The sequence below is a fragment of the Salmo salar genome, chromosome ssa10, assembly GCF_905237065.1.
Source record: "Salmo salar chromosome ssa10, Ssal_v3.1, whole genome shotgun sequence".
Taxonomy (NCBI): Eukaryota; Metazoa; Chordata; class Actinopteri; order Salmoniformes; family Salmonidae; genus Salmo; species Salmo salar.
The window spans coordinates 2,419,718-2,491,806 of record NC_059451.1 but is presented as its reverse complement, the minus strand read 5'-3'; the positions used below and the strand labels follow the sequence as shown (position 1 = coordinate 2,491,806).

At 42.9% G+C, this 72,089-nt stretch overlaps 1 protein-coding gene, 1 long non-coding RNA gene and 1 pseudogene across 3 annotated transcripts; all 3 read right to left on the bottom strand.

The window, feature by feature from the left end:
- Window positions 1-15,099: 15,099 nt before the first annotated feature.
- Window positions 15,100-16,113, bottom strand: LOC123724372 (uncharacterized). The gene is made up of 2 exons (XR_006756879.1): window positions 15,929-16,113; window positions 15,100-15,550 (listed from the first exon to the last, which is right to left on the bottom strand). It is a non-coding gene; the product is annotated as an uncharacterized lncRNA (long non-coding RNA).
- An 83-nt stretch (window positions 16,114-16,196) lies between these two features.
- On the bottom strand, window positions 16,197-56,528 carry LOC106592108 (protein XRP2). 2 transcript variants are annotated; one of them, XM_045687228.1, is made up of 5 exons: window positions 43,620-43,709; window positions 40,512-41,180; window positions 19,883-19,997; window positions 16,697-16,782; window positions 16,197-16,552 (listed from the first exon to the last, which is right to left on the bottom strand). In XM_045687228.1, exons 2-5 carry the CDS (start codon window positions 41,160-41,162, stop codon window positions 16,469-16,471), a joined length of 936 nt encoding a protein of 311 aa, XP_045543184.1. In that variant the 5' UTR covers window positions 41,163-41,180; window positions 43,620-43,709; the 3' UTR covers window positions 16,197-16,468. The 2 variants fall into 2 exon arrangements, with proteins under 2 accessions (XP_045543184.1, XP_045543183.1); XM_045687227.1 differs by lacking the exon at window positions 43,620-43,709 and adding an exon at window positions 56,202-56,528 and having other exon boundaries at window positions 16,201-16,552.
- On the bottom strand, window positions 50,899-54,181 carry LOC123724371 (nucleolar protein 58-like; annotated as a pseudogene).
- Window positions 56,529-72,089: the final 15,561 nt, after the last annotated feature.

The window sequence follows — 72,089 nt, the reverse complement described above, 5'->3', positions numbered from 1 at the left end:
ATGATTGCTGAGAGACAAGGCTAATGGCTGAGGGTTATAGCATGTTGGTTGTTTCCAAGAATTTTGGTATGTACTGTGTCCGTTGTTGCTGAGGGAGCTGATTGGTTGTGTGTGTCAATAGGATGCAGTGTTTTGGTTATTGACTTACATTTGTGTAATTCTGTTTCATTTGTTCCCAGGGGGGAAGGGGAAGGCACCTAGGGAGTGTTTAGGCAAGAGGCCCGCGGGCATACATATACCCGTAGTAGTTTGCTGTCTATGCACACTAGGAAAGACCTGGGCGGACCATCCCCTGTATTTTGGTTAGTGCACCAGGTGGTGCTAGATAGGTAAGTAGTGGGTAGTCAGGTAAGGTAGGAGAGGGGGCTTTGATATTTACTTTCTTTGCTTTGGTTCCGTCCAGCCCCTTTTTCCCAAACCTTATCACGTGAAGGAATAAATTTCCTGTTAACGGTATTCTCTGCCTATTCGTCATACTTGTTCACACCTACACTTCCCTACCTTATTCACAACAAGGAGAGTTGAGTTGTAGCAGGGTGTTGCGTTCCCTCTTTCTAGAGGCGTGCGTAACACCACTACTGATCCTTATCAACTGTCCAGAGTAGACCCACTACTGATCCTTATCAACTGTCCAGACTAGACCCACTACTGATCCTTATCAACTGTCCAGAGTAGACCCACTACTGATCCTTATCAACTGTCCAGAGTAGACCCACTACTGATCCTTATCAACTGTCCAGAGTAGACCCCCTACTGATCCTTATCAACTGTCCAGAGTAGACCCACTACTGCTCCTAATCAACTGTCCAGAGTAGACCCACTACTGATCCTAATCAACTGTCCAGAGTAGACCCACTACTGATCCTTATCAACTGAAGAGAGTAGACCCACTACTGATGCTTATAAACTGTCCAGACTAGACCCACTACTGATCCTTATCAACTGTCCAGAGTAGACCCACTACTGATCCTTATCAACTGTGGAGAGTAGACCCACTACTGATCCTTATCAGCTGTCCAGAATAGACCCACTACTGATCCTTATCAACTGTCCAGAGTAGACCCACTACTGATCCTTATCAACTGTCCAGACAAGACCCACTACTGATCCTTATAAACTGTCCAGAGTAGACCCACTACTGATCCTTATCAACTGTCCAGACTAGACCCACTACTGATCCTTATCAACTGTCCAGAGTAGACCCACTACTGATCCTAATCAACTGTGGAGAGTAGACCCCCTACTGATCCTTATCAACTGTCCAGAGTAGACCCACAACTGATCCTTATAAACTGTCCAGAGTAGATCCACTACTGATCCTTATAAACTGTCCAGAGTAGACCCTCTACTGATCCTTATCAACTGTCCAGAGTAGACCACTACTGATCCTTATCAACTGGAGAGAGTAGACCCACTACTGATCCTTATCAACTGTCCAGAGTAGACCCACAACTGATCCTTATCAACTGTCCAGAGTAGACCCACTACTGATCCTTATCAACTGTCCAGAGTAGACCCACTACTGATCCTTATAAACTGTCCAGAGTAGACCCACTACTGATCCTTATCAATGTCCAGAGTAGACCCACTACTGATCCTTATCAACTGTAGAGAGTAGACCCACTACTGATCCTTATCGACTGTCCAGAGTAGACCCACTACTGATCCTTATCAACTGTCCAGAGTAGACCCCCTACTGATCCTTATCAACTGTCCAGAGTAGACCCACTACTGGTCCTTATCAACTGTCCAGAGTAGACCCACTACTGATCCTTATCAACTGTCCAGAGTAGACCAACTACTGATCCTTATCAACTGTCCAGACTAGACCCACTACTGATCCTTATCAACTGTCCAGAGTAGACCCACTTGTTACGTTCCCCAGGTTCTGTTGTGGTTTGTGTATTATCATGTATGTATTTCAGGAGATGGATTCCTGAAGTTCTCAACGAGCAGCTGATTGGTCAATCAACATTGATTGTTTGGAGAGCTGACCCCGCCCCCCTCATCAGGACGCAGCTGTCTCCAATTACTAACTTCTTCTGAAGCTATATAAGCCCCAGTTCTGTTGCTCAGAAGGGAGATGATTGCTGAGAGACAAGGCTAATGGCTGAGGGTTATAGCATGTTGGTTGTTTCCAAGAATTTTGGTATGTACTGTGTCCGTTGTTGCTGAGGGAGCTGATTGGTTGTGTGTGTCAATAGGATGCAGTGTTTTGGTTATTGACTTACATTTGTGTAATTCTGTTTCATTTGTTCCCAGGGGGGAAGGGGAAGGCACCTAGGGAGTGTTTAGGCAAGAGGCCCGCGGGCATACATATACCCGTAGTAGTTTGCTGTCTATGCACACTAGGAAAGACCTGGGCGGACCATCCCCTGTATTTTGGTTAGTGCACCAGGTGGTGCTAGATAGGTAAGTAGTGGGTAGTCGGGTAAGGTAGGAGAGGGGGCTTTGATATTTACTTTCTTTGCTTTGGTTCCGTCCAGCCCCTTTTTCCCAAACCTTATCACGTGAAGGAATAAATTCCCTGTTAACGGTATTCTCTGCCTATTCGTCATACTTGTTCACACCTACACTTCCCTACCTTATTCACAACAAGGAGAGTTGAGTTGTAGCAGGGTGTTGCGTTCCCTCTTTCTAGAGGCGTGCGTAACACCACTACTGATCCTTATCAACTGTCCAGAGTAGACCCACTACTGATCCTTATCAACTGTCCAGACTAGACCCACTACTGATCCTTATCAACTGTCCAGAGTAGACCCACTACTGATCCTTATCAACTGTCCAGAGTAGACCCACTACTGATCCTAATCAACTGTCCAGAGTAGACCCACTACTGATCCTTATCAACTGAAGAGAGTAGACCCACTACTGATGCTTATAAACTGTCCAGAGTAGACCCACTACTGATCCATATCAATGTCCAGAGTAGACCGACTACTGATCCTTATCAACTGTCCAGAGTAGAACCACTACTGATCCTTATCGACTGTCCAGAGTAGACCCACTACTGATCCTTATCAACTGTCCAGAGTAGACCCCCTACTGATCCTTATCAACTGTCCAGAGTAGACCCACTACTGGTCCTTATCAACTGTCCAGAGTAGACCCACTACTGGTCCTTATCAACTGTCCAGAGTAGACCCTCTACTGATCCTTATCAACTGTCCAGAGTAGACCACTACTGATCCTTATCAACTGGAGAGAGTAGACCCACCACTGATCCTTATCACCTGTCCAGAGTAGACCCTCTACTGATCCTTATCAACTGTCCAGAGTAAACCCACTACTGATCCTTATCAACTGTCCAGAGTAGACCCACTACTGATCCTTATCAACTGTCCAGAGTAGACCCACTACTGATCCTTATCAACTGTCCAGAGTAGACCCACTACTGATCCTTATCAACTGTCCAGAGTAGACCCACTACTGATTCTTATCAACTGTCCAGAGTAGACCCACTACTGATCCTTATCAACTGTCCAGAGTAGACCCACTACTGATCCTTATCAACTGTAGAGAGTAGACCCACTACTGATCCTTATCAACTGTCCAGACTAGACCCACTACTGATCCTTATAAACTGTCCAGAGTAGACCCACTACTGATCCTTATCAACTGTCCAGAGTATACCCACTACTGATCCTTATCAACTGTCCAGACTAGACCCACTACTGATCCTTATCAACTGTGGAGAGTAGACCCACTACTGATCCTTATCAACTGTCCAGAGTAGACCCACTACTGATCAACTGTCCAGAGTAGACCCACTACTGATCCTTATCAACTGTCCAGAGTAGACCCACTACTGATCCTTATCAACTGTCCAGAGTAGACCCACTACTGATCCTTATCATCTGACCTCTCCACCGCCTATCAGCCGACCTCTCCACTGTCTATCAGCCGACCTCTCCACCGCCTATCAGCCGACCTCTCCACTGTCTATCAGCCGACCTCTCCACTGCCTATCAGCCGACCTCGCCACTGCCTATCAGCCGACCTCTCCACTGCCTATCAGCCGACCTCTCCACTGCCTATCAGCCGGCCTCTCCACTGCCTATCAGCCGGCCTCTCCACTGCCTATCAGCCGGCCTCTCCACTGCCTATCAGCCGGCCTCTCCCTGACCTCTCCACTTCCTATCAGCCGGCCTCTCCCCTGACCTCTCCACTGCCTATCACCTGACCTCTCTACTGCCTTTCAGCCATTCTCTCCACTGCCTATCACCTGACCTCTCCACTGCCTATCACCTGACCTCTCCACTGCCTATCACCTGACCTCTCCACTGCCTATCACCTGACCTCTCCACTGCCCATCACCTGACCTCTCCCCTGCCCAGCACCTGTCCTCTCCACTGCCTATCACCTGATCTCTCCACTGCCTATCAGCTGACCTCTCCACTGCCTATCAGCTGGCCTCTCCACTGCCTATCAGCTGGCATCTCCACTGCCTATCACCTGGCATCTCCACTGCCTATCACCTGGCATCTCCACTGCCTATCACCTGGCATCTCCACTGCCTATCACCTGGCATCTCCACTGCCTATCAGCCGGCATCTCCACTGCCTATCAGCCGGCATCTCCACTGCCTATCAGCCGGCATCTCCACTGCCTATCAGCCGGCATCTCCACTGCCTATCAGCCGGCATCTCCACTGCCTATCAGCCGGCATCTCCACTGCCTATCAGCCGGCATCTCCACTGCCTATCAGCCGGCATCTCCACTGCCTATCAGCCGGCATCTCCACTGCCTATCAGCCGGCATCTCCACTGCCTATCAGCCGGCATCTCCACTGCCTATCAGCCGGCATCTCCACTGCCTATCAGCCGGCATCTCCACTGCCTATCAGCCGGCATCTCCACTGCCTATCAGCCGGCATCTCCACTGCCTATCAGCCGGCATCTCCACTGCCTATCAGCCGGCATCTCCACTGCCTATCAGCCGGCATCTCCACTGCCTATCAGCCGGCATCTCCACTGCCTATCAGCCGGCATCTCCACTGCCTATCAGCCGGCATCTCCACTGCCTATCAGCCGGCATCTCCACTGCCTATCAGCCGGCATCTCCACTGCCTATCAGCCGGCCTCTCCACTGCCTATCAGCCGGCCTCTCCACTGCCTATCAGCCGGCCTCTCCACTGCCTATCAGCCGGCCTCTCCACTGCCTATCAGCCGGCATCTCCACTGCCTATCAGCCGACCTCTCCACTGCCTATCAGCCGGCCTCTCCACTGCCTATCAGCCGACCTCTCCACTGCCTATCAGCCGACCTCTCCACTGCCTATCAGCCGACCTCTCCACTGCCTATCAGCCGACCTCTCCACTGCCTATCAGCCGACCTCTCCACTGCCTATCAGCCGACGCCTCTCCACTGCCTATCAGCCGACCTCTCCACTGCCTATCAGCCGACCTCTCCACTGCCTATCAGCCGACCTCTCCACTGCCTATCAGCCGACCTCTCCACTGCCTATCAGCCGACCTCTCCACTGCCTATCAGCCGACCTCTCCACTGCCTATCAGCCGACCTCTCCACTGCCTATCAGCCGACCTCTCCACTGCCTATCAGCCGACCTCTCCACTGCCTATCAGCCGACCTCTCCACTGCCTATCAGCCGACCTCTCCACTGCCTATCAGCCGACCTCTCCACTGCCTATCAGCCGACCTCTCCACTGCCTATCAGCCGACCTCTCCACTGCCTATCAGCCGACCTCTCCACTGCCTATCAGCCGACCTCTCCACTGCCTATCAGCCGACCTCTCCACTGCCTATCAGCCGACCTCTCCACTGCCTATCAGCCGACCTCTCCACTGCCTATCAGCCGACCTCTCCACTGCCTATCAGCCGACCTCTCCACTGCCTATCAGCCGACCTCTCCACTGCCTATCAGCCGACCTCTCCACTGCCTATCAGCCGACCTCTCCACTGCCTATCAGCCGACCTCTCCACTGCCTATCAGCCGACCTCTCCACTGCCTATCAGCCGACCTCTCCACTGCCTATCAGCCGACCTCTCCACTGCCTATCAGCCGACCTCTCCACTGCCTATCAGCCGACCTCTCCACTGCCTATCAGCCGACCTCTCCACTGCCTATCAGCCGACCTCTCCACTGCCTATCAGCCGACCTCTCCACTGCCTATCAGCCGACCTCTCCACTGCCTATCAGCCGACCTCTCCACTGCCTATCAGCCGACCTCTCCACTGCCTATCACCCGACCTCTCCACTGCCTATCACCTGACCTCTCCACTGCCTATCACCTGACCTCTCCACTGCCTATCACCTGACCTCTCCACTGCCTATCACCTGACCTCTCCACTGCCTATCAGCCGACCTCTCCACTGCCTATCACCCGACCTCTCCACTGCCTATCAGCTGACCTCTCCACTGCCTATCAGCCGACCTCTCCACTGCCTATCACCTGACCTCTCCACTGCCTATCAGCTGATCTCTCCACTGCCTATCACCTGACCTTTATTTCACCTTTATTTAACTAGGCAAGTCAGTTAAGAACAAATTCTTATTTTACAATGACGGCCTACACCGGCCAAACCCGGACGACGGTGGGCCAATTGCGCGCCGCCCTATGGGACTCCCAATCACGGCCGGTTGTGATACAGCCTGGATTCTAACCAGGGTGTCTGTTGTGACGCCTCAAGCACTGAGATGCAGTGCCTTAGACTGGCAGGATAGACAGACTGGTAGTCTATATTGTCACTATGAATGGTGGATAGAGGACAGACTGGTAGTCTATATTGTCACTATGAATGGTGGATAGAGGACAGACTGGTAGTCTATATTGTCACTATGATTGGTGGATAGACAGACTGGTAGTCTATATTGTCACTATGAATGGTGGACAGAGGACAGACTGGTAGTCTATATTGTCACTATGATTGGTGGATAGAGGACAGACTGGTAGTCTATATTGTCACTATGAATGGTGGATAGAGGACAGACTGGTGGTCTATATTGTCACTATGAATGGTGGATAGAGGACAGACTGGTAGACTATATTGTCACTATGATTGGTGGACAGAGGACAGACTGGTAGACTATATTGTCACTATGAATGGTGGATAGAGGACAGACTGGTAGACTATATTGTCACTATGAATGGTGGATAGAGGACAGACTGGTAGTCTATATTGTCACTATGAATGGTGGACAGACAGACTGGTAGTCTATATTGTCACTATGAATGGTGGATAGAGGACAGACTGGTAGTCTATATTGTCACTATGAATGGTGGACAGACAGACTGGTAGTCTATATTGTCACTATGAATGGTAGATAGAGGACAGACTGGTAGACTATATTGTCACCATGATTGGTGGACAGACAGACTGGTAGTCTATATTGTCACTATGAATGGTGGACAGAGGACAGACTGGTAGTCTATATTGTCACTGAATGGTGGATAGAGGACAGACTGGTAGACTATATTGTCACTATGATTGGTGGACAGAGGACAGACTGGTAGTCTATATTGTCACTGATTGGTGGATAGACAGACTGGTAGTCTATATTGTCACTATGATTGGTGGACAGAGGACAGACTGGTAGTCTATATTGTCACTATGAATGGTGGATAGAGGACAGACTGGTAGTCTATATTGTCACTATGATTGGTGGATAGACAGACTGGTAGTCTATATTGTCACTATGAATGGTGGATAGAGGACAGACTGGTAGTCTATATTGTCACTATGAATGGTGGATAGAGGACAGACTTGTAGTCTATATTGTCACTATGAATGGTGGACAGACAGACTGGTAGTCTATATTGTCACTATGAATGGTGGATAGAGGACAGACTGGTAGTCTATATTGTCACTATGAATGGTGGACAGACAGACTGGTAGTCTATATTGTCACTATGAATGGTGGATAGAGGACAGACTGGTAGACTATATTGTCACTATGAATGGTGGACAGACTGGTAGTCTATATTGTCACTATGAATGGTGGATAGACAGACTGGTAGTCTATATTGTCACTATGATTGGTGGATAGAGGACAGACTGGTAGACTATATTGACAATATGATTGGTGGATAGAGGACAGACTGGTAGACTATCTTGTCACTATGAATGGTGGATAGACAGACTGGTAGTCTATATTGTCACTATGATTGTCACTATATTATCACTACCTGTCCTCTCTCCTACCTGCCATCATTATGTTGATTAACCTGTCCTCTCTGCCACCTGCCATCACTATGTTGATTAACCTGTCCACTCTCCTACCTACATCACTATGAATGATTAACCTGTCCTCTCTGCTACCTACCATCATTATGTTGATTAACCTGTCCTCTCTCCTACCTACCATCATTATGTTGAGTAACCTGTCCTCTCTCCTACCATCATTATGTTGATTAACCTGTCCTCTCTCCAACCTGCTATCACTATGAATGATTAACATGTCCTCTCTTCTACCTGCCATCATTATGTTGATTAACCTGTCCTCTCTGCTACCTGCCATCATTATGTTGATTAACGTGTCCTCTCTCCTACCTACCATCACTATGTTGATTAACCTGTCCTCTCTCCTATCTACCATCATTATGTTGATTAACCTGTCCTCTCTCCTACCTACCATCATTATGTTGATTAACCTGTCCTCTCTTCTACCTGCCATCACTATGTTGATTAACCTGTCCTCTCTCCTACCATCATTGTTGATTAACCTGTCCTCTTTGCTACCTACCATCACTATGTTGATTAACCTGTCCTCTCTCCTACCTACCATCATTATGTTGATTAACCTGTCCTCTTTGCTACCTACCATCACTATGTCGATTAACCTGTCCTCTCTGCTACCTGCCATCATTATGTTGAATAACCTGTCCTCTCTGCTACCTGCCATAATTCTGTTGATTAACCTGTCCTCTCTCCTACCTACCATCACTATGTTGATTAACCTGTCCTCTTTGCTACCTACCATCACTATGTTGATGACCTGTCCTCTCTCCTACCTGCCATCATTATGTTGAACAACCTGTCCTCTTTGCTACCTCCCATCACTATGTCGATTAACCAGTCCTATCTGCTACCTGCCATCATGATGTTGATTAACCGGTCCTCTCTCCTACCTACCATCATTATGTTGATTAACCTGTCCTCTCTCCTACCATCATTATGTTGATTAACCTGTCCTCTCTCCCACCTACCATCATTATGTTGATTAACCTGTCCTCTCTCCTACCATCATCATGTTGATTAACCTGTCCTCTCTGCTACCTGCCATCATTATGTTGATTAACCTGTCCGCACTCCTACCTGCCATCATTATGTTGATTAACCTGTCCTCTCTGCTACCTACCATCATTATGTTGATTAACCTGTCCTCTCTGCTACCTACCATCATTATGTTGATTAACCTGTCCTCTCTTCTACCTGCGATCATTATGTTGATTAACCTGTCCTCTCTGCCACCTGCCATCATTATGTTGATTAACCTGTCCTCTCTCCTACCTACCATCACTATGAATGATTAACCTGTCCTCTCTGCTACCTACAATCATTATGTTGATTAACCTGCCCTCTCTCCTAAATACCATCATTATGTTGATTAACCTGTCCTCTCTCCTACCATCATTATGTTGATTAACCTGTCCTCTCTCCAACCTGCTATCACTATGAATGATTAACATGTCCTCTCTTCTACCTGCCATCATTATGTTGATTAACCTGTCCTCTCTGCTACCTGCCATCATTATGTTGATTAACATGTCCTCTCTTCTACCTGCCATCATTATGTTGATTAACCTGTCCTCTCTGCTACCTGCCATCATTATGTTGAATTAGCTGTCCTCTCTCCTACCTACCATCACTATGTTGATTAACCTGTCCTCTCTCCTATCTACCATCATTATGTTGATTAACCTGTCCTCTCTCCTCCTACCATCATTATGTTGATTAACCTGTCCTCTCTGCAACCTACTATCACTATGAATCGATTAACCTGTCCTCTCTGCTACCTGCCATCATTATGTTGATTAACCTGTCCTCTCTGCTACCTGCCATCATTATGTTGAATTAGCTGTCCTCTCTCCTACCTACCATCACTATGTTGATTAACCTGTCCTCTCTCCTATCTACCATCATTATGTTGATTAACCTGGCCTCTCTCCTACCTACCATCATTATGTTGATTAACCTGTCCTCTTTGCTACCTACCATCACTATGTCGATTAACCTGTCCTCTCTGCTACCTGCCATCATTATGTTGATTAACCTGTCCTCTCTGCTACCTGCCATAATTCTGTTGATTAACCTGTCCTCTCTCCTACCTACCATCACTATGTTGATTAACCTGTCCTCTTTGCTACCTACCATCACTATGTTGATTAACCTGTCCTCTCTCCTACATGCCATCATTATGTTGATTAACCTGTCCTCTTTGCTACATGCCATCATTATGTTGATTAACCTGTCCTCTTTGCTACCTCCCATCACTATGTCGATTAACCTGTCCTATCTTCTACCTGCCATCATTATGTTGATTAACCTGTCCTCTCTGCTACCTGCCATAATTCTGTTGATTAACCTGTCCTCTCTCCTACCTACCATCATTATGTTGATTAACCTGTCCTCTCTCCTACCTACCATCATTATGTTGATTAACCTGTCCTCTCTGCTACCTACCATCATTATGTTGATTAACCTGTCCTCTCTCCTACCTACCATCACTATGTTGATTAACCTGTCCTCTCTCCTATCTACCATCATGATGTTGATTAACCGGTCCTCTCTCCTACCTACCATCATTATGTTGATTAACCTGTCCTCTTTACTACCTACCATCACTATGTCGATTAACCTGTCCTCTCTGCTACCTGCCATCATGATGTTGATTAACCGGTCCTCTCTCCTACCTACCATCATTATGTTGATTAACCTGTCCTCTCTACTACCTGCCATCACTATGTTGATTAACCTGTCCTCTCTCCTATCTACCATCATGATGTTGATTAACCGGTCCTCTCTCCTACCTACCATCATTATGTTGATTAACCTGTCCTCTCTACTACCTGCCATCATTATGTTGATTAACCTGTCCTCTCTCCAATCTACCATCATTATGTTGATTAACCTGTCCTCTCTCCTACCTACCATCATTATGTTGATTAACCTGTCCTCTCTCCTACCTACCATCATTATGTTGATTAACCTGTCCTCTCTCCTACCATCATCATGTTGATTAACCTGTCCTCTCTTCTACCTACCATCATGCTGATTAACCTGTCCTCTCTGCTACCTGCCATCATTATGTTGAATAACCTGTCCTCTCTGCTACCTGCCATCACTATGAATAAATAACCTGTCCCCACTCCTACCTGCCATCATTATGTTGATTAACCTGTCCTCTCTGCCACCTGCCATCACTATGTTGATGAACCTGTCCACTCTCCTACCTACATCACTATGAATGATTAACCTGTCCTCTCTGCTACCTACCATCATTATGTTGATTAACGTGTCCTCTCTGCTACCTGCCATCATTATGTTGATTAACCTGTCCTCTCTGCTACCTGCCATCACTATGTTGATTAACCTGTCCTCTCTCCAATCTACCATCATTATGTTGATTAACCTGTCCTCTCTCCTACCTACCATCATTATGTTGATTAACCTGTCCTCTCTCCTACCATCATTATGTTGATTAACCTGTCCTCTCTCCTACCTACCATCACTATGTTGATTAAACAGTCCTCTTTGCTACCTACCATCACTATGTTCGATTAACCTGTCCTCTCTGCTACCTGCCATCATTATGTTGATTAACCTGTCCTCTCTCCTACCTACCATCACTATGCTGATAACCTGTCCTCTCTCCTACCTGCCATCACTATGAATGATTAACCTGTCCTCTCTGCTACCTGCCATCATTCTGTTGATTAACCTGTCCTCTCTGCTACCTGCCATCATTATGTTGATTAACCTGTCCTCTCTGCTACCTGCCATCATTATGTTGAATAACCTGTCCTCTCTACTACCATCATTATATTGATTAACCTGTCCTCTTTTCTACCTACCATCATTATGTTGATTAACCTGTCCTCTCTCCTACCTACCATCACTATGCTGATAACCTGTTCTCTCTCCTACCTACCATCACTATGTCGATTAACCTGTCCTCTCTGCTACCTGCCATCATTATGTTGATTAACCTGTCCTCTCTGCTACCTGCCATCATTCTGTTGATTAACCTGTCCTCTCTCCTACCTGCCATCATTATGTTGATTAACCTGTCCTCTTTTCTACCTACCATCACTATGTCGATTAACCTGTCCTCTCTGCTACCTGCCATCACTATGTTGATTGACCTGTCCTCTCTCCTACCTGCCATCATTATGTTGATTAACCTGTCCTCTCTCCTACCATCATCATGTTGATTAACCTGTCCTCTCTGCTACCTACCATCATGCTGATTAACCTGTCCTCTCTGCTACCTGCCATAATTATGTTGATTAACCTGTCCTGTCTCCTACCTACCATCATTCTGTTGATTAACCTGTCCTCTCTCCTACCTGCCATCATTATGTTGATTAACCTGTCCTCTTTTCTACCTACCATCACTATGTCGATTAACCTGTCCTCTCTGCTACCTGCCATCACTATGTTGATCGACCTGTCCTCTCTCCTACCTACCATCATTATGTTGATTAACCTGTCCTCTCTCCTACCTGCCATCATTATGTTGATTAACCTGTCCTCTTTTCTACCTACCATCACTATGTCGATTAACCTGTCCTCTCTGCTACCTGCCATCACTATGTTGATCGACCTGTCCTCTCTCCTACCTGCCATCATTATGTTGATTAACCTGTCCTCTCTCCTACCATCATCATGTTGATTAACCTGTCCTCTCTGCTACCTACCATCATGCTGATTAACCTGTCCTCTCTGCTACCTGCCATAATTATGTTGATTAACCTGTCCTGTCTCCTACCTACCATCATTATGTTGATTAACCTGTCCTCTCTCCTACCTACCATCATTATGTTGATTAACCTGTCCTGTCTCCTACCTACCATCATTATGTTGATTAACCTGTCCTCTCTCCTACCTACCTACCATCATGCTGATTAACCTGTCCTCTCTGCTACCTGCCATAATTATGTTGATTAACCTGTCCTGTCTCCTACCTACCATCATTATGTTGATTAACCTGTCCTCTCTCCTACCTAACATCATTCTGTTGATTAACCTGTCCTGTCTCCTACCTACCATCATTATGTTGATTAACCTGTCCTCTCTCCTACCTACCATCATCATGCTGATTAACCTGTCCTCTCTTCTACCATCATTATGTTGATTAACCTGTCCTCTTTTCTACCTACCATCACTATGTTGATTAACCTGTCCTCTCGACCTACCTACCATCCTTATGTCGATTAACCTGTCCTCTCTGCTACCTGCCGTCATTATGTTGATTAACCTGTCCTCTCTCCTACCTACCATCACTATGTCGAATAACCTGTCCTCTCTTCTACCTGCCATCATTATGTTGATTAACCTGTCCTCTCTGCTACCTGCCATCATTCTGTTGATTAACCTGTCCTCTCTCCTACCTACCATCACTATGTTGATTAACCTGTCCTCTCTGCTACCTGCCATCATTCTGTTGATTAACCTGTCCTCTCTCCTACCATCATCATGTTGATTAACCTGTCCTCTCTGCTACCTACCATCATGCTGATTGACCTGTCCTCTCTGCTACCTGCCATCATTATGTTGATTAACCTGTCCTGTCTCCTACCTACCATCATTATGTTGATTAACCTGTCCTCTCTCCTACCTAACATCATTCTGTTGATTAACCTGTCCTCTCTGCTACCTGCCATCATTATGTTGATTAACCTGTCCTCTCTGCTACCTGCCATCATGCTGATTAACCTGTCCTCTCTGCTACCTGCCATCATTATGTTGATTAACCTGTCCTCTCTCCTACCTACCATCATTATGTTGATTAACCTGTCCTCTTTTCTACCTGCCATCACTATGTCGATTAACCTGTCCTCTCTCCAATCTACCATCATCATGCTGAATAACCTGTCCTCTCTGCTACCTGCCATCATTATGTTGATTAACCTGTCCTCTCTGCCACCTGCCATCACTATGTTGATTAACCTGTCCTCTCTCCTACCTACCATCATTATGTTGATTAACCTGTCCTCTCTGCTACCTACCATCATTATGTTGATTAACCTGTCCTCTCTCCTACCATCATTATGTTGATTAACCTGTCCTCTTTTCTACCTACCATCACTATGTTGATTAACCTGTCCTCTTTTCTACCTACCATCACTATGCTGATAACCTGTCCTCTCTCCTACCTACCATCATTATGTTGATTAACCTGTCCTCTCTGCTACCTGCCGTCATTATGTTGTTTAACCTGTCCTCTCTCCAATCTACCATCATCATGCTGATTAACCTGTCCTCTCTTCTACCATCACTATGTTGATTAACCTGTCCTCTCTCCTACCTGCCATCACTATGTTGAATAACCTGTCCTCTTTTCTACCTACCATCACTATGTTGATTAACCTGTCCTCTCTCCTACCTGCCATCATTATGTTGATTAACCTGTCCTCTGCTACCTGCCATCACTATGTTGATTAACCTGTCCTCTCTCCTACCATCATCATGTTGATTAACCTGTCCTCTCTGCCACCTGCCATCACTATGTTGATTAACCTGTCCTCTCTCCTACCACATCATGTTGATTAACCTGTCCTCTCTGCTACCTGCCATCATTATGTTTATTAACCTGTCCTGTCTCCTACCTACCATCATTATGTTGATTAACCTGTCCTCTCTGCTACCTACCATCATTATGTTGATTAACCTGTCCTCTTTTCTACCTATCATCACTATGTTGATTAACCTGTCCTCTCTCCTACCTACCATCCTTATGTTGATGAACCTGTCCTCTCTCCTACCTACCATCCTTATGTTGATGAACCTGTCCTCTCTCCTACCTACCATCACTATGTCGATTAACCTGTCCTCTTTGCTACCTACCATCACTATGTTGAATAACCTGTCCTCTCTGCTACCTGCCATCATTATGTTGATTAACCTGTCCTCTCTCCTACCTGCCATCACTATGTTGATTAACCTGTCCTCTCTCCTACCATCATGATGTTGATTAACCTGTCCTCTTTTCTACCTACCATCACTATGTCGATTAACCTGTCCTCTCTGCTACCTGCCATCATTATGTTGATTAACCTGTCCTCTCTGCTACCTGCCATCATTCTGTTGATTAACCTGTCCTCTCTCCTACCTACCATCACTATGTTGATTAAACAGTCCTCTTTGCTACCTACCATCACTATGTCGATTAACCTGTCCTCTCTGCTACCTGCCATCATTATGTTGATTAACCTGTCCTCTCTCCTATCTACCATCACTATGCTGATAACCTGTCCTCTCTCCTACCTGCCATCACTATGTTGATTAACCTGTCCTCTCTGCTACCTGCCATCATTCTGTTGATTAACCTGTCCTCTCTGCTACCTGCCATCATTCTGTTGATTAACCTGCCCTCTCTTCTACCATCATTATGTTGATTAACCTGTCCTCTCTTCTACCATCATTATGTTAATTAACCTGTCCTCTCTCCTACCTGCCATCATTATGTTGATTAACCTGTCCTCTCTGCTACCTACCATCACTATGTTGATTAACCTGTCCTCTCTCCTACCTACCATCATTATGTTGATTAACCTGTCCTCTCTCCTACCTACCATCACTATGTTGATCAACCTGTCCTCTCTGCTACCTGCCATCATTATGTTGATTAACCTGTCCTCTCTCCTACCTACCATCATTATGTTGATTAACCTGTCCTCTCTCCTACCATCATTATGTTGATTAACCTGTCCTCTCTCCTACCTACCATCATTATGTTGATTAACCTGTCCTCTCTCCTACCTACCATCACTATGTTGATTAACCTGTCCTCTCTCCTATCTACCATCACGATGTTGATTAACCGGTCCTCTCTCCTACCTACCATCACAATGTCGATTAACCTGTCCTCTCTGCTACCTGCCATCATTATGTTGAATAACCTGTCCTCTCTGCTACCTGCCATCATTCTGTTGATTAACCTGTCCTCTCTCCTACCTACCATCACTATGTTGATTAACCTGTCCTCTTTGCTACCTACCATCATTATGTTGATTAACCTGTCCTCTCTTCTACCATCATTATTTTGATTAACCTGTCCTCTCTTCTACCTGCCATCATTATGTTGATTAACCTGTCCTCTCTCCTACCTGCCATCATTATGTTGATTAACCTGTCCTCTCTGCTACCTGCCATCACTATGAATGATTTACCTGTCCTCCCTCCTACCTGCCATCATTTTTTGAATAACCTGTCCTCTCTCCTACCTACCGGTATATCCAGTGTTAATACTACCAATAAAAAATGTCAACATACAAAAGTGTATATCACAGGCCCATCTGCATGTCAGCAAAGTTGAAGAAGTTGTCCACATCTCGAGAGGAAGTACTTCTGTTGTCTGAAACAAACACCTGCAGAGAACAGGACAGAAAACAAGAGTTACTTCACATACAGGAACTACTTAATTAGCTAAGTACAGTTCTGACAAAAACTTGCAATACATTTGATTCAATCTTGAGATATTTTTGTCTAGAGATGTCAGGGAATGCTGTTACCTTGGTCCCACTGAACACGTCGCTGGCCATGCTCTTGCAGGCCTCCACTACCCCATCCCCATTCAACTCCAGGGCTGTCACTGGGCCTGTGGCAAGAAGAAATGCATTTCAGAAATGCATTGGCCTAATCGTCATAGGCACTAAATCAACTCATTAACACAGTTCTTTCCTACAGCTATGAGGATCGTATTCCCCCCCTTCTCTTGGTTCAAAAGGTCATCATACATCACAGAGAACCAGCAAACTGATGTCACACCTTCATTATTATTGAATTATTAACCTAGATTATGTTACACCTTCCTTCCTTATTATTTTGGCCTTTCTAGGGGAGTTTTTACTAGCCACTGTGCTTCTACACCTGCATTGCTTGCTGTTTGGGGGTTTTAGGCTGGGTTTCTGTACAGCACTTTGAGATATCAGCTGATGTAAGAAGGGCTTTATAAATAAATTTGATTTGATTTAATCCAGATGACATCACACCTTCCTTGTTATTGAATTATTAACCCAGATGATAATAGTTCCAAACAGAACCCTATTTGGATTTATTATGGATCCCCATTAGTTCCTGCCAAGGCAGCAGCTACTCTTCCTGGGGTTTATTATGGATCCCCATTAGTTCTTGCCAAGGCAGTAGCTACTCTTCCTGGGGTTTATTATGGATCCCCATTAGTTCCTGCCAAGGCAGCAGCTACTCTTCCTGGGGTTTATTATGGATCCCCATTAGTTCCTGCCAAGGCAGCAGCTACTCTTCCTGGGGTTTATTATGGATCCCCATTAGTTTCTGCCAAGGCAGCAGCTACTCTTCCTGGGGTTCATTATGGATCCCCATTAGTTCCTGCCAAGGCAGCAGCTACTCTTCCTGGGGTTTATTATGGATCCCCATTAGTTCCTGTCAAGGCAGCAGCTACTCTTCCTGAGGGTTTATTATGGATCCCCATTCGTTCCTGTCAAGGCAGCAGCTACTCTTCCTGGGGTTTATTATGGATCCCCATTAGTTCCTACCAAGGCAGCAGCTACTCTTCCTGAGGGTTTATTATGGATCCCCATTAGTTCCTGCCAAGGCAGCAGCTACTCTTCCTGGGGTTTATTATGGATCCCCATTAGTTCCTGCCAAGGCAGCAGCTACTCTTCCTGGGGTTTATTATGGATCCCCATTACTTCCTGCCAAGGCAGCAGCTTCTCTTCCTGGGGTTTATTATGGATCCCCATTAGTTCCTGTCAAGGCAGCAGCTTCTCTTCCTGGGGTTTATTATGGATCCCCATTAGTTCCTGCCAAGGCAGCAGCTACTCTTCCTGGGGTTTATTATGGATCCCCATTAGTTCCTGCCAAGGCAGCAGCTACTCTTCCTGGGGTTTATTATGGATCCCCATTAGTTCCTGCCAAGGCAGCAGCTACTCTTCCTGGGGTTTATTATGGATCCCCATTAGTTCCTGCCAAGGCAGCAGTTACTCTTCCTGGGGTTTATTATTAAAGATTGAAAAAAGTAAGGGGCCTAGACAGCTGCCCTGGGGAATTCCTGATTCTACCTGGATTATGTTGGAGAGGCTTCCATTAAAAAACACCCTCTGTGTTCTGTTAGACAGGTAACTCTTTACCCACAACATAGCAGGGGGTGTAAAGCCATTATAGCAGGGGGAGTAAAGCCATAACACATAGCTGCACTGAAGTCTAACAAAACAGTTCCCACAATATTTTTATCATCAATTTCTCTCAGCCAATCATCAGTCATTTGTGTAAGTGCTGTGCTTGTTGAATGCCCTTCCCTATAAGCGTGCTGAAAGTCTGTTGTCAATTTGTTTACTGTAAAATAGCATTGTATCTGGTCAAACACAATTTTCCCCAAAACTTTACCAAGGGTTGGTAACAGGCTGATTGGTCGTCTATTTGAGCCAGTAAAAGGGGGCTTTACTATTCTTGGATAGCGAAATGACTTTTGCTTCCCTCCAGGCCTGTGGGAACACACTTTCTAGTAGGCTTCAATTGAAGATATGGCAAATAGGAGTGGTAATATCGTCCGCTATTATCCTCAGTAATTTTCTATCCAGATTGTCAGAACCCGGTGGCTTGTCATTGTTGATAGACAACAAAACTTTTTTCCACCTCTTCCACACTCAGTTTATGGAATCAAAATTATAATTCTTGTCTTTCATAATTTGGACAGATATACTTAGATGTAGTGTCAGCGTTTGTTGCTGGAATGTCATCCCTAAGTTTGCTAATCTGGCCAATGAAAAAATCATTAAAGTAGTTGGCAATATCAGTGGGATTTGTGATGAATGAGCCATCTGATTCAGTGAATGATGGAGCAGAGTTTGCCTTTTTTCCCTAAATTTAATTGAAGGTGCTCCAAAGCTTTTTACTATCATTCTTTATGTCATTTATCTTTGTTTCATAGTGTAGTTTCTTCTTCTTTTTATTCAGTTTAGTCGCATGGTTTCTCAGGTTTGCGGTACGCTTGCCAATCGGTTGTGCAGCCAGACCTATTTGCCTCATCTCTCTCAACCATACCATTTTTCAATTCCTCATCAATCCACGGGGATTTAACAGTTTTTACAGTCATTTTCTTAATGGGTGCTAATTAGTAACTGGAATAAGCAATTTCATAAATGTGTCAAGTGCATTGTCTGGTTGCTCCTCATTACACACCACGGACCAACAAATATTCTTCAGATCAACAACATAGGAATCACTACTAAACTTATTGTATGACCTCTTCTACACTATATTAGGCCCCGTCTTTGGAACTCTGGTTTTCCTAGATATGGCTGCTATATTGTGATCACTACATCCGATGGATTTGGATACTGCTTTCAAGCAAATTTCTGCAGCATCAGTAAAGATGTGATCAATACTTATTGATGATTTCATTCCTGTGCTGTTTGTAACTACCCTAGTAGGTTGACTGATAACCTGAACCAGGTTGCAGGCACTGGTTACAGTTTGAAGCTTTTTCCTGAGTGGGCAGTTTGATGAAACCCAGTCAATATTTAAATGATAGATGTTGATATCACATACATTATCAAGCATTTCACACGTTATCCCTATTCCCTATATAGTACCCTACTTTTAACAAGATTTATGCATCCCAAATGGCACCCTATTCCCTATATAGAGCACTACTTTTGGGCACTGGTCCATATTAGGGAATAGGGTGCCATTTGGGACACAGTCTTTGTGTTCCTTACCGTTGGTGATCCACTCTAGGAGTCCCTCTGCATTGTTCTGGAAAACTCTGCTGACGTCCTCGGGGCGCATGGACACTTCCTTAGTCTGGATCAGCACAAACCCTTTCCCAGAGGCCTTGGAGTTAATACAGACAGGAAGCAATGACACCGTTAAACCCTTTCCCAGAGGCCTTGGAGTTAATACAGACAGGAAGCAATGACACCGTTAAACCCTTTCTCAGAGGCCTTGGAGTTAATACAGACAGGAAGCAATGAAACCGTTAAACCCTTTCCCAGAGGCCTGGAGTTAATACAGACAGGAAGCAATGAAACCTTTAAACCCTTTCCCAGAGGCCTTGGAGTTAATACAGACAGGAAGCAATGAAACCGTTAAACCCTTTCCCAGAGGCCTGTAGTTAATACAGACAGGAAGCAATGACACCGTTAAACCCTTTCCCAGAGGCCTTGGAGTTAATACAGACAGGAAGCAATGACACCGTTAAACCCTTTCCCAGAGGCCTTGGAGTTAATACAGACAGGAAGCAACGAAACCGTTAAACCCTTTCCCAGAGGCCTGTAGTTAATACAGACAGGAAGCAATGACACCGTTAAACCCTTTCCCAGAGGCCTTGGAGTTAATACAGACAGGAAGCAATGAAACCATTAAACCCTTTCCATCATTAATTAAGCTACAGCTGTACAGGAAGTTGGTGTTATTGTTGACTATATTCTGTCAGTCCAGGAAGGAACTACATTTTGAATTTCAGTTTAGCCTACTTCCTGAAGTGACCGAACTGAAATGGACCCAAAATCCACCCTGCAGCACACAAAAGCAGGGCAGCACCATTTTTAGGAGGGCAATCCCACTAAGCATTTACCGATGGCCACTGTACATTGGCTGTCTTTTTTCTAAATGTGTATCTTGTTGTTAAAGAGACAGTAGTGTGTATATATAGTATATCTTGTTGTTAAAGAGACAGTAGTATATATATAGTATATCTTGTTGTTAAAGAGACAGTAGTATATATATAGTATATCTTGTTGTTAAAGAGACAGTAGTGCATATATATAGTATATCTTGTTGTTAAAGAGACAGTAGTTATATATATAGTATATCTTGTTGTTAGACAGTAGTGTATATATATTATATCTTGTTGTTAAAGAGACAGTAGTATATATATAGTATATCTTGTTGTTAAAGAGACAGTAGTGTGTATATATAGTATATCTTGTTGTTAAAGAGACAGTACTGTATATATATATATATATATATATATATATATATATATATATATATATATATATATATTATATCTTGTTGTTAAAGAGACAGTAGTCTATATATATAGTGTATCTTGTTGTTAAAGAGACAGTAGTGTATATATAGTATATCTTGTTGTTAAAGAGACAGTAGTGTATATATAGTATATCTTGTTGTTAAAGAGACAGTAGTATATATTTAGTATATCTTGTTGTTAAAGAGACAGTAGTATATATTTAGTATATCTTGTTGTTAAAGAGACAGTAGTGTATATATAGTGTATCTTGTTGTTAAAGAGACAGTAGTATATATATAGTATATCTTGTTGTTAAAGAGACAGTAGTGTATCTTGTTGTTAAAGAGACAGTAGTGCATTTTTAGGAAGTGAAGAAGACTCCACTTATGTTATTTCACAAAAATTACAAACCCCATGGAATCCTGGGTCATTACAAACCCCATGGAATCCTGGGTCATTACACAAACCCCATGGAATCCTGGGTCATTACACAAACCCCATGGAATCCTGGGTCATTACACAAACCCCATGGAATCCTGGGTCATTACACAAACCCCATGGAATCCTGGGTCATTACACAAACCCCATGGAATCCTGGGTCATTACACAAACCCCATGGAATCCTGGGTCATTACACAAACCCCATGGAATCCTGGGTCATTACACAAACCCCATGGAATCCTGGGTCATTACACAAACCCCATGGAATCCTGGGTCATTACACAAACCCCATGGAATCCTGGGTCATTACACAAACCCCATGGAATCCTGGGTCATTACACAAACCCCATGGAATCCTGGGTCATTACACAAACCCCATGGAATCCTGGGTCATTACACAAACCCCATGGAATCCTGGGTCATTACACAAACCCCATGGAATCCTGGGTCATTACACAAACCCCATGGAATCCTGGGTCATTACACAAACCCCATGGAATCCTGGGTCATTACACAAACCCCATGGAATCCTGGGTCATTACACAAACCCCATGGAATCCTGGGTCATTACACAAACCCCATGGAATCCTGGGTCATTACACAAACCCCATGGAATCCTGGGTCATTACACAAACCCCATGGAATCCTGGGTCATTACAAATACCATGGAATCCTGGGTCACTACAATCAGTTCAATCGGCAGCAGGTAGCCTAGTGGTTAGAGTGTTGGACTAGTAACCAAAAGGTTGCAAGATCGAATCCCCGAGTTGACAAGGTAAAAATCTGTCGTTCTGCCCCTGAACAAGGAAGTTAGGCCGTCATTGAAAATAAGAATTTGTTCTTAACTGACTTGCCGAGTTAAATAAAAGGTAAAATAAAAATTAAATAAAATCCACATAACACAAACTCCTTGTCCTTATTTGACACGTGGGCACGGTAACAGAATTACGCTAAGACTGATTGTTCACTTTAAAAGTAAGTTAAACAAACCATTCAACTCTATACACAAGGACTATTTTGAACAATTTACACTGAAGATTTCCCAAAAACACATTTACTGGAAGAACTGCGCAGATGAAAAGTTTGGTAACAGAAAAACAGTTAAGAACAAAAAGCACACTACTACTACTACTACTACTACTACTACTACTAAAACAACAACAGAGTACTACTACTACAACAGAGCACTACTACTACAACTACAACAGAGCACTACTACACCAACAGAGTACTACTACTACTACAGAGCACTACTACTACAACTACAGAGCACTACTACAACAACAGAGTACTACTACTACTACTACAGAGCACTACAACAGAGCAATACCGCTACAGAGCACTACTACTACAGAGCACTACCGCTACAGAGCACTACTGCTACAACAGCAGAGCACTAATACTACAACAGAGCACTACTACTACAACAGAGCACTACTACTACAAAGCACTACTTCTACAACAGAGCACTACTACTACAACAGAGCACTACTACTACTACTGCCACAGAGCACTACTGCTACTACAACTACAACAGAGCACTACTACTACAACAGAGCAATACCGCTACAGAGCACTACTACTAAAACAGAGCAATACCGCTACAGAGCACTACTACTACAACAGAGCACTACTACTACAACAGAGCACTACTACTACTACTACAGCAGAGCACTACTACAACAGAACACTACTACTACTACTACAACAGAGCACTACTACTACAGAGCACAACTACTACAACAGAGCACTACTACTACAACAGAGCACTACTACTACAACAGAGCACTACTACTACAACAGAGCACTACTACTACTACAACAGAGCAATACTACTACAGAGCACTACTACTACTACAGAGCACTACTACTACAGAGCACTACTACTACAACAGAGCACTACTACTACAACAGAGCACTACTACAACAGAGCACTACTACTACTACTACTACTACTACTACTACAGAGCACTACTACAACAGAGCACTACTACTACTACTACTACTACTACAGCAGAGCACTACTACTACAACAGAGCACTACTACTACTACTACTACAACAGAGCACTACTACTACTACTACTACTACAACAAAGCACTACTACTACAACAAAGCACTACTACTACTACTAGTACTACTACTACTACTACAACAACAACAGAGCACTACTACTACTACTGCTACAGAGCACTACTACTGCTACAGAGCACTACTGCTACAACAGAGCACTACTACTACAACAGAGCAATACCGCTACAGAGCACTACTACTACAACAGAGCAATACCGCTACAGAGCACTACTGCTACAACAGAGCACTACTACTACAACAGAGCACTACTACTACAACAGAGCACTACTACAACAGCAGAGCACTACTACTACTACAGAGCACTAACTACTACAGAGCACTACTACTACTACAGAGCACTACTACTACAGAGCACTACTACTGCTACAAAAGAGCACTACTGCTTTAACAGAGCACTACTACTACAGAGCACTACTACTGCTACAAAAGAGCACTACTACTACAACAGAGCACTACTACTACAACAGAGCACTACTACTACTACTACTACTACAACAGAGCACTAATACTACTACAACAGAGCACTACTACTACTACTACTACTACTACAACAACAGAGCACTACTACTACTACAGAGCACTACTACTACTACTACTACTACAGAGCACTCCTACTACTACTACTACTACTACTACAGCAGAGCACTACTACTACAACAGAACACTACTACTACTACAGCAGAGCACTACTACTACAGCAGAGCACTACTACTACAACAGAGCACTACTACTACAACTACTACTACTACAACAGAGCACTACTACTACTACTACTACTAGAGCATTACTACTACTACTACTACAGCAGAGCACTACTACTACTACTACTACTACTACTACTACTACTACTACTACAACAGAGCACTACTACTACAGAGCACTACTACTACAACAGAGCACTACTACTACAACAGAGCAATACCGCTACAGAGCACTACTGCTACAACAGAGCACTAAAACTACAGAGCACTACTACTACAACAGAGCACTACTACTACAACAGAGCACTACTACTACAACAGAGCACTACTACTACAACAGAGAATTACTACTACAGAGCACTACTGCTACAACAGAGCACTACTACTACAACAACAACAGAGTACTACTACTACTACTATAACAGAGCACACCTACTACAACAGAGCACTACTACTACAACAGAGCACTACTACTACTGCTACAACAGAGCACTACTACTACAACAGAGCAATACCGCTACAGCGCACTACTACTACAACAGAGCAATACCGCTACAGAGCACTACTGCTACAACAGAGCACTACTACTACCACTACTACTACTACAGCAGAGCACTACTACTACTACTACTACTACTACTACTACAACAGAGCACTACTACTACTACTACTACTACAAAAGCGGAGCACAAATACTACTACTACTACTACTACAGCAGAGCACTACTACTACAACAGCAGAGCACTACTACTACAACAGCAGAGCACTACTACTACAGCAGAGCACTACTACTCTACTACTACTACTACTACTACTACTACTACTACTACTACAGCAGAGCACTACTACTACAAAAGAACTACTACTACTACTACTACTACTACTACTACTACTGCTACTACTACTACAGAAGAGCACTACTACTACAACAGAGCCCTACTACTACTACTACTACTACTACTACTACTACAGCAGAGCACTACTACTACAACAGAACACTACTACTACTACTACGCTTACTACTACTACTACTACAGAAGAGCACTACTACTACAACAGAGCACTACTACTACTACTACTACTACTACTACTACAACAGAGCACTACTACTACTACAGAGCATTACTACTACTACTACTACTACTACTACTACAACTACAGCAGAGCACTACTACTACTACTACAGAGCACTACTACTACAGAGCACTACTACTACTACTACAGCAGAGCACTACTACTACAACAGAGCAATACCGCTACAGAGCAATACTTCTACAACAGAGCAGTACTACTACTACAACAGAGCACTAAAACTACAGAGCACTACTACTACAACAGAGCACTACTACTACAACAGAGCACTACTACTACTACATCAGAGCACTACTACAGCAGAGCACTACTACAACAGAGCACTACCACAACAGAGCACTACTACTGCAACAGAGCACTACTACTACAACAGAGCACTACTACTATAACAGAGCACTACTACTATAACAGAGCACTACTACTATAACAGAGCACTACTACTACAGAGCACTACTGCTACAACAGAGCACTACTACTACTACTACAACAGAGTACAACTACTACTACTATAACAGAGCACAACTACTACTACTATAACAGAGCACAACTACTACTACTACAACAGAGCACTACTACTACAACAGAGCACTACTACTACTGCTACAACAGAGCACTACTACTACAACAGAGCAATACCACTACAGAGCACTACTGCTACAACAGAGCACTACTACTACTACTAATACTACTACAGAAGAGCACTACTACTACTACAGCAGAGAACTACTACTACAACAGACCACTACTACTACTACTACTACTACAGCAGAGCACTACTACTACTACTACAACAGAGCACTCCTACTACTACTACTACTACTACTACTACTACTACTACAACAGAGCACTACTACTACAACAAAGCACTACTACTACAACAGAGCACTACTACTACTACTACAACAGAGCACTACTACTACTACTACAACAGAGCACTACTACAGCAGAGCACTACTACTACAACAGAGCACTATTACTACTACTACAACAGAGCACTACTACTACAACAAAGCACTACTACTACAACAAAGAACTACTACTACTACTACTACAACAGAGCACTACTACTACGACAGAGCACTACTACTAATACTACTACTACTACAACAACAGAGCACTACTACTACAACAGAGCACTACTACTACTACTACTGCTACAGAGCACTACTACTGCTACAGAGCACTACTGCGACAGAGCACTACTGCTACAACAGAGCACTACTACTACAACAGAGCAATAGCGCTACAGAGCACTACTACTACAAGAGAGCAATACCGCTACAGAGCACTACTGCTACAACAGAGCACTACTACTACAACAGAGCACTACTACAACAGAGCACTACTACTACAACAGAGCACTACTACTACAACAGAGCACTACTACTACAACTACAACAGAGCACTACTACTACTACAAGAGAGCACTACTACTACTACAAGAGAGCACTACTACTGCTACAGAGTACTACTGCTACAGAGCACTACTGCTACAACAGAGCACTACTACTACTACTACAGCAGAGCACTACTACTACTACTACTACAGAGCACCACTACTACTACAGAGCACTGCAACTACAACTACTACAACAGAGCACTACTACTACTACAGCAGAGAACTACTACTACTACTACAGCAGAGCACCACTACTACAACAGAGCACCACTACTACTACTAATACTACAGCAGAGCACTACTACTACTACTACAGTGCTACTACTACTACTACTACTACTACTACTACTACTACTACTACTACTACTACTACTACTACAGCAGAGTACTACTACTACTACTACTACTACTACAACAGAGCACTACTACAACAGAGCACTCCTACTACTACTACAGCAGAGCACTACTACAACTACAACAGAGCACTACTACTACTACTATAACAGAGCACAACTACTACTACTACAACAGAGCACTACTACTACAACAGAGCACTACTACTACAACAGAGCACTACTACTACAACAGAGCAATACCGCTACAGCGCACTACTACTACAACAGAGCAATACCGCTACAGAGCACTACTGCTACAACAGAGCACTACTACTACCACTACTACTACAGCAGAGCACTACTACTACTACTACTACTACTACTACAACAGAGCACTACTACAGCGGAGCACAAATACTACTACTACTACTACAGCAGAGCACTACTACTACAACAGCAGAGCACTACTACTACAGCAGAGCACTACTACTACTACTACTACTACTACTACTACTACTACAGCAGAGCACTACTACTACAAAAGAACACTACTACTACTACTACTACTACTACTACTACAGAAGAGCACTACTACTACAACAACAGAGCACTACTACTACTACAGAGCACTACTACTACTACTACTACTACTACAGAGCAGTACTACTACTACTACTACAGCAGAGCACTACTACTACTACTACTACAGCGGAGCTACTACTACTACTACTACTACTACAGCAGAGCACTACTACTACAACAGCAGAGCACTACTACTACAGCAGAGCACTACTACTACTACTACTACTACTACTACTACTACTACTACTACAGCAGAGCACTACTACTACAAAAGAACACTACTACTACTACTACCGAAGAGCACTACTAATTCAACAACAGAGCACTACTACTACTACAGAGCACTACTACTACTACTACTACTACAGAGCAGTACTACTACTACTACTACTACTACTACTACTACAGCAGAGCACTACTACTACAACAGAACACTACTACTACTACTACTACTACTACTACTACTACTACAACAGAGCACTACTACAACAGAGCACTCCTACTACTACTACAGCAGAGCACTACTACAACTACAACAGAGCACTACTACTACTACTATAACAGAGCACACTTACTACTACTACTACTACTACTACAACAGAGCACTACTACTACTACAGAGCATTACTACTACTACTGCTACTACTACTACTACTACAGCAGAGCACTACTACTACTACTACAGAGCACTACTACTACAGAGCACTACTACTACTACTACAGCAGAGCACTACTACTACAACAGAGCAATACCGCTACAGAGCAATACTTCTACAACAGAGCAGTACTACTACAGAGCACTACTACTACAACAGAGCACTAAAACTACAGAGCACTACTACTACAACAGAGCACTACTACTACTACATCAGAGCACTACTACAACAGAGCACTACTACAACAGAGCACTACCGCTACAACAGAGCACTACCACTGCAACAGAGCACTACTACTACAACAGAGCACTACTACTACAACAGAGCACTACTACTACAACAGAGCACTACTACTACAGAGCACTACTGCTACAACAGAGCACTACTACAACAACAGAGCACAACTACTACTACTATAACAGAGCACAACTACTACTACTACAACAGAGCACTACTACTACAACAGAGCACTACTACTACTGCTACAACAGAGCACTACTACTACAACAGAGCAATACCACTACAGAGCACTACTGCTACAACAGAGCACTACTACTACTACTACTAATACTACTACAGAAGAGCACTACTACTACTACAGCAGAGCACTACTACTACAACAGACCACTACTACTACTACTACTACTACTACTACTACTACTACTACTACTACTACTACAGCAGAGCACTACTACTACAGAGCACTCCTACTACTACTACTACTACTACTACTACTACTACAGCAGAGCACTACTACTACAACAGAGCACTACTACTACTACTACTACAACAGAGCACTACTACTACAACAAAGCACTACTAATACAACAGAGCACTACTACTACTACTACTACTACTACTACTACTACTACTACTACAACAGAGCACTACTACTACTACTACAGCAGAGCACTACTACTACAACAGAGCACTACTACTACAACAGAGCACTACTACTACAACAGAGCACTACTACTACTACTACAACAGAGCACTACTACTACAACAAAGCACTACTACTACAACAAAGCACTACTACTACTACTACTACTACTACTACTACTAGTACAACAGAGCACTACTACTACGACAGAGCACTACTACTACTACTACTACAACAACAGAGCACTACTACTACTACAACAGAGCACTACTACTACTACTACTACTGCTACAGAGCACTACTACTGCTACAGAGCACTACTGCTACAGAGCACTACTGCTACAACAGAGCACTACTACTACAAGAGAGCAATACCGCTACAGAGCACTACTGCTACAACAGAGCACTACTACTACAACAGAGCACTACTACTACAACAGAGCACTACTACTACTACTACAACAGAGCACTACTACTACAACAGAGCACTACTACTGCTACAGAGTACTACTGCTACAGAGCACTACTGCTACAACAGAGCACTACTACTACAACAGAGCAATACCGCTACAGAGCACTACTACTACAAGAGAGCAATACCGCTACAGAGCACTACTGCTACAACAGAGCACTACTACTACAACAGAGCACTACTACTACAACAGAGCACTACTACTACAACAGAGCACTACTACTACTACTACAACAGAGCACTACTACTACTACTACAACAGAGCACTACTACAAGAGAGCACTACTACAAGAGAGCACTACTACTGCTACAGAGTACTACTGCTACAGAGCACTACTGCTACAACAGAGCACTACTACTACTACAGCAGAGCACTACTACTACTACTACTACAGCAGAGCACCACTACTACTACTACTACAACAGAGCACTACTACTACTACAGCAGAGAACTACTACTACTACAGCAGAGAACTACTACTACTACAACAGAGCACTACTACTACAACAGAGCACTAATACTACAACAGAGCACTACTACTACTACTAATACTACTACAGAAGAGCACTACTACTACTACTACTACAGCAAAGCACTACTACCACAACAGACCACTACTACTACTACTACTACTACTACAGCAGAGCACTACTACTACAACAGAGCACTACTACTACTACTACAACAGAGCACTACTACTCCTACTACAAAAGAGCACTACTACTCCTACTACAACAGAGCACTACTACTGCTACAGAGCACTACTGCTACAACAGAGCACTACTACATCAACAGAGCAATACCGCTACAGAGCACTACTACTACAACAACAACAGAGTACTACTACTACTACTACTATAACAGAGCACAACTACTACAACAGAGCACAACTACTACAACAGAGCACTACTACTACAACAGAGCACTACTACTACAACAGAGCACAACTACTACAACAGAGCACAACTACTACTACTACTACTACAACAGAGCACTACTACTGCTACCGAGCACTACTGATTCAGAACACTACTACTACTACTACTACTAATACTACTACAGAAGAGCACTACTACTACTACTACAGCAGAGCATTACTACTACTACTACTACTACTAGAGCAGAGCACTACTACTACAACAGAGCACTACTACTACTACTACAGCAGAGCACTACTACTACTACTACTACTACAACAACAGAGCACTACTACAACAGAGCACTCCTACTACTACTACAGCAGAGCACTACTACTACAACAGAGCACTACTACTACTACTACAACAGAGCACTACTACTACTACTACTACAACAACAGAGCACTACTACTACTACTACTACAACAACAGAGCACTACTACAACAGAGCACTACTACTACTACAGAGCACTCCTACTACTACTACTACAACAACAACAGAGCACTACTACTACTACAGAGCACTACTACTACTACTACTACTACTACAACAGAGCACTCCTACTACTACTACAACAGAGCACTCCTACTACTACTACAACAGAGCACTACTACTACTACTACTACAACAACAGAGCACTACTACTACTACAGAGCACTACTACTACTACTACAACAACAGAGCACTACTACTACTACTACAGAGCACTACTACTACTACTACTACAACAGAGCACTCCTACTAGTACTACTACCACAGCAGAGCACTACTACAGCAGAGCACTACTACTACTACAGCAGAGCACTACTACTACAAAAGAGCACACTACTACTACTAATACTACTACAGAAGAGCACTACTACTACTACTACAGAGCACTACTACTACAGCAGAGCACTACTATTACAGCAGAGCACTACTACTACAGAGCACTACTACTACTACAAGAGAGCCCTACTACTGCTACAGAGTACTACTGCTACAGAGCACTACTGCTACAACAGAGCACTACTACTACTACAGCAGAGCACTACTACTACTACTACAGAGCACTCCTACTAGTACTACTACCACAGCAGAGCACTACTACAGCAGAGCACTACTACTACTACTACAGCAGAGCACTACTACTACAAAAGAGCACTACTACTACTAATACTACTACAGAAGAGCACTACTACTACTACTACAGAGCACTACTACTACAGCAGAGCACTACTATTACAGCAGAGCACTACTACTACAGAGCACTACTACTACTACAAGAGAGCCCTACTACTGCTACAGAGTACTACTGCTACAGAGCACTACTGCTACAACAGAGCACTACTACTACAACAGAGCACTACTACTACTACAGCAGAGCACTACTACTACTACTACTACAGAGCACTACTACTACAGCAGAGCACTACTACTACAGCAGAGCACTACTACTACTACAGAGCACTACTACTACAACAGAGCACTACTACTACTACTACTACTACAACAGAGCACTACTACTACAACAGAGCACTACTACTACTACAAGAGAGCACTACTACTGCAGAGCACTGCAACTACAACAGAGCACTACTACTACTACAACAGAGCACTACTACTACTACAGCAGAGCACTACTACAGCAGAGAACTACTACTACTACAGCAGAGCACTACTATTACAACAGAGCACTACTATTACAACAGAGCACTACTACTACAACAGAGCACTACTACTATTACTACTACTACAGCAGAGCACTACTACTACAACAGAACACTACTACTACTACAGAAGAGCACTACTACTACAACAACAACAACAGAGCACTACTACTACTACAGAGCCCTACTACTACTACTACTACTACTACAACAGAGCACTACTACTACTACTACTACTACAACAGAGCACTACTACTACTACTACAGAGCATTAGTACTACTACTACAGAGCATTACTACTACTACTACAGAGCATTACTACTACTACTACTACTACTACAGAAGAGCACTACTACTACAAAAGAGCACTACTACTACTACTAATACTACTACAGAAGAGCACTACTACTACTACTACTACTACTACAGAGAACTACTACTACAGCAGAGCACTACTATTATAGCAGAGCACTACTACTACAACAGAGCACTACTACTACTACAAGAGAGCACTACTACTGCTACAGAGTACTACTGCTACAGAGCACTACTGCTACAACAGAGCACTACTACTACAGAGGACTACTACTACAGCAGAGCACTACTATTACAGCAGAGCACTACTACTACTACAGAGCACTACTACTACAACAGAGCACTACTACTACTACTACTACAACAGAGCACTACTACTACAACAGAGCACTACTACTACTACAAGAGAGCACTACTACTGCTACAGAGTACTACTACTACAGAGCACTGCAACTACAACAGAGCACTACTACTACTACTACTACTACTACTACTACAACAGAGCACTACTACTACTACAGCAGAGCACTACTACAGCAGAGAACTACTACAGCAGAGCACTACTATTACAACAGAGCACTACTATTACAGCAGAGCACTACTACTACTACAGAGCACTACTACTACAACAGAGCACTACTACTACTACTACTACTACAACAGAGCACTACTACTACAACAGAGCACTACTACTACTACAAGAGAGCACTACTACTGCTACAGAGTACTACTACTACAGAGCACTGCAACTACAACAGAGCACTACTACTACTACTACTACAACAGAGCACTACTACTACTACAGCAGAGCACTACTACAGCAGAGAACTACTACAGCAGAGCACTACTATTACAACAGAGCACTACTACTACTACTACTACTACTACAGCAGAGCACTACTACTACAACAGACTACTACTACTACTACTACTACTACTACAGAAGAGCACTACTACTACAACAACAACAACAGAGCACTACTACTACTACAGAGCCCTACTACTACTACAGAGCACTCCTACTACTACTACTACTACTACAGCAGAGCACTACTACTACAACAGAACACTACTACTACTACTACTACTACTACTACTACAGAAGAGCACTACTACTACAACAGAGCACTACTACTACTACTACTACTACTACTACTACTACTACAGCAGAGCACTACTACTACTACTACTACAGAGCACTACTACTACAACAGAGCACTACTAATACTACTACTACTACTACAACAGAGCACTACTACTACTACAGAGCATTACTACTACTACTACTACTACTACAGCAGAGCACTACTACTACCACTACAGAGCACTACTACTACAGAGCACTACTACTACTACTACAGCAGAGCACTACTACTACAACAGAGCAATACCACAACAGAGCACTACTACTACAACAGAGCACTAAAACTACAGAGCACTACTACTACAACAGAGCACTACTACTACTACATCAGAGCACTACTACTACAGCAGAGCACTACTACTACAGAGCACTACCGCTACAACAGAGCACTACTGCTGCAACAGAGCACTACTACTGCAACAGAGCACTACTACTACAACAGAGCACTACTACTACAGAGCACTACTACTACTACTACTACTACTACTACTACTACTACTACAACAGAGTACAACTACTACTACTATAACAGAGCACAACTACTACTACTACAACAGAGCACTACTACTACTACAAGAGAGCACTACTACTGCTACAGAGTACTACTGCTACAGAGCACTACTGCTACTACAGCAGAGCACCACTACTACTACTACAGAGCACCACTACTACTACTACTACAGAGCACTGCAACTACAACAGAGCACTACTACTTCAACTACTACAACAGAGCACTACTACTACTACAGCAGAGCACTACTACTACTACAGCAGAGCACTACTACTACTACAGCAGAGCACTACTACTACAGCAGAGCACTACTACTACAACAGAGCACTACTGCTACAACAGAGCACTACTGCTACAACAGAGCACTACTACTACAGAGCACTACTACTACTACTACAACAGAGTACAACTACTACTACTATAACAGAGCACAACTACTACAACAGAGCACTACTACTACTACAAGAGAGCACTACTACTGCTACAGAGTACTACTGCTACAGAGCACTACTGCTACAACAGAGCACTACTACTACTACAGCAGAGCACTACTACTACTACTATAGCAGAGCACCACTACTACTACTACAGAGCACCACTACTACTACTACAGAGCACTGCAACTACAACAGAGCACTACTACTTCAACTACTACAACAGAGCACTACTACTACTACAGCAGAGCACTACTACTACTACAGCAGAGCACTACTACCACAACAGACCACTACTACTACTACTACTACTACTACAACAGCAGAGCACTACTACTACTACTATAACAGAGCACTACTACTGCTACAGAGCACTACTGCTACAACAGAGCACTACTACTACTACTACAACAGAGCACTACTACTGCTACAGAGCACTACTGCTACAACAGAGCACTACTACTACAACAGAGCAATACCGCTACAGAGCACTACTACTACAACAACAACAACAGAGTACTACTACTACTACTATAACAGAGCACAACTACTACTACTACAACAGAGCACTACTACTACAACAGAGCACTACTACTACTACTACAACAGAGCACTACTACTACTACTACTACTACAACAGAGCACTACTACTGCTACCGAGCACTACTGCTACAGAACACTACTACTACTACTACTAATACTACTACAGAAGAGCACTACTACTACTACTACAGCAGAGCACTACTACTACAACAGACCACTACTACTACTACTACTACTACTACTACTACAGCAGAGCACTACTACTACTACAGTGCACTACTACTACTACTACTACTACTACTACTACTACAGCAGAGCACTACTACTACAACAGAGCACTACTACTACTACTACTACTACTACTACTACAACAGAGCACTACTACTACTACTACTACTACAGCAGAGCACTACTACTACAACAACAGAGCACTACTACTACAACAGAGCACTACTACTACTACAGAGCACTACTACTACTACAACAACAGAGCACTACTACTACTACAGAGCACTACTACTACTACTACTACCACTACTACTACTACTACAACAGAGCACTCCTACTACTACTACAACAGAGCACTCCTACTACTACAACAACAGAGCACTCCTACTACTACAACAGAGCACTACTACTACTACTACAACAACAGAGCACTACTACTACTACTACAACAACAGAGCACTACTACTACTACAGAGCACACTACTACTACTACTACAACAACAGAGCACTACTACTACTACTACAGAGCACTACTACTACTACTACTACTACTACTACAACAGAGCACTCCTACTACTACTACTACAGCAGAGCACTACTACTACTACAGCAGAGCACTACTACTACTACAGCAGAGCACTACTACTACAACAGAGCACTACTACTACTACTACTACTAATACTACTACTACAGAAGAGCACTACTACTACTACTACTACAGAGCACTACTACTACAGCAGAGGACTACTATTACAGCAGAGCACTACTACTACTACAGAGCACTACTACTACTACTACTACTACTACTACAACAGAGCACTACTACTACTACAGCAGAGCACTACTACTACTACAACAGACCACTACTACTACTACAGACCACTACTACTACTACTACAACAGAGCACTACAACTACTACTACTACTACTACTACAGCAGAGCACTACTACTACAACAGCAGAGCACTACTACTACAGCAGAGCACTACTACTACTACTACAACAGAGCACTACTACTACTACTACAACAACAGAGCACTACTACTACTACAGAGCACTACTACTACTACTACTACTACAACAGAGCACTCCTACTACTACTACAACAGAGCACTACTACTACAACAGAGCACTACTACTACAACAGAGCACTACTACTACAACAGACCACTACTACTACAACAGAGCACTACTACTACTACTACTACTACTACTACTACTACTACTACTACAACAGAGCACTCCTACTACTACTACTACAGCAGAGCACTACTACTACTACAACAACAAGAGCACTACTACTACTACTACTACTACTACTACTACTACAACAACAGAGCACTCCTACTACTACTACTACAGCAGAGCACTACTACTACTACAGCAGAGCACTACTACTACTACAGCAGAGCACTACTACTACTACAGCAGAGCACTACTACTACAACAGAGCACTACTACTACTACTACTAATACTACTACTACAGAAGAGCACTACTACTACTACTACAGAGCACTACTACTACAGCAGAGCACTACTATTACAGCAGAGCACTACTACTACTACAGAGCACTACTACTACTACTACTACTACAACAGAGCACTACTACTACTACAGCAGAGCACTACTACTACTACAACAGACCACTACTACTACTACTACAGACCACTACTACTACTACAGACCACTACTACTACTACAGACCACTACTACTACTACTACTACTACTACTACTACTACTACAGCAGAGCACTACTACTACAACAGCAGAGCACTACTACTACAGCAGAGCACTACTACTACTACAACAGAGCACTACTACTACTACTACAACAACAGAGCACTACTACTACTACAGAGCACTACTACTACTACTACTACTACAACAGAGCACTCCTACTACTACTACTACAACAGAGCACTACTACTACAACAGAGCACTACTACTACAACAGAGCACTACTACTACTACAATAGTGCACTACTTTATAGGTAATAGGGTGCCATTTGGGACGTACATCTGTTTCTACCGAGCAGAAAGTAGCCCAATCAGACCTCTGGAAGTTACATCAGCAAACGGATAGTTCTGGTGTTGTGTCTCTAATAATAATAATAATAATAATAATAATAATAATAATAATAATACGTTTTCAACATTATCTCACAGTTTCAGTATTGTTCACTCAAGGACTGTCATTGATTGCATGGTCTCATATGACCGTAACAACTTCAATTGTTCTGCATTTCTTAATAACTGTCTGGGTGGAGTAGGGAGGAAGTGAACACCATGACACACTTCCTCATCTGGAGGATGACCAGAGGTTTCACTTCCTCATCTGGAGGATGACCAGAGGTTTCACTTCCTCATCTGGAGGATGACCAGAGGTTTCACTTCCTCATCTGGAGGATGACCAGAGCTATTTAACATGTCATTATGGAGACACCTGGTGGTGTAGGTAGGACTATTTAACATGTCATTATGGAGTCACCTGTTTACCAGGTGTAGGTAGGGCTATTTAACATGTCATTATGGAGTCACCTGTTTACCAGGTGTAGGTAGGGCTATTTAACATGTCATTATGGAGTCACCTGTTTACCAGGTGTAGGTAGGGCTATTTAACATGTCATTATGGAATCACCTGTTTACCAGGTGTAGGTAGGGCTATTTAACATGTCATTATGGAGTCACCTGTTTACCAGGTGTAGGTAGAGCTATTTAACATGTCATTATGGAGTCACCTGTTTACCAGGTGTAGGTAGGGCTATTTAACATGTCATTATGGAGTCACCTGTTTACCAGGTGTAGGTACGGCTATTTAACATGTTATTATGGAGTCACCTATTTACCAGGTGTAGGTCGGGCTATTTAACATGTCATTATGACACCTGTTGACCAGGTGTAGGTAGGACTATTTAACATGTCATTATGGAGTCACCTGTTTACCAGGTGTAGGTAGGACTATTTAACATGTCATTATGGAGTCACCTGTTTACCAGGTGTAGGTAGGACTATTTAACATGTCATTATGGAGTCACCTGTTTACCAGGTGTAGGTAGGACTATTTAACATGTCATTATGGAGTCACCTGTTTACCAGGTGTAGGTAGGGCTATTTAACATGTCATTATGGAGTCACCTGTTTACCAGGTGTAGGTAGGACTATTTAACATGTCATTATGGAGACATGTAGGTAGGACTATTTAACATGTCATTATGGAGTCACCTGTTTACCAGATGTAGGTAGGGCTATTTAACATGTCATTATGACACCTGTTGACCAGGTGTAGGTAGGGCTATTTAACATGTCATTATGGAGTCACCTGTTTACCAGGTGTAGGTAGGGCTATTTAACATGTTATTATGGAGTCACCTATTTACCAGGTGTAGGTCGGGCTATTTAACATGTCATTATGACACCTGTTGACCAGGTGTAGGTAGGACTATTTAACATGTCATTATGGAGTCACCTGTTTACCAGGTGTAGGTAGAACTATTTAACATGTCATTATGACACCTGTTTACCAGGTGTAGGTAGGACTATTTAACATGTCATTATGGAGTCACCTGTTTACCAGGTGTAGGTAGGACTATTTAACATGTCATTATGGAGACACCTGTTTACCAGGTGTAGGTAGGACTATTTAACATGTCATTATGGAGACACCTGTAGGTAGGACTATTTAACATGTCATTATGGAGACACCTGTTTACCAGGTGTAGGTAGGACTATTTAACATGTCATTATGGAGACAGGTGTAGGTAGGACTATTTAACATGTCATTATGGAGACACCTGTTTACCAGGTGTAGGTAGGACTATTTAACATGTCATTATGGAGACATGTAGGTAGGGCTATTTAACATGTCATTATGGAGTCACCTGTTTACCAGGTGTAGGTAGGACTATTTAACATGTCATTATGGAGACATGTAGGTAGGACTATTTAACATGTCATTATGGAGTCACCTGTTTACCAGATGTAGGTAGGGCTATTTAACATGTCATTATGGAGTCACCTGTTTACCAGGTGTAGGTAGGGCTATTTAACATGTCATTATGACACCTGGTATGTAGGTAGGACTACTTAACATGTCATTATGGAGTCACCTGTTTACCAGGTGTAGGTAGGGCTATTTAACATGTCATTATGGAGACACAGGTGTAGGTAGGACTATTTAACGTGTCATTATGCACGAGTGGAAATTTGAAATGGAACTCTCTCACGTGCTTCCGTTATGTGGAAAAGTCCTCAATGAAACTAACATTAAATGTGGAGAATGATACATTTGCATCTGTTGGCCATCAAGTAACCTATTCATTTCTATGCCATTGTGGGCTACTGTAGACTACAGTTTAATACACTAAATATGTTAAAATGAAGATATCACCGGAGTCATTGCAAATCGATTTCATCCACTTGTGTAGCCTACCTTGAGCTGGTGAACAGATTCAATAAATAGCATATAGCTTCAGTGTATTGTTGTTGTAGCTTTGTGTTATAGTGCAATTATTAAAACGGTTTAGTTAATTCATTATTGGAAGTTATTAACGCTCGAAATCGCAATTGCCGATTAGTTGTTAGAACGCACTCGATTGACGGTAAATCAGTCGGATTAGGCTGACCCCATGGCTGACCCCATGGCTGACCCCATGGCTGACCCCATGGCTAACCCCATGGCTAACTCATTGTTGGAAAACAGGTTGGTCCAAATCAGATGTTAGGTACTATATTTATTGAATATTATATGGATCTTATCAATAATAAAAATGGCTAATTTGGGTGCAATCAATTAGATTAATTTCTCAGAGATCAAATTATATTTAAACAAAACAATGTTGCAGGAACGGTAATCTTATTTCTAACAGAAACGATTCCAGAAAAATCTGAGATGGTGGGATTCAACGCTCTTTCTTTTTCTTTTTGAGGTGGAACGACTCTGTACTAACTTCCTTCCCTCTACCTCCTCCTCACCTCGTCAATGAGTTTCCGGGCGTTAGCAGTGGTGTACTCCCCAGCGAAGAACACAAACAGACAGGACTCGTCACTCTCTTTGCGTCTGCCTCCTTTGGTCATGGGTACGATGCTGCGGGAAGCCTCAGCTGAGACCCGGACTGATTTAAACTCTGACTCCGGGTCAGGGGCTGGAACATGGTCCAACACCACAGTGTCCTCAGGCAGCAGGCTCCAGTTGGTCTCCCCTGAGACGGGCGTGAAGTCATGGACGTTGCTCCAGTTGTTGTTGAAGATGCTGAGGCCTGCGTCCTTGAAGTGGAAGGCCAGCTCGGGGTAGTAGTACTGGAAGCAGCCGAACTTCATCCCCGTGGACGCCTCAATGATGGGCTGAGTGGCACAACACAGGAACACCTCCATCTTCTGACAGTCCCTGGTCCTGAACTGCTGACAGGCCACCACACACTTGATATCCTTACAGTCCCTGAAGAACACACTGCCCTTCACTGGACCCATAACGATGCAGCAGTTAGTGCAGTCGTCGATGGTGATGGTGGCGGAGTGATCCAACACGAAGATCTTACAGTTGTCACAGTCCTGGATGACAAACTGTTGTCCGTTCAGCTTGCCTGGCAGACGGCCCACCGTGGCGTCCTTCAGCCCCGTTAGCATAAAGTCCTTAGGGTCAACCTGCAAGGGGACAGGACAAGAGGACAAATCAAAGGGGGGGTGGAACACTTTAGGTACCAAAAGGTTGAGAAACTTGGTTCTAGACTAGTGCATAAACATGGCAATTACATATTATTAATTGTGGTATTGAAATATAAAAAGTGTATCCCTGTGATGTATGTACTGTAGTTATTTCTGCTGCTATTACTGATCTAATCTAGACTGGGTCAAAACTAATCTAGACTGGGTCAAATCTAATCTAGACTGGGTCAAATCTATTCTAGACTGGGTCAAAACTAATCTAGACTGGGTCAAATCTAATCTAGACTGGGTCAAATCTAATCTAGACTGGGTCAAATCTAATCTAGACTGGGTCAAAACTAATCTAGACTGGGTCAAAACTAATCTAGACTGGGTCAAAACTAATCTAGACTGGGTCAAATCTAATCTAGACTGGGTCAAAACTAATCTAGACAGGGTCAAATCTAATCTAGACAGGGTCAAATCTAATCTAGACAGGGTCAAATCTATTCTAGACTGGGTCAAATCTAATCTAGACTGGGTCAAATCTATTCTAGACTGGGTCAAATCTATTCTAGACTGGGTCAAATCTATTCGAGACTGGGTCAAATCTAATCTAGACTGGCTAAATACATAGCCAGCAGCCATTGTTTATGAGTGGAAATTCCATGGTGACGGAATTGTGCTGAGACTCAGATTTTTCACTTTAACATTTCCAGTAATAAATAGCTGTTTATTACATTTACATTTACGTCATTTAGCAGACGCTCTTATTTTTATATATCGTAGTATACAGACAAAAAGTAGAGGTTCTGTGTTCATCATCCTCTCCTGTTAAAGTAGAGGTTCTGTGTTCATCATCCTCTCCTGTTAAAGTAGAGGTTCTGTGTTCATCATCCTCTCCTGTTAAAGTAGAGGTTCTGTGTTCATCATCCTCTCCTGTTAAATTAGAGGTTCTGTGTTCATCATCCTCTCCTGTTAACCTGTTGGGGATAGGGGGCAGTATTTGCACGGCCGGATAAAAAACGTACCCGATTTAATCTGGTTACTACTGCCCAGTAACTAGAATATGCATATAATTGTTTGATTTGGATAGAAAACACCCTAAAGTTTCTAAAACTGTTTGAATGGTGTCTGTGAGTATAACAGAACTCATTTGGCAGGCCAAAACCTGAGAAGATTCCAAACAGGAAGCGCTCTCTCTGACCATTTCATGGCCTTCTTGATCATCTCTAACCAAAACAGGGGATCTCTGGCATAACGTGACATTTTCTAACGCTCCCATAGGCTCTCAGAAGGCGCCAGAAAGATGAATGGTGGCTTTGCAGGCCATGGCTGAAAAACATTAGCGCATTTGGATAATGGTCGATCTGAGGACAATGAGACTGGAGGCGTGTGCACGAGCCGACACCATGTTTACTTTCTCTCTCTTTGAACGAAAACAACGACTCCCGGTCGGAATATTATCGCTTATTTACGCGAAAAATAGCATAAAAATTGATTTTAAACAGCGGTTGACATGCTTCGAAGTACGGTAATGGAATATTTAGAATTTTTTTGTCACGAAACGCGTCGGGCGCGTCACCCTTCTTTACCCTTCGGATAGTGTCTTGAACGCATGAACAAAACGCCGCTATTTGGATATAACTATGGATTATTTGGAACCAAACCAACATTTGTTATTGAAGTAGAAGTCCTGGGAGTGCATTCTGACGAAGAACAGCAAAGGTAATCATACTTTTCTAATAGTAAATCGGAGTTTGGTGAGTACCACACTTGGTGGGTGTCAAAATTGCTAGCCTGTGATGGCCGGGCTATCTACTCAGAATATTGCAAAATGTGCTTTCACAGAAAAGCTATTTTAAAATCGGACATAGCGAGTGCATAAAGGAGTTCTGTATCTATAATTCTTAAAATAATTGTTATGTTTTTTGTGAACGTTTATCGTGAGTAATTTAGTAAATTCACCGGAAGTGTTCGGTGGGAATGCTAGTCACATGCTAATGTAAAAAGCTGGTTTTTGATATAAATATGAACTTGATTGAACAAAACATGCATGTATTGTATAACATAATGTCTGTCAAGTTGTGTATGGTTCACACTGCAGCTCTTTGCCCAAACTTGAAAAAGGCCTTTAAGGACTGAAGGACGCAAGGGACAACTCAATTTTCTTCTGACTTCTTTTATTTCTTTAGTCAGTTAGTTAGTTAGTTCATTAGTTCATTAGTTAGTTAGTTAGGTTGATAACCTTTAAAGGCAAAACACAAAAAGAAATATACATTACTTCAAGTAAGGTCATTTCAAATTAAATATATAATCTTAATGTAGTCATATTATCTAAATTATACTATATACTAAATTAGAGAATTGGTCTCAATTCTCAACACAAATAAACACCTAACTGGCAACAATTTTACACAACAATGTCCATGTGCCTACCGGTTGAGTCTCCAGAATCCTAAATGAGCTGAATGTGTATGGATGAGAGTCTCCTCTTCCGTGAAGGACTTCCAGTGAAATGCTTTTCCACCAAACATTTCACCACCTGCTATCACAAAGGTGCACCAGTATATATGTTCCCCAGGGAAACACAAGCAAATGATGGGTTCCACAATGCATACACTCTTTCGCCCCCTGCTGGTGTTTTATCTTTGAAATCAGTTGAAAATCTGAACGCCTTGAATATGAATACCTGTCTTTTGACGCAACACCTCCCACTTGATCTCCTGGTTCTTGAACCCAAGGAGGTCACATCGGCTCCATCTTCGATCGCTTTACTTCTGCTCTTCTACAGGTAATAACACAACCAAACGCCTGACGTCCCTGTGAAGAATTGTAGCAGGGATTTTGGTTGAACGTTTCTTTGCTTTGTCTCCACAAACATGCTTCAAAGTTGAGATGGGATAACTTGGGAAGGTTCGTATATTTGCATCTCTCACAATGCCCTCCTTGTCAGCGTTGACATTGACGACCCTACCAAGCTTATACTGACTCCTCAAAGCGTTCTGGTCTGCAAGCCAGACGACGTCTCCAACGGCCACGTTTCGCTGCTTTGTGTGCCACTTACTCCTCACAAACAGGTTAGGTCCAGCCAACTGACTCCACTTCCTCCAGAACCAGTTAACTTCTGCTTGAATGACTCTTAACCTTTTGTAGGAGTAGTCTTCAAACTCAAAGCTTCCTAAGTCTCCCCTAGGTCCAGTCCTTCCAAGCAGAAGAGAATTAGGGCTGATGTATTCTATGCAGTCCTCCCGGCTCTGAGTCTTGGCATCTATGGTCCTTTCATTGGCAAGGTTAGCAGCCATGAACATAAATGTTTGAAACTCACTCCATGTGAAGAGTCCTTCGCCTCTCATATTGTGCAAGGCCCGCTTCACAGTGCGAACAGCTGCTTCTGCAGCACCATTCCTGTGAGGGGAGTCTGCTGGGTGGATCTTCCAGCTCCACTCTGTTCCATGCTTTGAAGCTTCATTTTCAAGCTCAGATGTAATTTGTTGATCCAGGAAGTGGAAGAGCTCTTTGAGGGCAGGTCTGGCACCCACAAAGTTCTTTCCAGGATCTGACCACAGTTTCTTTGGATGCCCTCTCAGTGCCGTGAATCTTTGGTAGGCCAGTAAGAAGCCTTCAGTTGACTGGTCACTGACAACATCTGTGTGTATAGCTCTGGATGCCATACAGCAGAAGACAATTCCCCACACCTTGAGCTTGACTTTCTTTCTCACCTCGTCCTTGACTTCATATGGTCCAAATAAGTCCACTGTTGTGTACTCAAATGGTCTGGCTGGTGTTATACGCTCGGGTGGAAGGTCACTCATGATTTGTTGGCACTTTCTGGCCCTAGCCTTTCTGCACACCACACAGTTGTCAACTCTCTCTTTAGCCAGCTTCCGGCCTTTTATCTCCCAGGCTTTCTTCCTCATCCGGAGGAGTGTACCTGCTATTTCTTCATGGTTTGTATCATGGGCCTCTTGGGCTAGGAGAGTGGATATCCATGCCTCATATGGTAGAATTGGTACAGCAGTCTCGTCCTCATCAAAGATCTTGAACCTCCCTCCACAAACCAAGAGCCCAGTCTCTTCATCTCTGTAAACAGCGAGTCTGTTGAGGGTGGTGCCTTGAAAGGTTATACCTTCTTGTGCTGCAAGGAACAGGTCTCTTAGTGCATCTTCACACTCCCCAACAGTGAGTACAGCTTGTTTGCCTCTGGACTTCCAGTTTGTTGAAAGAATTTCCTCCCACTTTGGTTTATCTGAGGCTGAATTCCTGGTCAACACTTCTTTCCATTTCGTTGCAGCTCTCCAAACCCAGGCAGTGACTCGGATCAGCCTGGTCAGGCTGCTGAATTTCCTGATGTCAATCAGTTTTGTTACCGCAGAGCCAGCTGGTGGTCTTCGGATCTTAGTCTTAGGTTCATCTGGGTTATTTTGCCTGCTTTGCTGTGCATCACTCTGATTTTCCTTCTGAACTCCCACTTCAGGAAGTACATCATTCTTGTTTCTCTTGGCCTGCGCTCTGGTCAGTGCTGCAGAGAAATATTTCCTTTGAAGTTTGTTTATGCCTTCCTTGGCATAAGCTGCAATTTCTTTGGCTGACTTCTGTGGCCACTCTTCCATGGGTTGCCGCAGGAACACTGGTCCATTTTGCCACATGGAATCTTCTTGGAGGTCTTCCGGGGCTGCCCCTCTTGTTATGATGTCAGCACTGTTCAGGCCTCCCGGGATCCACCACCAGTCTTCGACGGATGTGGATTTCTGGATCTCTCCGACTCTGTTCGCGAAGAAAGATTGATACCCATAACTGTCTCTCTGGATAGCTCCCACCACAGTTTGACTGTCCAGCAGATGGAGCCATCGTTCAATTTCTATATGACTGTGTTTTTCAATGTACTTTCGAAGTCGTGCTGCGCAGACAGCACCGCAGATTTCAGCTTTCACTGCCTCCCCCTTTTGGTCCAAAGGTGTGAGTTTTGCTTTGGACTCAACCAACCTGACTTGGATGCCTTGCTCGGTTTCCCATCTGAAGTACACTACAGCTCCATAGCTCTTCTCACTTCCGTCAGAGAATGTTATTCCCCAAGGTTTACCAAGCCAGTTGACTGGTGTGAGGCTTCTGTGGAAGGTGATTTGGCTAAGACGTGTGTACTCCTCAAACAGTTTGATGGCTTCTTCTCTCAATTGTTCAGACAGAGGTTTGTCCCACGTGTTTCGGGGCAGAGTTTTGCCTCCAGCGTCTTGAAACGCCTTTCTGACAAGAATGGCGCCCTTTTGTTTGGCAGGTGTGATGAGGCCTATTGGGTCATACAGGCTAGCTACTTGGCTTAGCAGTTCTCTTCTCGTCAGTGGGTTTGGAGTTTTCCCTCTCACCTCTTCTTCAAGGAGATTTTGTCCGACTCTCATCTTCTTTTTCCTCTTTGAGAAATTGATTTAAGTCATAAGGTACAGTTCGTCCTCTTCAACAAGGTATCCAACTCCAAGGGCTTTATTGTCTCCTTTCCTCATCTGGTTTGGGAGAATAAGTACTGTGCCTGACACCGCTCCTTGTTCTCCTGGTACGATCTCCTGCCTCCCACTTTGGCCTGACCGGACCCAGGGTTTGAGGAAGAATCCGCCTGTCCTCAGGATCTCTTCAACTCCTTTGGTGTCCTTGTCCAGCTTTTGTAAGTCATTATGGGAAGTCAGGATGTCATCGACATAGGCATCCTCTTCAAGGATCCTACGTTCCTCCTCCAGGTGAGCGAACATGGGCAGTTTTGCTGTCTCTCTCATGGCCAGTTGCGCAATGCACCCTGCTGGTCGATCGCCAATGTTGACTCTGGTGATGGCATACTCTTCAATCTCTTCCTCCTCAGTGTTTCTCCAGAGAAATCTGTGGAGATGCATCTCCAGGTTTTCTAACCACACCGAATTGTACATCTTCCTGATGTCGCCAAGAGCAGCATGGACACCTCTTCTGAACCTGAGTAGTACTGCATTTACATTTACATTTAAGTCATTTAGCAGACGCTCTTATCCAGAGCGACTTACAAATTGGTGCATTCACCTTATAATATCCAGTGGAACAACCACTTTACAAAAGTGCATCTAAATCTTTTAAGGGGGGGGGTTAGAAGGATTACTTTATCCTATCCCAGGTATTCCTTGAAGAGGTGGGGTTTCAGGTGTCTCCGGAAGGTGGTGATTGACTCCGCTGTCCTGGCGTCGTGAGGGAGCTTGTTCCACCATTGGGGTGCCAGAGCAGCGAACAGTTTTGACTGGGCTGAGCGGGAACTGTGCTTCCTCAGAGGTAGGGAGGCGAGCAGGCCAGAGGTGGATGAACGGAGTGCCCTTGTTTGGGTGTAGGGCCTGATCAGAGCCTGAAGGTACGGGGTGCCGTTCCCCTCACAGCTCCGTAGGCAAGCACCATGGTCTTGTAGCGGATGCGAGCTTCGACTGGAAGCCAGTGGAGAGAGCGGAGGAGCGGGGTGACGTGAGAGAACTTGGGAAGGTTGAACACCAGACGGGCTGCGGCGTTCTGGATGAGTTGTAGGGGTTTAATGGCACAGGCAGGGAGCCCAGCCAACAGCGAGTTGCAATAATCCAGACGGGAGATGACAAGTGCCTGGATTAGGACCTGCGCCGCTTCCTGTGTGAGGCAGGGTCGTACTCTGCGAATGTTGTAGAGCATGAACCTACAGGATCGGGTCACCGCCTTGATGTTGGTGGAGAACGACAGGGTGTTGTCCAGGGTCACGCCAAGGCTCTTAGCACTCTGGGAGGAGGACACAAGGGAGTTGTCAACCGTGATGGCGAGATCATGGAACGGGCAGTCCTTCCCCGGGAGGAAGAGCAGCTCCGTCTTGCCGAGGTTCAGCTTGAGGTGGTGATCCGTCATCCACACTGATATGTCTGCCAGACATGCAGAGATGCGATTCGCCACCTGGTTGTCAGAAGGGGGAAAGGAGAAGATGAATTGTGTGTCATCTGCATAGCAATGATATGAGAGACCATGTGAGGATATGACAGAGCCAAGTGACTTGGTGTATAGCGAGAATAGGAGTGGGCCAAGAACAGAGCCCTGGGGGACACCAGTGGTGAGAGCACGTGGTGCGGAGACAGATTCTCGCCACGCCACCTGGTAGGAGCGACCTGTCAGGTAGGACGCAATCCAAGCGTGGGCGGCGCCGGAGATGCCCAGCTCGGAGAGGGTGGAGAGGAGGATCTGATGGTTCACGGTATCAAAGGCAGCAGATAGGTCTAGAAGGATGAGAGCAGAGGAGAGAGAGTTAGCTTTAGCAGTGCGGAGAGCCTCCGTGACACAGAGAAGAGCAGTCTCAGTTGAATGCCCAGTCTTGAAACCTGACTGATTAGGATCAAGAAGGTCATTCTGAGAGAGATAGCAAGAGAGCTGGCCAAGGACGGCACGTTCAAGAGTTTTGGAGAGAAAGGAAAGAAGGGATACTGGTCTGTAGTTGTTGACATCGGAGGGATTGAGTGTAGGTTTTTTCAGAAGGGGTGCAACTCTCGCTCTCTTGAAGACGGAAGGGACGTAGCCAGCGGTCAAGGATGAGTTGATGAGCGAGGTGAGGTAGGGGAGAAGGTCTCCGGAAATGGTCTGGAGAAGAGAGGAGGGGATAGGGTCAAGTGGGCAGGTTGTTGGGCGGCCGGCCGTCACAAGACTCGAGATTTCATCTGGAGAGAGAGGGGAGAAAGAGGTCAAAGCACAGGGTAGGGCAGTGTGAGCAGGACCAGCAGTGTCGTTTGACTTAGCAAACGAGGATCGGATGTCGTCAACCTTCTTTTTAAAATGGTTGACGAAGTCATCCGCAGAGAGGGAGGAGGGGGGGGAGGGGGAGGAGGATTCAGGAGGGAGGAGAAGGTAGCAAAGAGCTTCCTAGGGTTAGAGACAGATGCTTGGAGTTTAGAGTGGTAGAAAGTGGCTTTAGCAGCAGAGACAGAAGAGGAAAATGTAGAGAGGAGGGAGTGAAAGGATGCCAGGTCCGCAGGGAGGCGAGTTTTCCTCCATATCCGCTCGGCTGCCCGGAGCCCTGTTCTGTGAGCTCGCAGTGAGTCGTCGAGCCACGGAGCAGGAGGGGAGGACCGAGCCGGCCTGGAGGATAGGGGACAGAGGAAATCAAAGGATGCAGAGAGGGAGGAGAGGAGGGTTGAGGAGGCAGAATCAGGAGATAGGTTGGAGAAGGTTTGAGCAGAGGGAAGAGATGATAGGATGGAAGAGGAGAGAGTAGCGGGAGAGAGAGAGCGAAGGTTGGGACGGCGCAATACCATCCGAGTAGGGGCAGAGTGAGAAGTGTTGGATGAGAGCGAGAGGGAAAAGGATACTGCTCGGATGGGATTGAGAACATCAGGCCCTTTCAGCAGCAGGTCATTCATGCTGACCCCTTTAAACTTCTGGCTGCTGTTCCATACCAGTCGCACAGGTGTTGTGACAGAGTGTGGGTTTGGCGCCACCAAGTGGCTGACATACCATACTGGTCCTTTCCAGCTGGCGATCATCTCTTTGGTGAGTTTCTTTGCTGCTCTTCTCTCCACCATTTCATGCACTTGAGCTGTGTATGCTATTTTCCACTCTGGCTCTTTCTTGAGTTGTTTTTCTGTTCTTAAGAAGGTGGCTTCGACCCCACTCCTGTTGTAGGGAAGGGAACTTGGATCTTGAATCCAGGGGTATTTTGTGTCCCAGTGCGGTTCATCGCTGTGAGCATCTGCTTTGATGTACGTGAGGCCTTTCCTTATGATCTCCAGCTCCCTTTCCTCACTCAGAGTCATTTCCTTGCCTCCTGGTTGACAATTGCCGCACCGGCATCCTCCACACTTCGGTTCGCAAGCTGCTCCAATGCTATCCCATTTCCACCAATCCAATAACTCTCTGCGAGCAACTGTGCTTTTGGTTTCAGCTGTGAACTCTTGTGTTTTAATTATCTCTTGATACTTGACAGCGGTTGCTCTCATGGATCGAGCAAAGTGCATTCCAGACCTGTGCGCGGCCATATCGACTTCTTCAAACAGATCTGGATGTGCTCCACCAACAATCTTTCCTAGCGGGCTCTCCCATAAGACAAGGTCTCCAATCACCTTCACTCTTTGCGGAGCAAGTCTTCCTTCGCGGTGGCTTATCAGTAGCTCAATGCTCTCCGGTCTCCTCAGATCTCCTAGACTGACTTCTGGGAAGAACTTCTTGAGTTGCTCAGGTTTGATGACTCTGTGGATGTTGGCAATTTCATTCAAACCATAGCAGACAAGCTCATGGGCTCTTTCTGTGCCTCTAGGCATTTTGACCCTCACTCTGAGGAGATATCTTCTGGTTTTAACCTTCATGCCCATCCCCCCAACTCCATGGACGACTAAAGTGATGTTTTCACTTCGAAGATTTAATCTCCTGGCAGCTCTGTGGGTGATATAATTTGTGTCTGATGCCAAGTCGATCAGGGTTCCAATTTTTTGTCCTGCATTGGCAGTTACCTCGAGTAGCATTAGAATAACTGGCAATTCTTCTACTGCACCTGACACAATCTCTCCAAGCTGGATCTTTTCACCACAGTTTGTCTTTGCGGTGATGTTGGTGAACGCTCTCTTGAATTTGTCCGCCATCTCTGGGGAGAGTTTAGATACAAATTCTTCCTGCTCCTCAGTCCGCGTATGCCTTCTCACATTGAATTGTCTTCTTTCTGAGTCACTCCTCCTGAAGTCTCCCTTCAGGCATAGAAAGAAATGGTGGTCTTTTTACAGTTTCTGTTCCTGCACAGGTATGTCTCTTTGCATTCATCATCTTCTCCATGACAGACCAAGCACCTCTTGCAGGCCCCCAGCTTTTCTACAGCAGCCAACTTTTCCACCGGCTTCAGTTCCTTGAAACGCTTGCAAAATAATATATTTTCTCTGTGCTTTTCATCACCACACACAACACAGCCTCCTTTCGTTGTGGACCGCGTGGACGCATATTTCCTCTCCATGCAAGCATTTCTCTTTTCTGGCCTTTCACTCACTCCCAGCTGCTCCAGTTTTTCAAGAATTTCCTCTTGTGTTTTCAGGAATTTAAGAAGGTTCTCAAAGTGATTATCTGGTGTGACATTATTCATCGGATTAACCATGAAGACAAGCCACTCTCTCTTGATGTCGTCAGGTAACTTGCTTTCTATGGATCTGATCACTAGAGGGTTGTTGATGGCTCCTGTGTTTTCAAGCTCCGTGAGGTCATCCAGGGCCTTCTCTATAGTTTGGATCATGTCGATAACTTTTCTAGGCTGATTTGCCCTTAAAGCAGGAATTTTCTCCAGATCCTCCATTATCTCCAAGGCAATTGTAGACTTGTTTCCATATCTGTTTTCCAGCACCCTGAACATGTCTTCAGCAGTGTTGTAGGAAGACAAACGGAGGCCTCTGCATATCCTGTCATCTATACTGTCAATGAGTTGGATCCTCTTTACTTCGACTGAGCCTGTTGGTTCCCCCTGCTTTTGCAGACTCTCCCAGTCTCTTCTCCATCGATGGAAGTTCCTTTTATACCCACTGAACTTGGGAAGACAGATTGGCTTTATCCTCAGTGTCGGTTGTGGAGCTGGCATGGGCACCTGCGGCACTCTCCCTCTGTCTCTCTCGTCTCCTGCAATTCTTTGTGCTGTGAGAAATCCTGCCCTCCTTGCTTCAAGGTTGTTGCCGAATGCCTTCAGATCCTTCACTCTCCCTCCGAGCCTTTCCTTTTCTGCCACCGGAATCCACATCTCCCACTCTGCTAGGCTTGCGATTGCATTTTGGACTTGTGTTTTCACACTATCCCACCGTAGCTCAAAGCCATCTCTGTTTACAGCGGTAACGGGTATCTGAGCAACTCCATTACAGGCTGTCTCGGCTTCATGGATTGCAGACTTCACCTCATTTTCGCCATATCTAGGCCATAGATTGGACTGGACCATCTCCCTGACCTCATCCAATCGTGCTTCGCATTCTTGGAACGTCTTCTCAACTTCAGTCTGCTTCTCCTAGCTCAGTTCAGCTTCTTCACCCTCATCGGTTCCAGCTTCAATGTCTGCCAGAAGGCCAGCCCTACAACCTGATACTGTATCCAGTCTATTGGGTCTTTGACTGGTATAATAATAATAATAAGGTTACAGTAAAATAAAGGTTAATCTGAAACTCAAATCCACAGGAGGATTTATCCACCATCATCCAGTCTCATTCCTAATCATAACAGATCAGCTGCTGGTCATTCTGAAATAACCCGAGAGTTTTCTAGTCTTTAAACGGTTTGAAACGTGAGTCAGTCCGGCCCTGGTAGATACAACGACAACTAAAAGTCCTAATATAATACAGTTTCTCCCCAACCACATTATTCTCCCTCTTCCTCCTTGACCTTTTTCTTCTTTTTCTTCTTCTTTGATGATTCCTCTGTGGGAGAGACGGTGGCCTCCTCTTCCTCATCCTTTACGTCCATCGCCTCCTCCACTGCTTCGGCTTTCTTGGCCTTCTTTTTCTTCTTCTTGGGAGTTTCTTCTGCTGCCGTTGACGCCTCTGGTTCTTCCACAGGATCTTTCTTGGATTTCTTGGTTTTGACGGTCACTGGTGTGGCCAGCTCTTCCTCCTCCACCTCCTCAAACTCCCTCTTCCTGGAACCAGAGGGGAGGGTGGAGTCTCCCGAGGGGTCGTACACCTTCACGTCACTCTTGTGTTGGTATTTGTCAGACTTCGCCATGGCTTTGCCTGTTCCACTGATTCTTCTGATTCCCTTCTCCTCTAGGTGGCGTAGTCTGGCCTCCAGCTTGGCACGGTTCTCAACTCCCATCTCAGCGTTGGTGTCCTCTCCCAGGGCATTGTAGCGAATTGCCAGAGACGCTTTGGCTGCCAGCATCCTGGAGATCTTGCCCTTGTTCTTGGCCGACGTCTGTCCCACCAGAGAGGCGTGGTAGATGAGACCATATTTGGGCGTGTCTCTGCGCGTCTTCAGGGCTTTGAACAGGGCTTTCTCTGCTCCCAGGATCTGGACTGTGGAGGCCGGGTGCTTGGCCAGGTTCAACAGGGACCCAGCGTGTGAGATGAGTCGCGCCCCCACCAGCTCGCCCACCATGACGGTCAGGTTGGGGGCGATGGCCATCATCCTGTTCTTCAGATAGTCGTACAGCTGGGTGCGGTACTCTGTGATCTCTATCACCTGGTCACACAGGTGCATGATGTTGGCGATGTCCTCCTCGGACACCTCCGTTCCCATGGAGATCTCCGCGGCCAGTTTGACCTCTGCCTCGACCTCCTCGGGGAGGTGTTCGGACAGGTCAGTGGTTGCCACGTTGGTGCGAACGCCGATCTCGCGGACGCTCTTGCAGTAGGCCAGGTTGTCAGTGATCTTGCCCACCTCAGGGAAGTGCCAGCCGTACCACTCCCTACAGCGCATGATGTAGTTGTTCAGCTCCTTGTCCAGGTCGTCCAGCAGAGAGATAGCTTGAACTATCATGGTATCCACTTTGTCAGGGCTGAACTTCAGCTTGTAACGGGACAAACTGTGAGCCAGTCCCAGAGACATGGCGCTGATCTCCCGGGGGGGGCAGCCCAGTGATCAGGGCCTCCATCTGGGTCCTGATGCCTCTCATTAGCTCGGCCACCGCAGGACTGTGGACACAGTTCAGGTTCAACTTCTCCTTGATGATGCCACCCAGTTTAGCGCCGCTGATGGCCAGCTGTTCATGAGCTTCTTTAGCCACCACTTTCTTCAGGACCTTCTTCAGACTCTTCCCCATCTTCCCTTCTGTCATGGCAGTGGCCGCTGCCAAGGCCTCGGTTGTGTCCTGGAATTTCTCAAAGTGCTTCAACTTCACTACTTTGTTGGCCTTCTCCGGCGTTTCAAACTCCTTCCATAAACTGTCCACCTCCTGGAGCTTTGACTCATCTAGGACTTTAAATATTGCATAACCAGCAGCGGTTTCAAATAAAACAAGCATCTCTGCCGCTTTTCCACCAAGTTTAACCCCGAAACAAACTTCTCTCCTGGACAGTTTATGGAAGGAGTGACCCTTATTTACACTTCGGATAGTGTCTTGAACGCACGAACAAAACGCCGCTATTTGGATATAACGATGGATTATTTTGGACCAAACCAACATTTGTTATTGAAGTAGCAGTCCTGGGAGTGCATTCTGACGAAGACAACAGAGGTAATCAAACTTTTGTAATAGTAAACCGGAGTTTGGTCAGGGCTAAACTTGGTCGGTGTCTAAATGGCTAGCCGTGATGGCTGGGCTATCTACTGAGAATATTGCAAAATGTGCTTTCACCGAAAAGCTATTTTAAAATCGGACATATCGAGTGCATAGAGGAGTTCTGTATCTATAATTCTTAAAATAATTGTTATGTTTTTTGTGAACGTTTATCGTGAGTAATTTAGTAAATTCACCGGAAGTTTGCTAGAAGTATGCTAGTTCTGAACGTCACATGCTAATGTAAAAAAGCTGGTTTTTGATATAAATATGAACTTGATTGAACAAAACATGCATGCATTGTATAACATAATGTCCTAGGGTTGTCATCTGATGAAGATCATCAAAGGTTAGTGCTGCATTTAGCTGTGGTTTTGTTTTTTGTGACATTATATGCTAGCTTGAAAAATGGGTGTCTGATTATTTCTGGCTGGGTACTCTGCTGACATAATCTAATGTTTTGCTTTCGCTGTAAAGCCTTTTTGAAATCGGACAGTGTGGTTAGATTAACGAGAGTCTTGTCTTTAAAATGCTGTAAAATAGTCATATGTTTGAAAAATGGAAGTTTTCGGATTTTAGAGGAATTTGTATTTCGCGCCACGCCCATCATTGGATATTGGAGCAGGTGTTCCGCTAGCGGAACGTCTAGATGTAAGAGGTTAAAGTAGAGGTTCTGAGTCCTCATCATAACAACATCATCCTCTCCTGTTAAAGTAGAGGTTCTGAGTCCTCGTCATCCTCTCCTGTTAGAACCTCTACTTTAACAGGAGAGGATGACGAGGACTCAGAACCTCTACTTTGAGTCCTCGTCATCCTCTCCTGTTAAAGTAGAGGTTCTGAGTCCTCGTCATCCTCTCCTGTTAAAGTAGAGGTTCTGAACTTCCAACGGTGGCCAGAGGAGGGCGACGGAGCGACTGCTCCCCCAGCCGAGGCTCGAGGACTGCTTCGCACCCCAGCCCGACCAAACCAGCCCTTAGTGCCAATCCTTATCCCGAGGTTACAGGATTTGACTTGCCAACTTCCCTTATCTACATTGTTCTAACATGCCAGAGGCTGTTCACCTTGGAGACCTGCTGCGGATATGGGTACGGCCCGGCGCGAGATTTTCACCCTCTCCCCCGGATTTTCAAGAGCCAGCGAGAGGTCACCGGACCCCGCCAGAACCACAACACTTTCCAGGGCTTGGGCCCCTCTCTCGGGGCAAACCCATTCCAGGGCGCCCTGCCCTTCACAAAGAAAAGAGAACTCTCCCGGGGCTCCCGGCAGCAATTAGAATGTAAAAAAAAAAAAAAGGGTTGTACTTTGTTTACACTCCCTAACTAATTCAACTAGGAATACAAAATGCTGCTCACATTTCCACATGTTTATTAACTTTGGAAAGCGAATTAATGTCCACATCTTGAAAATAAGACCCGTGCATTCATTGTTGTGCGCAATTTTTCCAACATCATGACACTTATTTGGAGTCTATGGCTCAAGTGGTTTGAAAGTTATTGAGGTTTGACAGCGCGAATATCTGTTGTAAGTGTTTATATGCATATCCGGTGGTTTCAGGTACATGACCAACTAGCTGCCAAAACAAAATTGTTACGTGTCGTGGACTGACTTTAAGCCGATAATCAGCTCTATCTATCGAGCTAGCAGGCTAGCTAGGTAGACACCATAACCTTGTTCCGCCACATTCTGTTTTCAAGGTAATCAGTTAGCAACAATAGTGTATATAAACCCACTTAATTAGTTCACAAGCACTTGAGAAAATCCCTGACATGAAAAGTATTTGACCTGTTAGCTACAATTACAATCATGTAGCTAGTTAAGTGTCCCTGGCCATGCATGCATCTCCTCCATACCTTTTCACGTTTGTCCCAGCTGTATTGTTTCGGTGGCTCCTCCGTTGCATTGCTGCTGAGGGAAATGTTGTTGCCGGTGGTCGTGTTTTCTTCTAACGTCGTCGTAGCTTCTTTATCGGGTGATTTTCTTTTAGATTTTTTGGAAAACCAACAACCCATTTTGTCCTATTAACGATAAATCACCAATAATATATGACTAGAGTCTGTCCCCAGGAGTTATCTTGCTTATTTTGTAAGATATATCGGGGTATTTCTGTCCTCTAGACACCTCAGTTTAGGGCTTATCACGCACTAAACCTGCATTTCAGCTACCTGTTTCCTTACCCAGTCAACAGCCAATCGATATTTTGCAATCCGTTACTTAGTAACAGCGAATGACAGAACAGAAAAGGTTTGCAGGGGGGCGTAACCTAAAAGGAAGGCGTTGTCAATAGCAGCCAATCAAATCAGTGCTGTGGTCAATTAGGGGCTCGTCAGTAGTTACCACAGTCACAAAGTCCTAAGGCCCGCCCACTGACCAGAAGTACCGGGACACGTGTGACGCAGATCCTTTATTCAACCTGTGCAGCCTGTTTACATGTGATTAAAACGCTTGTTAAGGGTACATTTTACACACGTTCATTACACCTGTCCAGCCTGTTTACATGTGATTAAAACGCTTGTTAAGGGTACATTTTACACACGTTCATTACACCTGTCCAGCCTGTTTACATGTGATTAAAACGCTTGTTAATAAGTGTACATTTTACACACGTTCATTACACCTGTCCAGCCTGTTTACATGTGATTAAAACGCTTGTTAATAAGGGCACATTTTAACACACGTTCATTACACCTGTCCAGCCTGTTTACATGTGATTAAAACGCTTGTTAATAAGGGCACATTTTAACACACGTTCATTACACCTGTCCAGCCTGTTTACATGTGATTAAAACGCTTGTTAATAAGGGCACATTTTAACACAAGTTCATTACACCTGTCCAGCGTGTTTACATGTGATTAAAACGCTTGTTAATAAGGGCACATTTTAACACACGTTCATTACACCTGTCCAGTGTGTTTACATGTGATTAAAACGCTTGTTAAGGGAACATTTTTACACACGTTCATTACACCTGTCCAGCCTGTTTACATGTGATTAAAACGCTTGTTAATAAGGGCACATTTTTACACACGTTCATTACACCTGTCCAGTGTGTTTACATGTGATTAAAACGCTTGTTAATAAGGGCACATTTTAACACACGTTCATTACACCTGTCCAGCCTGTTTACATGTGATTAAAACGCTTGTTAATAAGGGCACATTTTAACACACGTTCATTACACCTGTCCAGTGTGTTTACATGTGATTAAAACGCTTGTTAAGGGCACATTTTAACACACGTTCATTACACCTGTCCAGCCTGTTTACATGTGATTAAAACGCTTGTTAATAAGGGCACATTTTAACACACGTTCATTACACCTGTCCAGTGTGTTTACATGTGATTAAAACGCTTGTTAATAAGGGCACATTTTAACACACGTTCATTACACCTGTCCAGTGTGTTTACATGTGATTAAAACGCTTGTTAATAAGGGCACATTTTAACACACGTTCATTATACCTGTCCAGCCTGTTTACATGTGATTAAAACGCTTGTTAATAAGGGCACATTTTTACACACGTTCATTTCACCTGTCCAGCCTGTTTACATGTGATTAAAACGCTTGTTAATAAGGGCACATTTTAACACACGTTCATTACACCTGTCCAGTGTGTTTACATGTGATTAAAACGCTTGTTAATAAGGGCACATTTTAACACACGTTCATTACACCTGTCCAGTGTGTTTACATGTGATTAAAACGCTTGTTAATAAGGGCACATTTTAACACACGTTCATTACACCTGTCCAGTGTGTTTACATGTGATTAAAACGCTTGTTAAGGGTACATTTTACACACGTTCATTACACCTGTCCAGCCTGTTTACATGTGATTAAAACGCTTGTTAATAAGGGCACATTTTTACACACGTTCATTACACCTGTCCAGCCTGTTTACATGTGATTAAAACGCTTGTTAATAAGGGTACATTTTACACACGTTCATTACACCTGTTCAGCCTGTTTACATGTGATTAAAACACTTGTTAATAAGGGCACATTTTAACACGTTCATTACACCTGTCCAGCCTGTTTACATGTGATTAAAACGCTTGTTAATAAGGGCACATTTTAACACACGTTCATTACACCTGTCCAGCCTGTTTACATGTGATTAAAACGCTTGTTAATAAGGGCACATTTTAACACACGTTCATTACACCTGTCCAGCGTGTTTACATGTGATTAAAACGCTTGTTAATAAGGGCACATTTTAACACACGTTCATTACACCTGTCCAGTGTGTTTACATGTGATTAAAACGCTTGTTAAGGGAACATTTTTACACACGTTCATTACACCTGTCCAGTGTGTTTACATGTGATTAAAACGCTTGTTAAGGGAACATTTTTACACACGTTCATTACACCTGTCCAGTGTGTTTACATGTGATTAAAACGCTTGTTAATAAGGGCACATTTTTACACACGTTCATTACACCTGTCCAGCCTGTTTACATGTGATTAAAACGCTTGTTAATAAGGGCACATTTTAACACACGTTCATTACACCTGTCCAGTGTGTTTACATGTGATTAAAACGCTTGTTAAGGGCACATTTTAACACACGTTCATTACACCTGTCCAGCCTGTTTACATGTGATTAAAACGCTTGTTAATAAGGGCACATTTTAACACACGTTCATTACACCTGTCCAGCCTGTTTACATGTGATTAAAACGCTTGTTAATAAGGGCACATTTTAACACACGTTCATTACACCTGTCCAGCCTGTTTACATGTGATTAAAACGCTTGTTAATAAGGGCACATTTTAACACAAGTTCATTACACCTGTCCAGCGTGTTTACATGTGATTAAAACGCTTGTTAATAAGGGCACATTTTAACACACGTTCATTACACCTGTCCAGTGTGTTTACATGTGATTAAAACGCTTGTTAAGGGAACATTTTTACACACGTTCATTACACCTGTCCAGCGTGTTTACATGTGATTAAAACGCTTGTTAATAAGGGCACATTTTTACACACGTTCATTACACCTGTCCAGTGTGTTTACATGTGATTAAAACGCTTGTTAATAAGGGCACATTTTAACACACGTTCATTACACCTGTCCAGCCTGTTTACATGTGATTAAAACGCTTGTTAATAAGGGCACATTTTAACACACGTTCATTACACCTGTCCAGTGTGTTTACATGTGATTAAAACGCTTGTTAAGGGCACATTTTAACACACGTTCATTACACCTGTCCAGCCTGTTTACATGTGATTAAAACGCTTGTTAATAAGGGCACATTTTAACACACGTTCATTACACCTGTCCAGTGTGTTTACATGTGATTAAAACGCTTGTTAATAAGGGCACATTTTAACACACGTTCATTACACCTGTCCAGTGTGTTTACATGTGATTAAAACGCTTGTTAATAAGGGCACATTTTAACACACGTTCATTATACCTGTCCAGCCTGTTTACATGTGATTAAAACGCTTGTTAATAAGGGCACATTTTTACACACGTTCATTACACCTGTCCAGCCTGTTTACATGTGATTAAAACGCTTGTTAATAAGGGCACATTTTAACACACGTTCATTACACCTGTCCAGTGTGTTTACATGTGATTAAAACGCTTGTTAATAAGGGCACATTTTAACACACGTTCATTACACCTGTCCAGTGTGTTTACATGTGATTAAAACGCTTGTTAATAAGGGCACATTTTAACACACGTTCATTACACCTGTCCAGTGTGTTTACATGTGATTAAAACGCTTGTTAAGGGTACATTTTACACACGTTCATTACACCTGTCCAGCCTGTTTACATGTGATTAAAACGCTTGTTAATAAGGGCACATTTTTACACACGTTCATTACACCTGTCCAGCCTGTTTACATGTGATTAAAACGCTTGTTAATAAGGGTACATTTTTACACACGTTCATTACACCTGTTCAGCCTGTTTACATGTGATTAAAACGCTTGTTAATAAGGGCACATTTTTAACACGTTCATTACACCTGTCCAGCCTGTTTACATGTGATTAAAACGCTTGTTAATAAGGGCACATTTTAACACACGTTCATTACACCTGTCCAGCCTGTTTACATGTGATTAAAACGCTTGTTAATAAGGGCACATTTTTACACACGTTCATTACACCTGTCCAGTGTGTTTACATGTGATTAAAACGCTTGTTAATAAGGGCACATTTTAACACACGTTCATTACACCTGTCCAGCCTGTTTACATGTGATTAAAACGCTTGTTAATAAGGGCACATTTTAACACACGTTCATTACACCTGTCCAGCGTGTTTACATGTGATTAAAACGCTTGTTAATAAGGGCACATTTTAACACACGTTCATTACACCTGTCCAGTGTGTTTACATGTGATTAAAACGCTTGTTTAAGGGCACATTTTTACACACGTTCATTACACCTGTCCAGTGTGTTTACATGTGATTAAAACGCTTGTTAAGGGCACATTTTTACACACGTTCATTACACCTGTCCAGTGTGTTTACATGTGATTAAAACGCTTGTTAATAAGGGCACATTTTTACACACGTTCATTACACCTGTCCAGCCTGTTTACATGTGATTAAAACGCTTGTTAATAAGGGCACATTTTAACACACGTTCATTACACCTGTCCAGTGTGTTTACATGTGATTAAAACGCTTGTTTAAGGGCACATTTTAACACACGTTCATTACACCTGTCCAGCGTGTTTACATGTGATTAAAACGCTTGTTAATAAGGGCACATTTTAACACACGTTCATTACACCTGTCCAGCCTGTTTACATGTGATTAAAACGCTTGTTAATAAGGGCACATTTTAACACACGTTCATTACACCTGTCCAGCCTGTTTACATGTGATTAAAACGCTTGTTAATAAGGGCACATTTTAACACAAGTTCATTACACCTGTCCAGCGTGTTTACATGTGATTAAAACGCTTGTTAATAAGGGCACATTTTAACACACGTTCATTACACCTGTCCAGTGTGTTTACATGTGATTAAAACGCTTGTTAAGGGAACATTTTTACACACGTTCATTACACCTGTCCAGCCTGTTTACATGTGATTAAAACGCTTGTTAATAAGGGCACATTTTTACACACGTTCATTACACCTGTCCAGTGTGTTTACATGTGATTAAAACGCTTGTTAATAAGGGCACATTTTAACACACGTTCATTACACCTGTCCAGCCTGTTTACATGTGATTAAAACGCTTGTTAATAAGGGCACATTTTAACACACGTTCATTACACCTGTCCAGTGTGTTTACATGTGATTAAAACGCTTGTTAAGGGCACATTTTAACACACGTTCATTACACCTGTCCAGCCTGTTTACATGTGATTAAAACGCTTGTTAATAAGGGCACATTTTAACACACGTTCATTACACCTGTCCAGTGTGTTTACATGTGATTAAAACGCTTGTTAATAAGGGCACATTTTAACACACGTTCATTACACCTGTCCAGTGTGTTTACATGTGATTAAAACGCTTGTTAATAAGGGCACATTTTAACACACGTTCATTATACCTGTCCAGCCTGTTTACATGTGATTAAAACGCTTGTTAATAAGGGCACATTTTTACACACGTTCATTTCACCTGTCCAGCCTGTTTACATGTGATTAAAACGCTTGTTAATAAGGGCACATTTTAACACACGTTCATTACACCTGTCCAGTGTGTTTACATGTGATTAAAACGCTTGTTAATAAGGGCACATTTTAACACACGTTCATTACACCTGTCCAGTGTGTTTACATGTGATTAAAACGCTTGTTAATAAGGGCACATTTTAACACACGTTCATTACACCTGTCCAGTGTGTTTACATGTGATTAAAACGCTTGTTAAGGGTACATTTTACACACGTTCATTACACCTGTCCAGCCTGTTTACATGTGATTAAAACGCTTGTTAATAAGGGCACATTTTTACACACGTTCATTACACCTGTCCAGCCTGTTTACATGTGATTAAAACGCTTGTTAATAAGGGTACATTTTTACACACGTTCATTACACCTGTTCAGCCTGTTTACATGTGATTAAAACACTTGTTAATAAGGGCACATTTTAACACGTTCATTACACCTGTCCAGCCTGTTTACATGTGATTAAAACGCTTGTTAATAAGGGCACATTTTAACACACGTTCATTACACCTGTCCAGCCTGTTTACATGTGATTATAACGCTTGTTAATAAGGGCACATTTTTACACACGTTCATTACACCTGTCCAGTGTGTTTACATGTGATTAAAACGCTTGTTAATAAGGGCACATTTTAACACACGTTCATTACACCTGTCCAGCCTGTTTACATGTGATTAAAACGCTTGTTAATAAGGGCACATTTTAACACACGTTCATTACACCTGTCCAGCGTGTTTACATGTGATTAAAACGCTTGTTAATAAGGGCACATTTTAACACACGTTCATTACACCTGTCCAGTGTGTTTACATGTGATTAAAACGCTTGTTAAGGGAACATTTTTACACACGTTCATTACACCTGTCCAGTGTGTTTACATGTGATTAAAACGCTTGTTAAGGGAACATTTTTACACACGTTCATTACACCTGTCCAGTGTGTTTACATGTGATTAAAACGCTTGTTAATAAGGGCACATTTTTACACACGTTCATTACACCTGTCCAGCCTGTTTACATGTGATTAAAACGCTTGTTAATAAGGGCACATTTTAACACACGTTCATTACACCTGTCCAGTGTGTTTACATGTGATTAAAACGCTTGTTAAGGGCACATTTTAACACACGTTCATTACACCTGTCCAGCCTGTTTACATGTGATTAAAACGCTTGTTAATAAGGGCACATTTTAACACACGTTCATTACACCTGTCCAGTGTGTTTACATGTGATTAAAACGCTTGTTAATAAGGGCACATTTTAACACACGTTCATTACACCTGTCCAGCGTGTTTACATGTGATTAAAACGCTTGTTAATAAGGGCACATTTTAACACACGTTCATTATACCTGTCCAGCGTGTTTACATGTGATTAAAACGCTTGTTAATAAGGGCACATTTTTACACACGTTCATTTCACCTGTCCAGCGTGTTTACATGTGATTAAAACGCTTGTTAATAAGGGCACATTTTAACACACGTTCATTACACCTGTCCAGTGTGTTTACATGTGATTAAAACGCTTGTTAATAAGGGCACATTTTAACACACGTTCATTACACCTGTCCAGTGTGTTTACATGTGATTAAAACGCTTGTTAATGAGGGCACATTTTAACACACGTTCATTACACCTGTCCAGTGTGTTTACATGTGATTAAAACGCTTGTTAAGGGTACATTTTACACACGTTCATTACACCTGTCCAGCCTGTTTACATGTGATTAAAACGCTTGTTAATAAGGGCACATTTTTACACACGTTCATTACACCTGTCCAGCCTGTTTACATGTGATTAAAACGCTTGTTAATAAGGGTACATTTTACACACGTTCATTACACCTGTTCAGCCTGTTTACATGTGATTAAAACACTTGTTAATAAGGGCACATTTTAACACGTTCATTACACCTGTCCAGCCTGTTTACATGTGATTAAAACGCTTGTTAATAAGGGCACATTTTAACACACGTTCATTACACCTGTCCAGTGTGTTTACATGTGATTAAAACGCTTGTTAATAAGGGCACATTTTAACACACGTTCATTACACCTGTCCAGCGTGTTTACATGTGATTAAAACGCTTGTTAATAAGGGCACATTTTAACACACGTTCATTACACCTGTCCAGCCTGTTTACATGTGATTAAAACGCTTGTTAATAAGGGCACATTTTAACACACGTTCATTACACCTGTCCAGCGTGTTTACATGTGATTAAAACGCTTGTTAATAAGGGCACATTTTAACACACGTTCATTACACCTGTCCAGTGTGTTTACATGTGATTAAAACGCTTGTTAAGGGAACATTTTTACACACGTTCATTACACCTGTCCAGTGTGTTTACATGTGATTAAAACGCTTGTTAAGGGAACATTTTTACACACGTTCATTACACCTGTCCAGTGTGTTTACATGTGATTAAAACGCTTGTTAATAAGGGCACATTTTTACACACGTTCATTACACCTGTCCAGCCTGTTTACATGTGATTAAAACGCTTGTTAATAAGGGCACATTTTAACACACGTTCATTACACCTGTCCAGTGTGTTTACATGTGATTAAAACGCTTGTTAAGGGCACATTTTAACACACGTTCATTACACCTGTCCAGCCTGTTTACATGTGATTAAAACGCTTGTTAATAAGGGCACATTTTAACACACGTTCATTACACCTGTCCAGTGTGTTTACATGTGATTAAAACGCTTGTTAATAAGGGCACATTTTAACACACGTTCATTACACCTGTCCAGTGTGTTTACATGTGATTAAAACGCTTGTTAATAAGGGCACATTTTAACACACGTTCATTATACCTGTCCAGCCTGTTTACATGTGATTAAAACGCTTGTTAATAAGGGCACATTTTTACACACGTTCATTTCACCTGTCCAGCCTGTTTACATGTGATTAAAACGCTTGTTAATAAGGGCACATTTTAACACACGTTCATTACACCTGTCCAGTGTGTTTACATGTGATTAAAACGCTTGTTAATAAGGGCACATTTTAACACACGTTCATTACACCTGTCCAGTGTGTTTACATGTGATTAAAACGCTTGTTAATGAGGGCACATTTTAACACACGTTCATTACACCTGTCCAGTGTGTTTACATGTGATTAAAACGCTTGTTAAGGGTACATTTTACACACGTTCATTACACCTGTCCAGCCTGTTTACATGTGATTAAAACGCTTGTTAATAAGGGCACATTTTTACACACGTTCATTACACCTGTCCAGCCTGTTTACATGTGATTAAAACGCTTGTTAATAAGGGTACATTTTACACACGTTCATTACACCTGTCCAGCCTGTTTACATGTGATTAAAACGCTTGTTAATAAGGGCACATTTTAACACGTTCATTACACCTGTCCAGCCTGTTTACATGTGATTAAAACGCTTGTTAATAAGGGCACATTTTAACACACGTTCATTACACCTGTCCAGTGTGTTTACATGTGATTAAAACGCTTGTTAATAAGGGCACATTTTAACACACGTTCATTACACCTGTCCAGCGTGTTTACATGTGATTAAAACGCTTGTTAATAAGGGCACATTTTAACACACGTTCATTACACCTGTCCAGTGTGTTTACATGTGATTAAAACGCTTGTATAAGGGAACATTTTTACACACGTTCATTACACCTGTCCAGTGTGTTTACATGTGATTAAAACGCTTGTTAAGGGCACATTTTTACACACGTTCATTACACCTGTCCAGTGTGTTTACATGTGATTAAAACGCTTGTTAATAAGGGCACATTTTTACACACGTTCATTACACCTGTCCAGCCTGTTTACATGTGATTAAAACGCTTGTTAATAAGGGCACATTTTAACACACGTTCATTACACCTGTCCAGTGTGTTTACATGTGATTAAAACGCTTGTTAAGGGCACATTTTAACACACGTTCATTACACCTGTCCAGCCTGTTTACATGTGATTAAAACGCTTGTTAATAAGGGCACATTTTAACACACGTTCATTACACCTGTCCAGTGTGTTTACATGTGATTAAAACGCTTGTTAATAAGGGCACATTTTAACACACGTTCATTACACCTGTCCAGTGTGTTTACATGTGATTAAAACGCTTGTTAATAAGGGCACATTTTAACACACGTTCATTACACCTGTCCAGTGTGTTTACATGTGATTAAAACGCTTGTTAATAAGGGCACATTTTAACACACGTTCATTATACCTGTCCAGCCTGTTTACATGTGATTAAAACGCTTGTTAATAAGGGCACATTTTTAGACACGTTCATTACACCTGTCCAGTGTGTTTACATGTGATTAAAACGCTTGTTAATAAGGGCACATTTTAACACACGTTCATTACACCTGTCCAGTGTGTTTACATGTGATTAAAACGCTTGTTAATAAGGGCACATTTTAACACACGTTCATTACACCTGTCCAGTGTGTTTACATGTGATTAAAACGCTTGTTAATAAGGGCACATTTTAACACACGTTCATTACACCTGTCCAGTGTGTTTACATGTGATTAAAACGCTTGTTAAGGGTACATTTTACACACGTTCATTACACCTGTCCAGCCTGTTTACATGTGATTAAAACGCTTGTTAATAAGGGCACATTTTTACACACGTTCATTACACCTGTTCAGCCTGTTTACATGTGATTAAAACACTTGTTAATAAGGGCACATTTTAACACGTTCATTACACCTGTCCAGCCTGTTTACATGTGATTAAAACGCTTGTTAATAAGGGCACATTTTAACACACGTTCATTACACCTGTCCAGCCTGTTTACATGTGATTAAAACGCTTGTTAATAAGGGCACATTTTAACACACGTTCATTACACCTGTCCAGCGTGTTTACATGTGATTAAAATGCTTGTTAATAAGGGCACATTTTAACACACGTTCATTACACCTGTCCAGTGTGTTTACATGTGATTAAAACGCTTGTTAAGGGAACATTTTTACACACGTTCATTACACCTGTCCAGTGTGTTTACATGTGATTAAAACGCTTGTTAAGGGAACATTTTTACACACGTTCATTACACCTGTCCAGTGTGTTTACATGTGATTAAAACGCTTGTTAATAAGGGCACATTTTTACACACGTTCATTACACCTGTCCAGCCTGTTTACATGTGATTAAAACGCTTGTTAATAAGGGCACATTTTAACACACGTTCATTACACCTGTCCAGTGTGTTTACATGTGATTAAAACGCTTGTTAAGGGCACATTTTAACACACGTTCATTACACCTGTCCAGCCTGTTTACATGTGATTAAAACGCTTGTTAATAAGGGCACATTTTAACACACGTTCATTACACCTGTCCAGCCTGTTTACATGTGATTAAAACGCTTGTTAATAAGGGCACATTTTAACACACGTTCATTACACCTGTCCAGCCTGTTTACATGTGATTAAAACGCTTGTTAATAAGGGCACATTTTAACACAAGTTCATTACACCTGTCCAGCGTGTTTACATGTGATTAAAACGCTTGTTAATAAGGGCACATTTTAACACACGTTCATTACACCTGTCCAGTGTGTTTACATGTGATTAAAACGCTTGTTAAGGGAACATTTTTACACACGTTCATTACACCTGTCCAGCCTGTTTACATGTGATTAAAACGCTTGTTAATAAGGGCACATTTTTACACACGTTCATTACACCTGTCCAGTGTGTTTACATGTGATTAAAACGCTTGTTAATAAGGGCACATTTTAACACACGTTCATTACACCTGTCCAGCCTGTTTACATGTGATTAAAACGCTTGTTAATAAGGGCACATTTTAACACACGTTCATTACACCTGTCCAGTGTGTTTACATGTGATTAAAACGCTTGTTAAGGGCACATTTTAACACACGTTCATTACACCTGTCCAGCCTGTTTACATGTGATTAAAACGCTTGTTAATAAGGGCACATTTTAACACACGTTCATTACACCTGTCCAGTGTGTTTACATGTGATTAAAACGCTTGTTAATAAGGGCACATTTTAACACACGTTCATTACACCTGTCCAGTGTGTTTACATGTGATTAAAACGCTTGTTAATAAGGGCACATTTTTACACACGTTCATTACACCTGTCCAGTGTGTTTACATGTGATTAAAACGCTTGTTAATAAGGGCACATTTTAACACACGTTCATTATACCTGTCCAGCCTGTTTACATGTGATTAAAACGCTTGTTAATAAGGGCACATTTTTACACACGTTCATTACACCTGTCCAGCCTGTTTACATGTGATTAAAACGCTTGTTAATAAGGGCACATTTTAACACACGTTCATTACACCTGTCCAGTGTGTTTACATGTGATTAAAACGCTTGTTAATAAGGGCACATTTTAACACACGTTCATTACACCTGTCCAGTGTGTTTACATGTGATTAAAACGCTTGTTAATAAGGGCACATTTTAACACACGTTCATTACACCTGTCCAGTGTGTTTACATGTGATTAAAACGCTTGTTAAGGGTACATTTTACACACGTTCATTACACCTGTCCAGCCTGTTTACATGTGATTAAAACGCTTGTTAATAAGGGCACATTTTTACACACGTTCATTACACCTGTCCAGCCTGTTTACATGTGATTAAAACGCTTGTTAATAAGGGTACATTTTTACACACGTTCATTACACCTGTCCAGCCTGTTTACATGTGATTAAAACGCTTGTTAATAAGGGCACATTTTAACACACGTTCATTACACCTGTCCAGTGTGTTTACATGTGATTATAACGCTTGTTAATAAGGGCACATTTTAACACACGTTCATTACACCTGTTCAGCCTGTTTACATGTGATTAAAACACTTGTTAATAAGGGCACATTTTAACACGTTCATTACACCTGTCCAGCCTGTTTACATGTGATTAAAACGCTTGTTAATAAGGGCACATTTTAACACACGTTCATTACACCTGTCCAGCCTGTTTACATGTGATTATAACGCTTGTTAATAAGGGCACATTTTTACACACGTTCATTACACCTGTCCAGTGTGTTTACATGTGATTAAAACGCTTGTTAATAAGGGCACATTTTAACACACGTTCATTACACCTGTCCAGCCTGTTTACATGTGATTAAAACGCTTGTTAATAAGGGCACATTTTAACACACGTTCATTACACCTGTCCAGCGTGTTTACATGTGATTAAAACGCTTGTTAATAAGGGCACATTTTAACACACGTTCATTACACCTGTCCAGTGTGTTTACATGTGATTAAAACGCTTGTTAAGGGAACATTTTTACACACGTTCATTACACCTGTCCAGTGTGTTTACATGTGATTAAAACGCTTGTTAAGGGAACATTTTTACACACGTTCATTACACCTGTCCAGTGTGTTTACATGTGATTAAAACGCTTGTTAATAAGGGCACATTTTTACACACGTTCATTACACCTGTCCAGCCTGTTTACATGTGATTAAAACGCTTGTTAATAAGGGCACATTTTAACACACGTTCATTACACCTGTCCAGTGTGTTTACATGTGATTAAAACGCTTGTTAAGGGCACATTTTAACACACGTTCATTACACCTGTCCAGCGTGTTTACATGTGATTAAAACGCTTGTTAATAAGGGCACATTTTAACACACGTTCATTACACCTGTCCAGTGTGTTTACATGTGATTAAAACGCTTGTTAATAAGGGCACATTTTAACACACGTTCATTACACCTGTCCAGTGTGTTTACATGTGATTAAAACGCTTGTTAATAAGGGCACATTTTAACACACGTTCATTATACCTGTCCAGCCTGTTTACATGTGATTAAAACGCTTGTTAATAAGGGCACATTTTAACACACGTTCATTACACCTGTCCAGCCTGTTTACATGTGATTAAAACGCTTGTTAATAAGGGCACATTTTAACACACGTTCATTACACCTGTCCAGTGTGTTTACATGTGATTAAAACGCTTGTTAATAAGGGCACATTTTAACACACGTTCATTACACCTGTCCAGTGTGTTTACATGTGATTAAAACGCTTGTTAATGAGGGCACATTTTAACACACGTTCATTACACCTGTCCAGTGTGTTTACATGTGATTAAAACGCTTGTTAAGGGTACATTTTACACACGTTCATTACACCTGTCCAGCCTGTTTACATGTGATTAAAACGCTTGTTAATAAGGGCACATTTTTACACACGTTCATTACACCTGTCCAGCCTGTTTACATGTGATTATAACGCTTGTTAATAAGGGCACATTTTAACACACGTTCATTACACCTGTTCAGCCTGTTTACATGTGATTAAAACGCTTGTTAATAAGGGCACATTTTTACACACGTTCATTACACCTGTCCAGCCTGTTTACATGTGATTAAAACGCTTGTTAATAAGGGTACATTTTACACACGTTCATTACACCTGTTCAGCCTGTTTACATGTGATTAAAACACTTGTTAATAAGGGCACATTTTAACACGTTCATTACACCTGTCCAGCCTGTTTACATGTGATTAAAACGCTTGTTAATAAGGGCACATTTTAACACACGTTCATTACACCTGTCCAGCCTGTTTACATGTGATTATAACGCTTGTTAATAAGGGCACATTTTTACACACGTTCATTACACCTGTCCAGTGTGTTTACATGTGATTAAAACGCTTGTTAATAAGGGCACATTTTAACACACGTTCATTACACCTGTCCAGCCTGTTTACATGTGATTAAAACGCTTGTTAATAAGGGCACATTTTAACACACGTTCATTACACCTGTCCAGCGTGTTTACATGTGATTAAAACGCTTGTTAATAAGGGCACATTTTAACACACGTTCATTACACCTGTCCAGTGTGTTTACATGTGATTAAAACGCTTGTTAAGGGAACATTTTTACACACGTTCATTACACCTGTCCAGTGTGTTTACATGTGATTAAAACGCTTGTTAAGGGAACATTTTTACACACGTTCATTACACCTGTCCAGTGTGTTTACATGTGATTAAAACGCTTGTTAATAAGGGCACATTTTTACACACGTTCATTACACCTGTCCAGCCTGTTTACATGTGATTAAAACGCTTGTTAATAAGGGCACATTTTAACACACGTTCATTACACCTGTCCAGTGTGTTTACATGTGATTAAAACGCTTGTTAAGGGCACATTTTAACACACGTTCATTACACCTGTCCAGCCTGTTTACATGTGATTAAAACGCTTGTTAATAAGGGCACATTTTAACACACGTTCATTACACCTGTCCAGTGTGTTTACATGTGATTAAAACGCTTGTTAATAAGGGCACATTTTAACACACGTTCATTACACCTGTCCAGTGTGTTTACATGTGATTAAAACGCTTGTTAATAAGGGCACATTTTAACACACGTTCATTATACCTGTCCAGCCTGTTTACATGTGATTAAAACGCTTGTTAATAAGGGCACATTTTTACACACGTTCATTTCACCTGTCCAGCCTGTTTACATGTGATTAAAACGCTTGTTAATAAGGGCACATTTTAACACACGTTCATTACACCTGTCCAGTGTGTTTACATGTGATTAAAACGCTTGTTAATAAGGGCACATTTTAACACACGTTCATTACACCTGTCCAGTGTGTTTACATGTGATTAAAACGCTTGTTAATAAGGGCACATTTTAACACACGTTCATTACACCTGTCCAGTGTGTTTACATGTGATTAAAACGCTTGTTAAGGGTACATTTTACACACGTTCATTACACCTGTCCAGCCTGTTTACATGTGATTAAAACGCTTGTTAATAAGGGCACATTTTTACACACGTTCATTACACCTGTCCAGCCTGTTTACATGTGATTAAAACGCTTGTTAATAAGGGTACATTTTACACACGTTCATTACACCTGTCCAGCCTGTTTACATGTGATTATAACGCTTGTTAATAAGGGCACATTTTTACACACGTTCATTACACCTGTCCAGTGTGTTTACATGTGATTAAAACGCTTGTTAATAAGGGCACATTTTAACACACGTTCATTACACCTGTCCAG

Coding starts and splice junctions, on each gene's coding strand:
- LOC106592108 (XM_045687227.1), bottom strand. CDS start 56,360: ATGGGTTGTTGGTTTTCCAAAAAATCTAAAAGAAAATCACCCGATAAA. Junction 19,998..40,511: donor CCCGGAAACTCATTGACGAG/GTGAGGAGGAGG, acceptor ATTAACTCCAAG/GCCTCTGGGAAAGGGTTTGT. Junction 16,783..19,882: donor CCTAGAGTGGATCACCAACG/GTAAGGAACACA, acceptor TTCTTGCCACAG/GCCCAGTGACAGCCCTGGAG.